Here is a 69,615-nt window from a genome sequence, read left to right on the forward strand (position 1 = left end):
CTGGATGTGTGTTTGAGTGCCCAAAAGCATCTCTGTTTTTTCAGCTCTAGCAGCTGGTTTATAAAAGATAACACTTCTCACCATGAATCTTTGCCTTCCTTAAATGCACTGTGAAATCCTGGAAAGGGATAATACCCCCCCTCTGCAAATCCTGCCTTGACTTAACACTGGGAAATCTTGATACAGGCAGGACTGTGGCTTCACAGAGTCAGGATTTGTGCTGTGTGTTTCAACATCACATCCTGTCCTTAACCCTGACCTAAAAATTATTCATCTTTTTAATACTGAATATTGAAAATATTGATCTATTTTGGCTCTTGCAGCCTTGACACCATTCTCAGAATATTTTCTTTGAAGGAATATGGAGACATGGAAGAAAAGAATTAATTTATAGATTTAATGACTTGCCTATTTTGCTATAATAATAGAAACTATTACCTCTGATAATAAGGTACGTGTGTCTTAATGGGAAACTTAATTGCTGTTGTAGCAGTGCCCCAGGACCCCTCTGCTAGAGCTGGGCCAGCTCAGAACAAAAGTCCCTGTCCCAAAAAACAGCACAGCTATGATGGGATGTGTCATCAATATGTTCCTGTAGCTTTCCTGCTTCTCATTTTGAGCACTGAATGATAAAATTCCTGAGTTTTGTTTTGATCAGGATGGGTGACTAAGACATTGATGCTGTAATTACTACTTGTTTCTCTGCATTTGATTACAGTGTGCGTGGGGTGAGAGGGAGAAGGTTAATGGCACGTGGAGCAATCTGTTGTTTTGGTTCTGATCAGTGAAGTTGTGCAGAGGAAGTGACAAACCCTCGTGCTGCTGTCACTTTGGGAGTCTGGAACAAGCTCTCAGCAGTGTCATTGTCTCCTGACATCTCCACAACTCCCTGACAGGAGGGGGGAGCCGGGGGGATGTCGGGCTCTGCTCCCAGGGAACAAGGGACAGGAGGAGAGGGAACGGCCTCAGGCTGTGCCAGGGGAGGCTCAGGTTGGACATCAGGAGGAATTTCTCCATGGAAAGGGTGGTCAGGCATTGGCAGGGGCTGCCCAGGGAGGTGGTGGAGTCCCCAGCCCTGGAGGTGTCCAAGGAAGGCCTGGATGTGGCGCTCAGTGCTCTGGGCTGGGGGACAAGGTGGGCATCGGGCACAGGGGGGATCCATGGGCTGGGAGGGCTTTTCCAACCTCAGGGATTCTGGGATTCTAAGTTGGGTTAAACCACTTCAGCACCTCAAAAAGACTTGGATCTTTCTTTCAGAGATGTTTTTAGCAGGATTCCCCAAGCTGTTTTCCCCTCAGCAGAGGATCCTGTTTGCTTTACACCTGAATCATCCCTGCCTTTCTCACAGCTCCCCTCCAAACAAACGAGTGCAGCACAGGACTGATGGTACCCACGGCACGAGGTGGAGGGAAAGAGAGTTTTCCTCAAAGCCCTGTGTAAAACCTGCAGCAGAGACCCTGGATTCTGGGATAATGCTGCAATCCCCTGGCCCGTGGGGTGCTTTGAGCTCTGATCCGAGCGGGAGGAGGTGGAGGAACAGAGCCCGTTGCTCAGGGAATGCTACAGTTACTTTAATTGTGACAACTGTGCTCCAGGATTTTGATGAGGCCCAGCGTGTTCATTAGACATTGATGGTTATTACAATTAATAACACACTGAAATTAATTACTGGGAAGAAAAGTCATGACCGTGTTGATCCATCCACATGAATGAGAGCGGAGATTCCTCCCGTGTCTCGTCTCTTCTCTTGCCATTTGTGCCGTTTTCCTGGAGGGACTGGAGGGGCTCCCAGTTAATTCCTGGAGCGACAGTTCAGTGTGTTTGTCTGATGTAATTCATTCCCCTCTGCAGCCCTGACTCCAAGCAACAAAGCAGGAGGAAAGAACTGCTCAGCCACCCCTTAATCCACTGGGAGCAAAGGCAGGGACGCTCCGAACCCGCCTGACAGGAATGATGAGGGACAGAGCAAACGGCTGTGGGGGCCCTGGGGGAAACCTGCCAGCTTTGGTCCCATAAACCACCTAATCCCTTTGGGCCTGAGTGCCTCTGGAGCTGCTGGCAGTGTTACAGGGCAGTTGAGGCTGTTGTGCCCATTTGCTGGGCTCTTGATTCCCGATGTCTGGGGTTTTAAGCTATTTATTGGGGGGGGGTGTAGCTGTGCCTGAGACCTTGTGAAAATGAGAGTTGATCTGGACATGATGATTCGCTCCGAACAGACAGGAAAACTGAGGCAGAAGGACTTACCCCAGAGGGAAATGTTGACAGCACTAGGCAGGAAGGAGGTTGGTTACTAGAGGGGTTTTTCCAGAATAATTTTTGGGCTCAAATTTATCCGTTTTCTTCAATGTGGAGTCATGAAATCTGCTGGCTCCCATCTGGACTTTATCATCAAGAGCAGGGGAGGGTCAGGGCGTTCTACAGAAAGAGCTGTGTCACTTTTAATACCACAGCAGTAGAAGAAAGATGACACTGAAAGTATAGAACACAAGACATTCAAAGTACAAAATGGAAATTGATGTATTCAGGGATTAAAAATGAACAGCTACAAACAGGGAATGTTTAATTTGGAGGTGACAAGAGAAGGGAAGGGCCTGAGTGTGCATCAGAGCAGATCTGTGAGCTGTGGGCACTGGGCAGGAGGAAAAGAAATTTTTGGAGGAAGGACAACACTGACATAATAATCAGTGAATTTAAGGTGAATTTAGACTGACAATGAGAGACACTTTTACCCACAGAGATAACAAGTTTGGAGACATCCAGCAAACTCCCTGTGTCAGTAGACAGGGAGTGTTTGGGAGGAAGAGCCCAGATAGAGCCACAGATCCATCTGCCCAGTCTGCAGCCACCAAAGGTGGGAGTTTGGAATTGGTTCCACAGACACACTCTTTGGCTGGCCAGCAGAACAGTACTGGGAATTCTGCTCCAGCTCAGAGTCCAGACACCATGTTTGGCCTGCATCTCCCTTTGTGCCTGAGGGGTTTGTCCCCAGTCCTTGGAGAGCATCCCTGCTGATCCCTCAGGACCCTACGGTTGGCTTTTCATCCAATGCCTCTTTTATTTCCTGGCAGTGCTGCTGCCTGCCTCCTCTGTTGGATGTCCTCACCAAATCCAGCCAGTGGCTCGTCCAGTGCAGTACCTTTGTCTTTTTTACCTGGTATTTCCATGGATGGTGAAACTCCTGCAGAATGCACCCAGCTACTTGAGCAATGCTGTGAATGGGAGGAAAAGTTCCTCCCTTGTCCCAGAGGCCTCCAGCTCATGCCCTGGAGCAGGAGGCTTCATTACCCTGTTTTTTTCCCTTGGGTTATGTGACTGCCAGTGTTATTTGCAGCTGTAAAATTTTCCAGCTCAAGTTTGAAGCCCCGTTGTTTGTCTCGGTTGCCTTCCCGCGGCTGCGAATTCCTGTGCCCTGGACACAGCTCTTTCCCTTTGGGAGCCCTTTCATTGCACTCAGAGCCTGCTTTTCCCCCCAGGCTCTGGCTGAGGGTGCTCAGCACCCTGCAGGATGGAGCTGCAGGATGGGCCTCGGGGTTACTTCAAAGAGAGATGCACAGGGACAGAGGGTTTGGGGAAAATAACCTGTGGGAGCTGAGCTTGGCTCACACCGCGGTCCTGACAGCAAACAAGGATTCTTGCTGTGCCCCCATAAGCACTGAGGCCTCTCTGAATCATCTTTTCAGAGCACAGGCCAAGGAAATTCGATAGTCTCCCCACGCAGCTAAGTGGCTCTTTAAATGAGCCTTCTGTGTTCCAAAGGCAGGAAATACTGTAGGGACTGTGGAGCTCAATTAGTTTTACTTGTCCTTGGGTTCTAGACTTCATGTTTTTTTCCAATAAATAAGGATGAGAACCTTTTCCCTTTTCCCTTTTCCCTTTTCCCTTTTCTCTTTTCCCTTTTCCCTTCCCTTCCCTTCTCTTCTCTGGGGCTGCATAAAAGCACATGAAATCTTCTTGTTTCAAAGCAAAAATACCATAGAAAGCAGGATCATCTACAGAGATGCCCAGGAGTGGCTACTCTAGTAAAAATGAGAAGCACAAGCTGCTTCCTCACCACATGGAATGTCCTGTAAACCTACTATTTTTCCAAACAAACCCTGCCAGGGGTGCAGATGTAGAAGACATGGAAGCATGGGAACAGTGATGAATTCAGCAGCCCTGGGTTACCACCATCCTGCAGCAAGAGAAGGTACTAAAGCTTTTCAGGGTAGGCAGAGCCCAACAGTTGCTGCACCTGAGGGCTGTGGGTGCTTTTCCCCTGCTTGGATGTCCCACCATCCCAGCCTTTTGCCAGGGCAGGGAGATCCCTCTCTGGGAAGCTGCTGCTGCTTTGTAGGGCAGTTGGGATCATGAGCCACGCTGGGCTGGCACCTGGGGAGGATCTAAAGCCAAGCTGAAGCAAATCAGACTGAATCTGGCCCTGGTTCTTCCCCTGGAAACATGAATTCATTGTCAGGGACGTGGCTTTAGGAGCAGAGCAGCCGAGTGCTGGTGCTAAAGGGGGTGTGAAACGGGCAGAGGATCCGACCTTTCCGTCCTCAGCGCCACGAGCACAAACAGAAATCCCTGGGCACAGTGTTTTTACTTTCATCAGGACTCTACAGAAGCGAAGGGGCCCCTGTCAGATCGTTCGCAGAGATAACCCAGAACATGTAAATAAATCCATCGCCGTCTCCCCGGAGATCCCAGCTCAGATGTTGCTGTAAACTCCCGCATTTGTAGCTCTCATTTACATGATCAGATGGGGAAGGGAGGCAGGTCGGTAACAAAGGGTGCAGCTGCCTGCCCCACATACTGTCTCCAAGATCAACAGATTCCTTCACCCCCCGAGGTGCTGGAGTCTTTAATCTAAAGCTCCGTGGAGATGCTCCATGCAATTAGCACCGATGCTTATTACTCCCTCTTGCTCCATTCTTACCCCAAAGCCCTCCAGATAAAGGGAAGGCTTTGAAAGCTCAGAGTTCTCTGTGGCAGTTTCCTACTCGACGCAGTTTTTACCCTGCCTCTCCTCTCCCTACTCCTTTCTCCGTGGCCCTGAGAATCTCTCGGGTTTGTTTGTGGTTTTAATTTTTCACAGGAAGTTCAAACTCTCCTCTCCCTTATTAGGAGTGTCTGTAATTCCGTGTCTGTAATTCCGTCTCCTCCACATCCATCTTGCCATCCTTAACGCTTTTTTTCTTTGTTTTACACACCTTTCCACATCCCAGACCCAGCTGGTTATGATCTTGTTCCCCCACTGGGTGGCTGCTTATCTGTTTATTTGCAAAACTGGACGGAGGCCTTTTTAAGAGGAGATATTTTCATTTCGTTTCCAGCCGTCCAAAGACAGGTAGAAACTTTTCAGAAGGGAGATCTGAGGATTTTTTTTTTCTTGGTCCCAGCCAGAATCTGGAAGCAGAGTGGCAGGAATCAGGAGTGGTGCTGTTATCTTGGCTCTGCTGCTCTCTCATGAGGACACTTCAGCTCTGAGTCTGTTATCAATAGACAGAATCCAATGGGTTGATAATTCTCCCAGGGATGCTGCAATCTCTAATTAGATGTCCCTGTAGAGTGCTTCCAACATGCAGCTCCCTGTGGCAGAACTGTTATTGTCCAGAGGAAAAAAATATTCTGGAATAAATCCTGGCTTTTCCCAGGAGGGAGAATGAGGGGTGGGATGTGCTGGAGAAGCAATAAAGGGATGGGGATCAACTCTTTTGAACCACAGACCCCCGGGGGATTTGCACGACTTCTGCAGATGGTAACTGAGAAAAAGAAGGTTGTTGTCAGTTGGTTTGAACTGGTTTTATAGAGAAGGATGGAAAATTTAGAGATCCTCATCCAAAAGATGTTGAAAACTACTGATGGCTCAAAATGGGTCAACACCGGGGTGGAAGAAGTCAACAAAGACTTGCTTGAAACTTTCATGTCAGTCCCTTTGTGACTGTACACCTGTGGGGTGTTCTAGGGATGGGTCAGCTCCCAAGAATAATCCTGGAACTAGTGAATTCTAAGGAGCTCTGATTTTAATTCATATAGTTTAGTTTCTGTGGTTTACATCAAAAGACAACAAAATGCTGGGAAAACCTCTGGAGCAGCCACACCTCAGTTTTGAGAAGGGCAGTTCATTCACACCTCCTTCAGTGCTCTTCCTTTTAACCAGTAGTAATTGTTTAAATAAACAAAACAGTTTTCTTTCTAGAGCAGTCTGCTCTTTTAGCTGCCAGTCACTTAAACTGTGTGTCTCCATATGCTGTGAATTGTTTTCTTTTTCCTTTGTCTGACTCCATTTATAGGTTTTTATGGAGTTTGAGATGGGCAAGAAAGAACAGATTTCTTGCAGTCCAGATAATTCAGTCATTTCTCAGAGACATTCACTGCTCTCAGCTCTCCAAATCCTATAGCTGGACACCCAAATCCTACAGCTGGACACCCAAATCCTACAGCTGGACACCCAAGTCGGGTGGGTAGCCATGAAAATAGGGAATTAGCTGGCTAGATACCTGATTTGCATGCACAAATTGACATTTTTATGTGCAAATGCCTGTTAGATATGTAAGTGGTTAGGTGTATTTATTTAATTTCTCTTTAAAATATTCCATCAGTTCTGCTGCTTTCACTTGCTGCAAATTAAAGAGTTAATGTAATTAAACTGCTGCAGAATCTTCAATGAAAGCTGGTGTGAGCAAGGAGAGAATTGGGTTTATTGTCTGTGTGGTGTTGTCACTAGAGAAAAAATCAGCGTGTTCTGTGCTGGGACAGTTGACTTTGCTGCATATTTGAGATGTTTCCCATTCTAAGTGTAGGAAACACTTGAACAAAGTCAACACCAGCCCAGTCAGCACGAAGATTCCACCACCAGAGCCGCGCGTTGTGCTGACGGAGTGGATTCCAGATGGAGCTTGGGAGAAGTGATGATTAATTTCCAGCAGTTCCAAAGAGGAAATTATACTCGTTAAATCAATCTAGGAGAATTTCAGCTCTTGCACAAAAGACACCCTAATTGCCTTGGTGAATTCAGAATGAACTGCAGGACAGTGACAGGAAGTTCACACACGCCTCGTCCCATTATTAACGATTGCACAAGAGCCTGAAATGTTTACTCACTCGGCCAATAACATGTTTGTGTTCCCTCTTTATTTTTCTTTTTTGACCTTCTTTAACTGCAACGGGAAGGGGCCAAATCCACGGCCCTGATGCAGTGGAGTGATGCTCTGAAAAAGCCCCTTCCTGGTGTTGCTGGGTCTCTCACTGGGCTGGTGTTGGATGTTCAGCTCCGCTCCCGACACCGAGTCCGTGTAGCCAAAGGTCTGTGTCTGGCTCTGTGCTTGGCAGCATCAGTCATGGTTTGTTGTTCTTTCCAGCCTGCCCTATTTGTGCTCTCATTAATCCTGGACAGGGAGATGGGATGGGGATGAGGCTGGATTCCTTTGGCAGCCTCCATGCTGCCTCCTCTCCACCGAACCTTTCCTTTCCCAGGAGCGGGGGCAACGAGACATTTAATTCATTGGCTGTGCAGGGTGATTTACTGACATCAAATTAATAAGAGTTAAACTCACAAGGAGTCTGTGGAGCAGAAAAGCAGCTGAGGAATGAGGCAGGCGAGTGTTTTGTGGGTCTGTGACTCAGCAGGTTGCAATTGGGCCACGTAGGGGAGCGGAAGGGATGGCCACTGTCACCTCCCTTTGCAGCCTCCTTGGGGACAACTGTGGAGCTGCCTCAGGTTGTCTGCTGGGTGTTAACGCAGCCTGTCGTGCTTGGAGCACAAGCTGGGTGAAGATTTTCCGACAGCCTCTCTTATTTTTCATCCCTCTCTCATGGAACGGGCCGGGGTGGAGATTTGCCTGAGTCCAGAGCGAGAGCAGGAGGTTGTGTGTGGTCCCTGTCACTTCACGGCACTTGGGTAAACACCCATTGCTTTGTTATGTGCTGAATAGGAAAGTTAGCCCCAAATTAGCACTAATGTGAGGTCATTTAACCCTTATGGGAGGTCTTTTGAAAAATCATAATAGAGCCATGCAGGAGTCAGCCAAACCAGTCACAGAGCCCTCCCAGAGTGACAAAGTGCACCATTATCACGCTGAGATGAGGTCAAAAATGTAAATACTCCGAGACCAGCCGAGTGAAACTTTCCTCCTGCTGGGCTGATTGTTCCTAAAGCAGGTGCTGCTCCCAAATCCCCCGTGCCATGGCTACAAACCCCCCAGATTACTCCTGCGGGGTTTCAGGCGGGAGAATTAAAAGTGAATTGGAGCCGAGAGGAGCGTCAGTGTCTCCCGGTGCAGGGATTTCATGGACACAATGGTGATGGGTCAGGGCAGCTCTTCCTGCAGTTCCATTGTCCAGCCCTGGAAACAGGAGCTGGGCTGTAATTGCCACTGAAAATAACTGTGTGTGGCTGAGCTGGGACGTGTAGCAGCCTGTGAGGGAATGGAGCTCTGACAGCGTGCCACAGACACTGGTGTCCTCCTTTCCCGGGCAGGGATGGGCAGAGAATTCCCACCAATTCCACTGGTGGGAACAATGATCTTTGTTGGTCCAGGTATCTGGTGTGGGGTCTGTTTGTGGCCCCTGGTATGACCTTGTGCTGGGCATTTGGGTGTACTGACCCTCTGGGAGAAGAGGCTGAGGTTGGAAGGAGGAGAGGTTCGTTCCTGTGGGTGGCTTTAGGCAGGCCCAGGTGTGGTTGGCACCGTGCAGATGTGAACAGTTTGTGCCTCTCTTTCCATGGGGACCTTTGCACTGTACTGTGTTCTCAGGCGAAGGCACCTCAGAGCTCAGGTTGAGGAGAGGTTTTCCCAGCCTCATGAGGGTGCTGGGATGATGAACCACAGAAGTTTGGGGCACTTGGTGGGATCAGAGGAGACAAGGATCATTCCAGACCCTTGGAGCTGCCAGATCCTCTTCATCAGTGCACTGGCCAAAGGGAAGAACTGAGGCCTTACCCAGTTGCCTTAAAATATGAAGCACATTCCATATGGTTCATATCCCCTTTAAACCAAAAGTCAGGAGAGAAACCCAAGGTTTCTCTCTCCTGGTGAAAACCTGGCTGCACTTCCCTGAGTGCCAGCGAGCGCTGGCTCCCTAATTCCAGCCTTCCCAGGATGATTCTCCAGGTTGTTGTTGAGAAATACTCTTCTGCCAAGCAGTCGGCAGGACCGGAAGCTCCGGATACCTTCCCATCTGGAAAGGCAATCAGACAAAATGCCAAGCCCAGGGGGCAAAATTTCAGTCTTGGTGCCAGTCTTGCTTATTACATATCTGGGTTCTGCAGCCTGGTAGACTTTCATCATATAATTTATTTGCTTCTCAACATCCCTGCAGTTATTAAAAGCACCGGGCTCGGAACTGCCACCCAAGGTTTCTCTAATTAGTACATCTGCCTTTCGGGGCAACCCTGGGTTGTTCATTTTACAGCCTGACCCCAGGCAGTGAATGGCCAGAATTGATCTGGGTTCCTGGTAGCCAGGGGGGCTGCCTGGGGTCTTTAGGACATGGGAGATCACAGGGAGAAAGGATCAGATACTGCGGGGATGGGCCCTGCAGCAATGTCAGCCAAATGTCACGCTCAGGTCAAGGGGGAGAGTCCCCCAGTGCCTCCCCTGCCCTCTGCCTCAGTGCCAGCTCACTCTGCCAGGGGCACTTTGTCACTGTGGGGAAGAAAAGAACAACCCCCCCACCCAAAATCTCCCTTGGGAAGGCTCACACTGCCCTGTTTGGCAGATTGGCACTTGCCTGCACTGAGGGTTCAGTGCTGCTCCAGGCAGCTGGTTGGGCTCCCCAAATATCGTCTCATGGAGTGGGATTAAGTAGCTGGGAGCAAGGAAAAGTCCTCAGGTTGTGTTGTGTTCCCCATCTATGGTCCTTCTGCTCCTTCCAGAGCCTGGTCAAGGTGAAGAACTACCCTAATGCACTTATTCCCATCAGCTGGAATGCAAAGGCAGGGCAGACCTAAAACAGGGAGTAACCTAATCCCTGCCTAATCCCTGCTGAGCACCTTCAAGTGCAGGAACCCAAATGGAGAGCCAGGTAGGCCAGGTGGGAGCCTTGGGTCTCATTTCTCTGACCTTTTATTCAAGAAGGAATAAAACACATTCAAATTCTTACAACAAGGCTTTCTGCACCCATCTGCCATCCTTCACCTGAACCCAGGCTGCAGCTTTGCCTCTCCACCGAGCTCTGGAGCTGGTTGTCCTAGGTCTGACTCAGATTAGATTTTTCTAATTTATCCTAAAATTATTTCGTTCTATCATGAAATTTAGAGCAGCAGGCAATGCTTTCACTGGCAGTGATTAATCCTAAAGCTACTCTGGGAGCTCTCTGGAAAAGGTCTCACTGTCAAGGCTATAAATCCTCCAGGTTCAGATGAAATTGGAGCTTCCTTTTTGTGCCTTTTTAGGACTCGCTTGTACTTGGGTTTTGGCCACAAGCACCAGTTCCGGCTCCAGTAGAGACACAGTTTATGCTGGTGCAGCCTAATTTGTTTGATCCTGTTTCAAACTGGGGTAAAAATGCATTGCTATAAGTCACATCTCCACCAGTGGTTTGCGTGGGTGAGCAGACACTCAGGGTAGGCAAATTTTTCCAAGACTCGCATAAAATTACTGGCAGCACGGTCCTGGCTGCAGATCCCATGAGAGCCCCGGGGGTGGCTCCTCTCCAAGGGCTCCATGTGGGACTGCCCAAACAGGCCTGGGACTGGAACAGGCTCAAAGGTGGGGAGAGGCAGAGCTCGGGCTCAGGGACGTGCAGCGGGCAGAGCTTTGGGCTCCTGCCTCCCATGGAAACGGGTCCAGAGCAACCCACAGCTTCCTCAGGAGGGGCAGGGACTGGTCCTTGCTCTCTGTGAGCAGTGACAGGATCCAGGGAACGGCTGGAGCTGTCCCAGGGCAGGGTCAGGTTGGATCTCAGGAAAAGGTTCTTCCCCCAGAGGCTGGTTGGGCACTGACCAGGCTCCCCAGGGCAGTGGGCACAGCACCAGAGCTCCAGGAGAGTGTGGACAACACTCTGAGGGCCAGGGTGGGATTGTTGGGATGCCTGTGCAGGGCCAGGAGTTGGACTGGATGATCCTTGTGAGTCCCTCCCAAATCAGGATATTCTGTGATTCCCTCCTCCCTGAATATCAGTGATGAGGCCGTTGCTGTTGGACCCAGCACCAGGTAAATGATAAATCAGGTTTGCCATTCTCACAGATCCTACCTGGCCATCAGAGCCTGGGGTTTGGGTGCCACACAGTATTTGTGGGGAGAACACGATGTCAGCTTAGGAGGGAGGCTGATCCTCAGATCTTGAAGTAAAAGGAGGTTGATTTCTGTGTTTAACAAAGCCAAAGCAACAGCTGGTTTTGTAAGAGCTGTGTGCTTTTTGCAGAAGGCATTTTCTCTGAGGAAGGAAAATCCCCAGACCCTGAGGGCCAGCAGCCCTCATGTGCCACCCAGGACATTCTTGGTGCATCTCTTTAAACGTTGCAAAACCACCTGATATTTTTCCACTCCACGGGATAGCTGGTTGTGAACTTTCTCTTAATCCCCCAACAACAACCTGCCCCAAGGAGCAAGTTCCTTGCAAGTTCCAGCCCTACAGAGGCTGACAAAAACTAAACTTATCAGCTGTTTTTGCTTGTGGATTTGTGTGTTTGACCTACATGCTGGGCAATCTAGAAACAGTCCAATAAGTTCTTACAAGCTTTGGTCAGATTTGTTGTCTGAGGGGGTGATGAACTGATATGATTTGAATTTCAGTTTCAATTCAGATGGTAAGATTTTTCACTCTAGATGTTGCATTATGGCCTGGCCAGGAAGACTGAGCAACACGAGCAGGTGGAGTGAGTCAGAACTAAGTGGGCCTTTATTTGGTATCAAATATGACAGACAAGTGCCAGCGAGGAAGCAGAGCTTGCCCACTACCAGAGGGTGGGGTAGATGGGTATCTTGCTCTTTCCCTCCTAGACTTCAGAGCCACGGGGAGGATGTTTGGGAGAGATGATCCTGGTGGAGTTTCAGGGCTCTCCAAGCTGTCCTGTTCCCGCAGGAGGGAACGATGGGAGCAGATCCCGGGTTCCATCCAGCTTTTGGGCTCTGTGGGAGGGGTGTCAGCAGGGGATGGGCTGTGGTGTGTGGGCTCTGATACCTGGCTGTGATTACCTGTCTCACAGCCTCATCCAGGGCTGGATGCAGCTGTGGATGGAGGAGGGCTGTGCAGCTGAGGGGGTGCTGGAATGACTCCAGAGGTCCCATCACCCTGATAAAGCTTCCCCTGTGCTGGCAGAGGGCTGGTCCCAGCAGGGCTGTGCAGGACCAGAGGGGAGCCACTGACTCCTCATGCTGTCAGACAAAGGTGACATTTTGCAGCAACTCCCTTGAACCAAAAGATAACCCCCGAAAGTTCAAGTTTCCCCTTTCTCCAGCCCAGAACTCCCAGTTTTTACAGGAGGCTCCAGCGCTGTCGCTTTGCTTGGGCTTTGCTGCAGCATCCAACCCACTGTGAACCCTGTGGATTTTTGGAGGGGGCTGTTGGCTGCCTGTTGACAGGACAAATCTGGAGCCCTTGGGGAGGGAGCAGGACCAGCACTGGGCCTGTTCACAGGAGATTTTCAAAGGGAAATCCCTCCCTGCCTGTGAAGAGCTGAGAACTGGAGCTCCAAGCACCCGTGGGCTTGCTCAGGAGCTGGGGCTGTGCTCCCTGAGCGGTATCAGCGACAGCTCTGACTCACACAGGGCCTTTGGGCTTCCCAGTTTTCTCACTGGGAATGAGATTCAGTTCCCACAGTCGCTGTCCTGAGCCCCTGCCCAGCTTTGCTGCCTCTCCCCTCCCTCTGCCTTCGCCTTTTCATTTGAATGCTTCGAGAGCAGGAGGTGGCTCCGAGCCGGGCCTGGGATCTGAGCACGGAATCCCAATTCCAGGGACAATTTTAGAGTCAAATCAAGATTGTGGAGCCGACTTCTTCCTCTTCTCTGTAAATAATCAGGTCTGACAGCTGTTTTCTCAAGCTGTGGTGGGAAAGTCATCTCCTGCAAAGTGCTGAGGCAGAGAAAGGCAGGATGACTGCTGCTGTGTGCCCGTCCTGGCCACCCCAAAACACCCCCTGTACCAGGATCCCAGGAGTGATTCAGATGAGTAATGACAGGTGTAGGGCAGAAGTGAGAAATAATTAAAATTGGCAGTGCTTTGATGAGTCCAACACTGACCAACCTCAGCACTAATAGGTCATGAGCCCCAGTCCTGCCAACACAGGGGAAACCACAGGCCAGGTCCTTGGTAGGTGTAGGATTGGCTTTAAAATTGCTTCACTTTGTGGGGTGTGTGAGGGAGTTATTTTCCTCTCTGTCTCTTCATTCCTGAGCTTGTAGGAATCGGGTTTTGAGGCGTTTTTGCCACGATCCCGAAGGACGGAGGTTTTTATGTGGAGGAAACTTTCACATGATGGGATGATTACAGGAAGTCAGGCTTTGAGAGGCAACTAAATAAACTAATAACAGCAAGTATCAGCAGATTTGTGATGAAACCGAGGAGGCCTGGCAAACCCGAGACATTATTAGTTCCAGATGCTGCTCACAGATAAGTATCTCTGGCCTGAGCTTTTCTAATTACCTACAGAAACTAAGTTGTCACGTCAAGGTTCCTTTCAGAGTTCCCTGAGATTCACTGCAGTCCACCAGGATGGGCTGATATTCATTTGTATTTCCTCTTTTTTATTTGCTTCTTCAGAATTTACTGAATGAAATCCCATTTCTGTGCTGTGCTTGGGTTCAAGTGGGAACTGGTGTCTCCACAGCAGCGTGAAGGGAGCAGAGAGTGGGATCCAAACCCACTGGGTGCTTCAGCTGGAGCCTGAATCTGAGCCCAGTTGGGATCTGAGGTGCTGCCTGATAAGGGTAATTTATTCTGAGCAGCTCGGGACACCTCTGCCAGTGCCATTTCCATATCTCTGCTCACGGAGGGCTGATTAATGAGGAGTGGAGTCAACTGAGGTACCCGAGACCAAACTCATCTCTGCTGGAGCGTCACTGCCTGACATCAGATAACTTCCTGCAGGGAGGCAGCTTTGATCAGGCTGCAGCAGTGGGGGAAATGGTTGGGAGCGATACCTGATGTTTTGCATCTGGTCCATTTGTAAAAACTGTTTTCATGTTTAAAAATAAGTTTCTCTCGGGGAGGAATCGCAGCTCTGTGGTAACTGTGGGCCCAGCCCTGAGCCCTTCCCTGCACTGCTGGCGTTGCTGACAGCACCTCCTGCTCCTGCTGTGCTGATCACCCAGGGGGAATTCAACCTCTTGGTTTTTTTGCAGGAGGAAATGTGCTTTTGTGTTTAGAGTTAGATGGGAGGGAAGCCCCCTGAGTTAGGTATGGCTGAAGAGCTGCAGCATGTGCCTGCTGTTGGGTACTGGGGTTAGGAGACAACATTTCCTTGGAGCCTGTATGAAATCCCTTTTAAAGAGGACGCAGTTTTCCTCTGAGAAACCTTCCCCTGCTTCCTTCCCTGTACATGTTTGTAGCTGAACATCACAGGAACCCTGAGCCTGGGCTGAAATGGAGAACATCCTTACGACATCTCCAGCCAACACCCTCCCTCTCTAGACTAAACTGGGATGTCCATCCCCACTGTGGGGTCCTTCCAGCTGGGTTTGGATTGACAGTCAGCTCCAGAGAGAGCACAGGATGAGCTCAGGCCAGAGAACACAGAGAAAAAGTGAAGCTTCTCCCACCAAGAGAAGGTGGCTGGGACAGGGGGTCGTGTTTGTTTGTTTGTTTGACTGGAGGTCCCTGCCCTGAAGACTCTTCAGTTGGGTCAGTTGTTTGCAACCCAAGCTTGTTACTGCCTAAAAACTGGTAGAACTAGATAAAGGCAACAGGAATTTTCCTATAGCCCCGTGGGCTACAACAGATAATAACAAACTGGCCTGACTCTATTAAAAAGACATTTAACCAAAGGGTCATGTTGTTTAGTGGTGCTGGGATCCAGCAGAGCCAGCTGGATTCCCAGAAACCTTGCTGCACCCACTGGAAAGCAGCTGCTGGGAAAGGGCCAGTGAGGGGTTTGTCCCTCGGGCTTCAGAAGGCCAAATTCTTCTTCTCCTTTTCCTCGTTGTGACTCTGACAATAGAGCTATAGAGGCACTTCTGGAGCCTCTGCTGTGCTGTACAAACAGAAGGGAGGGCAGTGCTGCCAGACTGAGCCTTGCAGCCCAGGGAAGTTCCAGCTCAGCTTTTTGTTCTGCCTTCCCAAGGAAAAAGCTGTGGGAGACACTGGGAAAGATTGTCTGCTTTGGATATCAAAGGTCTCTACAAACTTACATGGCACAAGCTGTACTTTTTGCTGGAAAAGCACCTGAAGCAGCCACATCTCCCTTTGGAGAGCAGCTCACTTCAACCTGCTCCAGGCTGCTTCCTCTTACTGACTATTAATTGTTGAAGTGTTTTAATAACCTTTGGTCAAAGACAGCTGAAATTCCTGGCACATCACAGGACAGCTGGAGAGGATGTTTGACAGCTGTCAGTGGGAAAAGCTGTGTATCCTAAAGGGATTAAAGCCCTGGCTTTGAAGTTTCTTGCAGGTTATACAGAAAAGAAGCCAGGCTGGGAACGGGGAGTGCAAAATGACTTATGTGAGGTCACACTGCACATTGACAGGGGAGGGAAAAATTGGAATATCGGGATGTCACGGGCACAGGGCCACTGTGCACCTTGGGCAGCTCCTCCAGGTGCAGCCCCAGCCCTCTCCTGAGGGCTGGAGACCCGCTGAGTGATGTTGTCCTCAGTCATGGAGCTGCTGATCTGTCCCCAATGAAATGCAGCTAATCACAGTCTGCCCCTGGATGTTTAAAGAGGGTTTAACAAGCCAAACACGAGTGCAACCCTGTTGCCTTAGAGAGGGTGTAGCTGTGAGCAAAATTTGGCCCTCTCTTCTAAACCTTGCAGTTTGTCTTGACTGCTGCATGCTTTATTTTTAGAGCATCATAAAAGGCTTTTGTTCCAAGGTATATTTAACAGGGGAGTGGAAGGGAAGTGGGAGGGTTTTGTGCAGGGAGAATGTATCTCTTGGTCTCTTTCTTCTAAACCCACCCCCTCACCAGATACTCTTGGAGGGTGGAGTATAAATGAAAAAAAAAAAAAGAAAGAAAGAAAAAGAGAGAGAGAGAAAATAATAATTAGAAATACTGAAATCACAGTCAAAGGGATTGTCTGGGCGTCCAGGCCTGGAGGCCTCTCAGGCGCCATAAAATACACATTATCCCAGAAAAGATGAGGGGATGGAAGGGGCAGGGCAGGGGTGGTCCTGTCTGGCAGGAGCTGGTGGAGGAGGCAGCTCAGTGCCCAGGTGGGGAGGGCTGTCCCTGCTTCCCACCAGGACACATCACACCCAGACTGGTGCATGCTGGGCTGGCCTAAAGCTGGCTCAGGGTGGGCTGTGAGGGTCCTGTCAGGGGGAAGATGGATGGGGAGAGGGAAACATTTTCATCTGGCCTTGAAAAGGTGTTTGAGAGAGCTCTGGTGGTACCCAGAAGCAGCCAGACATGCACAGCCCCACAGAAGGGGCAGGTTGGTGCTGGGAGTGATGTTCCCCAGGCACTGTCATTCCCGGGGACAGGGACACAGGGAATTGCATGAGGAATGAGGCTGGATGTGAGAACCAGCACGTGTCTTCCAGCCTGGCCAAGTCTCCTGTTCAGTAAGATCCTCTCAGGTAAAAAAGGTGAAGTCCTGGAGCAAAGCTAAGAAGAAACTTGATGCTAAAAAACAGAAGTAGTAAAATTAAGGGAGTCAATCACAGCTGTCCTCGGGGAATCCCAGAGAGTTTGTTCAAGGAGAATCTGTGTTTTGCCTTCCCACGAGGGACCTCGGGGCTCCTCAGGCAGATTCCAGACAGGGCACAAAGCCTTGCCAGAGACTGGCAGGCAGCACCAGGAGCCTGGTAAGGCCAGACTGGCCCTGGCTGTCCCAGTTCCACCCGAGTGCTGTTGAGCTGCAAGTGAAGCAGGGGTGGGCTTAGACCCCCAGAGGAGGAGCCAAGGCTGTGCCAGAAGCACATGAGTCACAGACCTTGGCTCTGGGCAGGCAGAAGGGTCTGGTGGGTTCGTTTTTCTCCTGCCCCCTCTCCTAAAGCAGCAGTGTCATCCCTGCTGGTCTGCAAAAAGGCCAAGGCTGAAAACCTGAACCAAATCCAGAGGTGGATTTGGCCTGGCAGTGAAGGCACAGGGCACCCTTCACCCAGGCAAAGCCTGTCACTGCTCAGCTTTGCCAGACATGTTTCTCCCTCTCTTTTCTCTGACGTGGGCTTTTCCCCACAGAGGTCAGAATCCCATGCCCTGCTGTTCCCCTGCATGGGCTGGCTCAGGTAGTGTTTTCTCCTCCTTCACTTTTGTTGCTGGAATTCAGTAAGTCTCGCTGAAAGGTCAGAAGAAACTTGGAAATCCCCTCAGGGGATGGTGCTGCTCTGCACTACCCAGAGTCAGTGAAATACTCTCTGTCTGGGTCCTGGTAAAGGACAAGTACCCAGGACTGTGACTCTGGTCATCATGAACTGGGCAAAGCTTCATTAATTTGGACATATAATCAGAATATTGATCAACTAATGCCATGACTGCATAAAATTTGTGCTTTCCTTGGTTTAACAGCACATGTCTCTGCACTTGGTAGGGCGGTGGGGACTGGGTTATCTTAAAGGTCCCTTCCAACCCAAACCCCTCTGTGATTCTATAATTCTATATGGGTTCTTTTCTCTTTTTTCTTTGTACTCTCAGCACTGCAAGGTCTGTGCTATGGCATTGGTTTGATCACCAGCCCTCATGCAGCTGACTTTTGGGTATTGCTGTCCTGTGCTGTGCAAGCCTTTGGCAGCTGGTGCTCTCCAGCAATCCCCAATGGAGTTTGCACTGCTCCAGACCTTTGGTTTCCATCCCCAGAAAACAGCCTTTGCCCAGCCCCTGGGTGCCTGGCAGGCAGGAGGTGACACAGCAGAGTGGAGGGGGATCATTGCTGGCTCAGGCAAAGCTCAGTCCAGCAGGTCCTTATCAGCAGATACACCAGGGTCACTCCTGGTGCTGCCCTCCGAGCTGGCCCTGCCGAGCCAGGAGCCACAGAGATGTGTTAGAGGGTGTTGTACCCAAATTAATGTGCTCTGCCCTCACCTGTGCCTGTGTGGACACGCCTCGTGCCCGCCCGAGTGGGCTGGGGAGGCTGTTTGTCACCGGGGAGAGCTGCTCTGACTGTTATGAGAGCGCCTCCAAAACCTCCAAACCTGCGTTCACCTGCTGAGCAGGAGCCCAGTGGGACAGTCAGTGAGTGAGACACGATGGGGGGTGAGGACGAGGGGTGGAAGCCTTTCTTTTTCCCTTTGTTTTAAGGCTTGTGTCGACTTGCCTCGTAAAATCCTCTCCTGCCTTCCAAATCCAGTCAACGTTGAGTCACGGCTGAGCCCATCCTCTGCCTCCTCATTGCAACACGGATGACAGAAACCATCCAACAAGAGGGCTTGAATCCACGATGAGTTTTGTTCTGTTGCATAAAACCTTTTCCCCATTTACAGGTGAGTTGCTGCAGAGGTGTTGCCCGGGTGGTGTTCCCGCAGCCAGTTCCCAAAAACGGTGCCCAGACTTCCCGCTGGAATAACGCTCGGCAGCAGGCAGGAGTGAACGGTATGGAAAAAAGGTTATCCCACAGAACTGCTCCTTACACATCCAGTGTAATGCAAGGATTCCCTGGGCCAGCATGACTTGGCATCTAAAGTTAGGGGGGGAGTGTTAAAGTTATTTTTTTAAGGGGAAAATTTTAAGATGGGGGGGGAAAAAAAGCCTCCACATCTACGGAGACATTGTGGAGCGAGCAGCTGAGGAAGGTGAGGAAAGGTAAGAAAGGGTTGTCCTGTACAATTACCACGTAGGAATGAGAGGAAAATAAGAGGCTTTTCTCCTTCCCTAATTTATTCCTTTACATATATATATATAGTGTGTATTTTTGTCTGTGTATTTATATATAAAGAAACAGCAAAGGACAAATCAACCCCCAGATTCATAAAAATGACAGTTCCTTGGCATCGCGGGAGATGGGAACGCGTCCACCAAACTGAAACTAATTATCACCCAGATGAATACCTGATTCCACTCCTTTATCCTGCCTCCTTCCCCCCGGAGGGCTTTTCCCTCCTTCCCCACCCACCGGCCCGTCCCCACCCTCGCGGGCCGGCAGGCAGAGGGTTACGCTGCACCTGTCTGGGTGTACCTGTCCCAGGGCACCTGTCCCGGCAGCCAATCCCGGCTCCGACCCACCTGTCAGCCAAATACCTGCACGGGAAACCTGCGCATAAATCAAACACTTCGCAGGCAATGTCTGTCTTCGGCAGGTACTAGAAGAGAGCGGTCACCGGGATTAGCTGTCTGCGAGCATTTGGGAGACCCAGGGGAAATATGTCCAATGAACTTGAGTAAGTGGAGTTGGTTGGGTTTTTTTTTCCTCTCTTTCTCTCCTCTCCTGCCGGGGCTGCTCCGGGGCTGGAGGCGACTCCTGAGTTCTCTGCCTGCCCAGCTGTTGGCAAGAGCAGCTTAAACGTTTTCCACACTTTCTGTCCCTCGGTGACCTGTTGGTGTTCCGAGGAGGAATCACTTCGTAGTGGTTTTATTTAGGAGTTAAGTCCTGGTTCCTTTTCATCCCCAGCCTAAAACTTGACACATGGGGTTTCTGTCTAGAGGCAAGTCTGCTCTGCCTCTATCCGACAAAATCTGACAGGAGCTACAGCATTTTATTTTATTTTATTAATTTTAGAAAATGCCTTCCACAGTATTTACCAGTTTCTAGTTTTGTGTCATGTTTCTAGGTTGTTGTGTCATATTCTTTTTTTTTTTTTTTTGTCGTGGTTGAAGGAATTTTTATTGGGGTTTGTTTGCTTGTTTGGGAGGATTTGTGTTTTGCTTTCGGTTGTTTTGTTTTTGTTTTGTTTTTTTTTTTTTTTTTAAGTAAATGGATTCACACTGTGACCCTATCAAAGAATTGTAATTGATTTTTTTTTTTTTTTTATTTTTTTTTTTTTTTTTTAACAAGAAAAAGCGTTTTAACATATTGATCCTGCATAATTCTCCCTTCTAATTTTGACGCTTCCGAAACATTTTGAACTTTGGAGGCTGATGGTGTCAGCGCAGCATTTTATGCCTCACACCTCTGAAATAAAAGCAAACGAATGTCACATTGGTATGACAGGGTGTAGGAAAGGCTGAAGGAATCTTAAATAATGCCGGGGAATGCTGCTGTCAATTCAGTGGTAAAGAGCTGTCTGGGCGTAGAACTCTGTGTGAAGTACTTGTGAGTGAAATAATTTAGCAAGAAATCTATGTCCATATATATATATATATATAAATAAATATATATACAGGTATGATTACAGATATGGTGCTTTGGAAGGTGTTTTTTGGATGAAAACCACATGCCTCTGTGTGTGTGTGTTTACAAGCCTGGCAGAGATGCTGTGTCAGCTAATCCCTTCCTAATTAAGAACCCTGAAAAGGCGCAGCAGTAATTATTATTTAATGTAAATGCTGGGATCAATCTGCTTGGATTGATTAAGAGTCAGCGACTTAAGTTTTCGCTTTCTGAAGTTTCTGGGTAATTGATAGGTGATGCTTTATAGATTCAGGAGTCGTGTTTCGCTCTCAGAAGTCGCGTTTCGCTCTCAAGAGTGCTCGGAGTGTGTGTGCAGGGCTGCGGAGGGACATTGATGTATTTATCACTAATTAGGGCCCGGGTCATTACGTTGCCTGCTGAATTACACGGTTGTTTGACTCCTGTGCTGCTAACGGGCCGTTAACCCCGCGCCTGTCGCATGAGAAAGGGGAGCCGAGGGAGCAGCATCGCCTTTGTCATTCAGATCTGGGCTCCAAAGGCTGCTCCCGGTCTTTAGGACAGACCCCAGGGATGGGGCTGTGTTTGGTTACCCCTGAAGGCAAAGGGCCCCGTGCGAGGTTTTTCCATAAATTGATCCCGAGGACGCGCCTGCGGATCTCCGTGGAAATTCAGTTTTGGTTCACTGGGGGGAAAAATTCCCTCGGGAGGTGGGTGCAGCAACCCCATCCCGCTGGTGCCTGGGCAGGGGGGCAGGAGCTCCCCGAGGGGACCTTTTGGGATCACAATGGGCCTGGAGCACCTCGTGGAAAACTCCCTAGGGGCTGACGGGGAGCGCTGATAGGAGATAAGGGAGCTGGGACCAAAGGAATGGCTGAAACCTACGGCTTTGGGTTTATCGTGAGGGGGGAAAGGTGTCAGGGGGAGGAGGAACCTTAAGAAGAGGCTGCTAAAGCCTCTCATCTGAGCAATGGGGCTCTGAAGGAGCTGTGAACTCCTGGGTGTAGCTTTCCAGACACCAGGAGCAGCGCTTGGAGGATCTGGAGTGGTTCTTTATCCACTCCCTACCTCGGAGGATGGATCTGAGCCCTGAACATGTGCCCAGATGTGGCTGAAGTTAAGGGAGCCGTGATATCCCCATGGACTGGTCCTGTCACCCAAAATGACAGGGAGAACAATCTCATCTCTCCCTCTTGGACTTTAATTTCACAGGAAGGACCGGGGAGAGACTGGCGTGCCATGGGAGAATGGGATGTTTTGCCTATTGTAAAATATTCTAACTGATAATTTCCATAGTCTTCTAAGCTGAACTTCTGTCTAACTCTGGCAGTGTGTGGGCTTGAAAGAGTTAACCAGGAGTTACTCCCAGTTGTGGTTTTGTGGTCGAAACCATGATCGCCAGAAGCAAATTTTTGTCATGCATAAGGTGTGTTATTAAAACTTGAGTTATGCTCCTGGTGAATGAAAAGTTAAAGCCCTTTTATAAAATACTGGCAGCAAAGCACACAAGGGATAACCAAGCTGGAGCAAGTGAGCTTTCAAGGGAGGCTGGGTTGGAGTTTTGTTTTTTTTTTTTTCAAGTTATGTAAAGAGAAGGAGAGATTTGTAAATTAAAGAAACAACAATCAAATAACTGCTATGCAATTCCCAACAAAGAAGTAAAAGCCCTCTGAATAAACTCCAGACTCAAAGCAGGAGTAAATCAACATTTACATAGTATCTCTGCTTTGATGCTCTGGGTCACATTTTCGACTGATTGGTACACAGGAATGATTCCAGGGAAATTTGTGGAATAGAGACAGTCACACTGATGAAGATCTTCTCCTGCTTTGTTCTGGCTGTTGTTTAAATTGTTGATCATTGTCAGGTATTCATCCAGAAATGCACTTGTACTTGGATTGCACCTGTGAGCACTGTGGTTCAGCTCACTGGCAGGGAGGGGGATCCTGGAGCAGTGTGTGCTCAGGGATGAAAAACACATTAATCACTGGAACTGATTATTTAACATATGGTTATATTCCGTCTGAGACTCCATTGCTGACAGCCAAGTCTGAAAGATAAGAAATGTGAAAGACAATACTGGAGAAGGATGGATATAGATTGGATATTGGGAAGCAATTCTTCCCTGGGAGGGTGGAGAGGCCCTGGCACAGGTTGCCCAGAGAAGCTGTGGCTGCCCCATCCCTGGAAGTGTCCAAGGCCAGGATGGAGCAACCTGGGCTAGTGGAAGGTGTTCCTGCCCATGGCAGAGGTTGTAATGAAATGATCTTTAAGGTCTCTTCCAACCCAAACTGTCATTTACCCAGGTTCCAGCCTCCTGCTCTGTCAACTTTTTGCTTCTTTTCATCCTTCTGCTTTTTGCAGTCCAAGTGGTGATGCTTGCACTTGCTCTCCAGAAATGCCTTGTTTTATAGGGTTATACCTGCAATGGGATGAATCACTTTAGTTTGGCAAAAACATTGTTTGAAGCTGGTTTGTTGTTTTGTTGGGTTTTTTTTCTTCTATTAACCAGCAAAGCAAAAGCCTTGTTGACCTTGGGACGTGTGTTCACGGGACACTCTGAATCACAACAGCTTAGAGGGATGTGCAGAGTCCATCAGCCAGGCACGTTCTCCGGGATGAAAAGTCCCTCCAGGATGGGAAGATAGAGATAAAAACCAAAGGGCAGAGCCCACCCTGGCTGTATCCCAGCTCTGCAGACAGTCCATGGTGCAGCTGAGGGAGGAACACGGATGGAACAGGATGGGGCAGGGGAGCAGCTGCTCCGTGTCGAGTGTCCTGCCCTGACACGGCTTCCTGGAGCCTCTTGGGCAACAGGGCTCACCTTCAGCCAGCCCAAAACCCAGGTGCCAAGTTTGATCCCTGACTGAACTTGCAGGCAACAGGGAGAGGTCAGCACATCCCAGCCTGAAACGGGAGGACCAACTGTCCTGTTGGCTCTCGGGGCGCGTTGGGAGCCCGAGGCTCAACGCAGGGCTCTGGAGTTAAAACCTCCCAAGGGGTCAATGTCCATCTCTGCTCTCACTGATTCCTTAATTCTTAATTCCTTAATTCTTCTTTTTCACACAGAAACATCATTTAGTGTGTCACTGCAGGGTCCTCTGATAGGATGTGACGAGGGAAGCAGGGAAACTTGGGTAAAACTGGGCTCTGCTCTCAGTACAGTAACACATAATAACTGGATTAAAACCAGATTACCTGAAGAGCAGCAAAAAAAGAAATAAATTTTCTTACAGAAGATTTCACGTCCCTTTATTGCTGCTATTTTTTTTTTAATCCAAGTCTTGTAAAACTGACTTTTTTTTATTTTATTTTATTTAAAAGCCAAACCTCTCGGAGTTAGGGACTAACAAAAATTAAAAGATAAAATGGCAAGTAGGAGGTAGGATTTTGCATGTGAAAGCCAGGAGAGAAATTCATAGGCACTGAAAACAAACAAAAAAAATAACTGAAAGCACCTAAACTCTTGGAGTTATGAAGCTCTTCTCATCTTGTGTAATCTTCCTTATGGTGTGTGAAGGACTGGGAGCTTCAATGCAGAGTGTGTTGTGTGTTGGTGAGATGAAGGTTTGTGTCCATGAATACATGTATATAAGGCATCTTTACCTGTCCATAACGAAAATAAAAAAGAGAATTAAGTTTACATTGATATTCCCCAAGTGCCAGGTGGCAGCAGATGCTCAGGGCCTGGTTTTGTGCCCTCCCTTTGGAAGCAGATGGTCCTGAAACTCGGGGCGCCCCAAAAAGGAACCGTCTGACATCACAAACTGCTTCTGGAAAAAAAAATCAGCCGTAATTCCTGAACTGCAAACTAATTCTGTGCTGTAATTTGTTTTGTTAGGCAGGGGAGGCACTAAAGCAGGAATCATTTGTGAAATGGGATTGTGTGGGTGGATCCCTCAAGGGTGATGTTATCAGGTAAAACACAAAACCAGCTGGTGTCCCCCAAACATCACTCAGCAGTGGATTTGTCTCCCGGAGCCCTGCAGGCTGAGGAGGCAGGAACCAGTGCAATGGGAAGGTTTAGAGCAGAGATTCAGGGCTGGTTCTGTTCTCTCATCTTTGTTGGGCAGGCTGGGATAAGGCATTTTAAAAATCCCTGTGCCTCGGGTTCTCCTCCTGGGAGAGTGAAGAGCTACAGAAGCAGGGAGTTGGGCTGCTGTGCAAAAAGGAAGAATATTGAGTTTAAGGGTCCTAAAGAGCTGTAAGCAACCCAAAAAGGCCAGGAGATAGCTGAGTTCCCTGGATATTCCCCAGGTAGCACCTGCCCCTGGATGGTTTGTCTGGTTCCGCCATGGATTCAACCCTGCAAACTGTTCCAGCTGGTTCCAGCTCCACAGGAGAGCTGGAGTTGGGGGATTCAGTCCAAGAGCTTGGCAGGGCTCTGCCTCCAGCACAACACATCCCAGTCCCCCCCTGCTCCATCCCATCCCATCCCATCCCACCGAGGACACACCACACCTTCCCCACGGCGTGGCCAGAGCCAACCCACCTTCCTGGGGTGCTGAGCTCCACTGGCCACCCCCTGAGCCCTTTTGGGGACCAGGAGCCACTTCCCAAAGATGCTCATGGTGGCCCCTTCTCTTCCCATCCCATCCATGGCCCTTTCCTGCTCTGCTGTCCCTGCAGTCCCTGCCCTGTGCTGTGCCCCTGGGCAGGGCCCAGCCTGGCTGGGATGGGTTTCCTGGCTCGTGCCTGTGCCACACGGGGCTTCCAGGGAAAAGAGAAGCTCCTGCTCTGTCTGGGGGTGAGCCTTTGCTGAGGGGTGGCTGGGAACACCAGGCTGTGCTGAGTTAACAACCTGCACTGCCCCAGGGGCACAACCTGAAATGCCCCTGTGTGACAGAGCCCACATTGTTCTCCAGCTGCCAGAGAAAATATTCCAATCCCTTTGGCAGAGCAGGTCAGGGGCCATGAGATTATGGTATCCTGGGCCTTTGCCTATGGATTGACACTCTGTTGTACTTGGCTTTTTGTCAGAGCTTTTTGTCATTAGTCTGTGTTTGTTGTGTTTCTTTCTGTGTTTTTTTTTTCCTGGTTCTGTCTCCGTTTGGATTTTTGCCTGGCTGGGAATGGGCCTGTGACAACACACTCAGTGCTGGCTGTGCTGTCACGTTGTCTCCAGGTGTGCTTGTTTATTGAACTTGGGCAGAAATGGTAAAATCAGAATTTAGCTGGGAAGTTTGGCTTTGGTCACGAGGTCACTTTGTGGGATGCTCTTCTTCCTTGACAAGGGTTTACAGGCCAAAATCTCCTCCAGAAAGCATTTCACTGGCCTTCCTCTCTCCAGTGGAGTGTTGACCCTCCCTGTATTTCTATAAGAGGCTGCTGGGGAACCATCAGGGTTATTCAAGAGGGAGGTGAGTGCAGTGCACAAAGCCAGAGCTAAAGAAAGACCCCTCCTGAGCTGCCTGGGGTACCCCTAAAGTCCTCCAGGCCAGGGTCTCTATTCTGTGGCTTTCAATTCCTGCTGCTGGTTGCCATGGATTCCCTGCTCCGTTTACAGTGTGGTGCTGCTCTGTAGCCATCAGCATCTGGCAGGGCTGATATTTAGGTTGGAGGCTTAATCAGGTTGTAGGGGAGAGAACAAAGACAAGCAACACAAAGCTTAAAGGCCAGCAAAACCTCCCACAGAAACCCAACAAAAGGCAAAAGGAATACAAGGGTTTCTTTCCTGCTTGGCTGATCTCCCCACTGAGACCCTTTGGGCACATTCTCCTGTTTCAGCATAGCCTTGAGTGTTTATTCATCACCAGGAGGCCACTGTTATGGCAGATAAACAGGGGAAACAGAGATGGGGTGGGACAGAGCGGGAACGGGGCCGGGATCACCTTGTGTCAAACTCGGAACTGTTTGGAAACAAACAGGCTGCTCCCTTCCCAAAACCCTGCTCTGCTTTGCACATGACCCCGAGGCTCCAGCAGGCAGGGAGGGAGGGAGGGAAGGAGGCTGCAGGTCCCACGTGTTTGTGTTTCCCTGGGTTTGAGCCACAGCACCGGGAAAGGAGCGTTTGCTTTGCCAAACACAGCAGGGAGTTTGCAATGGGCAAACACGGCCCAGCCACAGGGAAGGGGCACCACGGGGAGCGAGGAAAGTAAAGTTCAGGTGTGTTTGGATCTGGATTTGGGTGCCTCTTTCCTGCATCTGCCCTGCACAGAAGGTTCCTGATGTGATCTGTGCAATCTCAGGTGCTGTGGGAGCAAACTGACGGGACGGGGTCCTGTCATGTCAGGGACTGAAATGCATCTGGTGTCAAAAAGGTGCCTTAAACACGTCACCATATCTGCTTATCTCCTCACATCACCCTCTTTTCTCAGGTACTGGTTAGCCCTGTTGACCTTCTGGAGTAGGGTCAGAGCAGAGCTGGAAAAGTAAATGGGATGGGGTCTGCCCTGCCCCTCGTCTGCAGAGTGTGCTGAGGTGATTCCCGTGGCTCCAATCACGTATTCCAGGGACTTCAGGGATCATACGGACTCTGGAACAGAAACAAAGTGGAATAAATGTGCAGTCCCCATCATTCCACCTCTGTCCAAGACCTCAGTGGGTTCTAAGCACCACAAGGCCCTGCCTGAAGCTCCCAGTGGTCTTACTGGAGTATCCTAAAATGCTGCTGTCCTAATCCTCCCATCCCTGGAGTTTCTGCTTTGTGACAGAAGTGCCATGAGGCAACATGTGCCCACATTTCAGCTCTCCCAAGTTCACTTCAGGACAGTGCCTTTGCTGTGTGCCAGGCTGAGGGCGAGGCAGGTTTCCCACTCTGCTCCAAGGATGGTTTGTCCCAGCAGAGCTGTGGGACAGGCAGGGATGAGGGGGAGAGGTCTGTGAGCTGCCTGATGAAGCCGCATCTGAAAATGAGATGCTGGGTCCAAGGGCACTTTTCAGACTTGTGTTCTTCATTAACTGAGACCTCAAGCTCCCCCTCCAAACTTCCCTCTGCCCCCAGAGTGCAGAGCAGGTGAGAAATGCTGACAAGGTGACAAGGCAGGGAGGCAGGAGGGAGTCACACAAGGAATGCTTCGGATGAGGGAGAATAAAGCTCCAAAGCATTTTTTTTCCTTGTCATATCTGTGCTTTTTCAAGCTCCCGAATGCTCTGTTGCTACACCTTGCCCCAGTGTGTTTATCTGTGTTGATTAAGAGTGATAGGAGCCGAGTCTCACCCTGAGCAAGCCCCGGTGCTGCCTGTTCTTCCTTGAGAAGATGGGATTGAGAGCGGGTGAGGATTCCTGTCCAGGCAGGACCCAACAGCCCATCGCCGAGTCGGCAGCAGCGAAACCTGAGTCACGGCCACTGCTCTGCTCGGAGACAGCGGCGGCACTGGAGGGGAGGAGGGAGAGAAGGAGGGAGGGAGGGAGGGAGGAAAAGAGGGAGGGAGGAAGGGCTGCGTGAGAAACGCTAAAGACAACGAAACTCCCCAACCACCCGCTGAGGTTTTGTGCGCGGGGTGAAACCGGTGCTGGTGCATCACCCCGGCGTGAGGGAGAAGAGGAGCAAACTCAGCATCCCCGTTATCCTGCTGGGCGAGGGGAGCAGGTGGAAGAGCTGCTCCCTGTCCCAGCCTGAGCTCAGCCACGTGAGCACAGAAACCAGCGGGATTTGGGTGCCTCGGGCCACCAGCAGAGCCGTTTCCAGCTTCTCTCCCGTGCAGCTCAGGTGTGGAGGGAAGAGCAACTTATTCCTTAATACAAGGTGACAAGGAGAGCAGAGGCAGCCCTTGGTGGCCCCATCTGTGCTGCTCAGCCAAGGAGAGCTCAGGAGTGTCGCCAAAGCTATCCCTGTGTGGTTTATAAGTGTATTCCCTGCTGGAGATGTGGCAGTGGGACAGACTGAGGGGTGTGCAGGAGTGAAGCCAGGCTGGAGGGAGGATGGACCAGCATCCTTCACCCCATCCCAGGTCCACCTCTGTGCCCTTCCAAGGTTCCATCCCAGGAGCATCTGCTGAGCCCTCGGCTTTGCCCCTGCCAGCGTGGGCAGCTCCCACCATGCAGCCTGGCACTACCTGTCAGGGTTTCCAGTCATGGAGAGTTTCAGAGGTGCCAGGTTCCTTTCAAGAGGAATTATTGTTCTCCCAATGATTCACTTAAAAGTCTAGACCAGGACTTATTATAAACATAAGGGGAGTAGCTTAATGAAAACAACATATTCCTTATAAAAATGCCATTAAAATGCAGCATTCACTGCCTTAACTCCTGTAGATTTTCTTCACCTTCCCATAAAATACATCAGCAACTGATGTCATGATTTAACCCCAGTTGGCTCTTGGTGACTTAGGAGATTTAAAGAAATCTTCTTATGATTTTTTTTAAACCCCTTCTGCTAAAAAAACCCCTGTCTGACCCTCCTGAGCATTTCCACTTGGAGGAAGAAGTAATTTTTCTCCACGGACTTGTTATTTTATGCTGAACAGTGTGAGCTGTGGTGGTGACACCGTGTATACGTGGCTGAAGGGTGTGACAGGAGCACAGCCACTGGCTCATCCTCTGTGGTTTGGTGGATATTCGGTCAAAGGTTGGACTCCATGATCCTGGAGGTCTTTTCCAACCTTAATGATCCCGTGATTCCATGATTCTGTCCTCTGAGCAGGAGGAACCTGTAGCACGGAGCACCCAGGGAATGCACAGAGGTGCTTCTGTTCTGGCTGCTTGTAGGGTTTGCTGGAGGAAAAGGAAAGATGACCAATGTTTGGGTAATTAAGTGTCTGACAGTTTATTAACATAAGATGGAGAGGCCTGGAGAAAGTGCCAGAAGAGAGGACAGGCAGGGCATTATTTTGGTGTGTTGCTTCCCGGCTCACGTAGTCCCATGAGCCTCACCTCTGCCAGGAATTTTTTAGTGGAAGGGAGGGGGATTATGATCTGCCTGTCTGCTTCCCTCTGAGTAAAATCACATACAAATGATGGAAAAAACCCTAATTTAGATCAGGACTAAATTTAAAACCCGTGAACTGCAGCAAAGAAAATGGATGAGGTTTGGTTTCGTCTGGGCAGGGCAGGTTCTCTGAACACGGAGTGACAGTGTCTAATTGTGGGTTGCACTGGCCTGCAGCTCCAAATTCAAGGAAAAATGATGAGTTTCCTGATCCCTTTTTACTGACCAACATCCCCCTGTGATGTGTGTGATGTGAGTAGCTGGTGATGTGTGCTGAGGAAGGAGCAGGCGCAGACGATGCTGGTTTTGCATCCGTGGGGCAGGAGGAGGGAGCAGAGGCACAGCTGCCCCTGCATGGCCTGATTTTGGACGCAGTTACAGGCAGGAGAGTTGGTATTCCCAAAGACTCTGGGAGTCAAGGACCAGGAAAGCATCCCTCCTCCATTCCAGAGCGCCTTTGGGAAGCCCTTTGTGTATCCAGCTGGGTGAATTTTCCACAATGGCCGTGGAAAATTCTCGTCCTTCACTCCCGGTTTCCTCTGTGTGGCTCAGTTTTAGGTCTGTGCGCCTGATGAAGAATGACACCATGAACTTCCAGAAATTCCCCTACACCAATGAAGATGAAGCCTGGAAAACCTACCTGGAGAACCCCTTGACTGCAGCCACCAAGGCCATGATGAGGGTGAATGGGGATGATGACAGCGTGGCCGCCCTGAGCCTCCTCTACGACTACTACATGGTACATCCCCCTAGGAATGGGGCTGGGGGGGCTTTGGTCCCAGAGGAGAAGTGTGAAGGGAAAATATGTGTAAAATACGTGTAAAATGTGTGTAAAATCTGTAGCACCTCAGGAGGGCACCCATCTCCTGAGCTCCTCCTGTTGTTCATGTAACGATCCTCAGAAGAACCCCAGTGCCACAATTACCCCCAGGGCACACAGGGGGTAAACTGAGGCACAAACCACCATTCTGAGGGAATCCAGAACATGTTGAAAAACTGAACCCAGGTGTCTTGAGTCTCAAGCTGGTGGGTTTTTCACCCAGCAGCTTTTGAGAGGGGGGGGCTGGAATAGCTGTCACAGACCCCAGCAGCTTTATTTTTCCAGTGCTGCCGTAGGATGGAGCTTCAAGAAATGTGGATAGGATTTATCCCTAATTGAAACCAATAGGACTGATGTTCCCACTCACTTGGGTGCTTTTGAAGGTCCTTCCCAGAACAAGATGATGTGGCTTGCCTAAGGTTACTTGGGAAGCCATGGCAGCAGCCCAGCAGGAGAGCCCAGCTCTGCTGTGTTTGTTATTCACACAGCGTTTTATCTCTGAGACTTCACTTGCTCACAGACAAGGCTAATTTTTGCCTCTGTTTTCCATTAATAAAATCTAACAATAAACAAACCCTTTGTTCTACCTCGCTCCAGGTCCCGAAGGAGAAGAGGATTCTTCCAGCTGGAATGATGGGACGCAACGAACTGGGAAAGAGGTTGGCTGCAGTTTGTGCTCTCTGTAGCTGTCTCCCTCTCCTGCAGCTGCTGGCAGGATGGGGCTCTTAGCTTGCATAAAATAGACATCAAAGCACAGTGTTATTACCAACAACAGTGCAGGTTATTAACCCTGAGACATACATTAAAATTCTTTAGGCCAGATCCCAAGCGGGTATAAATGGAGCTACACCCAGTTACACACCTGAGGATCTGTCTGGCTGTGCTCAGAGGGGTTGTGCTGATTTGCAGCAGCTGAAGAATTTGTCTTTATTTCCTGCTTTGTGACAGCTGGAAAGGGCAAAAGGATTAAGCACTGGCAGCAAGAAGGGAATGGCCAAGTCCTCTCCCATTCCCTGGGCTGATAAGGGTTTCTGTTTCACTTCCTTACAGTCTCCCAGGGTTCTCTTCCAATGACTCCATTTGTCCTTTGAGGTTTTCAGATAATTAACTATTAAATTAATGCCTCATTTGCCACTATGAGTTCAGTTCCCCTGGATGTTGTGTACTTTGGCAACCTTTTCTGGTCGTCAGTTTTTAGCTACTTGACAGAATAAGCCTCTCGAGTGATACTTCATTCCTTCTTCATAAGTAAACTGAGTTGAGCTGATTTCTCCTCTCTGAAAGGCCTCTGCATTCTGGGCAGTGCTATGATTTTTATTAAGTGTGGATATTTCAGCAAATACCTGAAGGTGAAGCTTGAAGTGGCTGGCTCACCCTTGGGGTAGCTCCTGCTGCCAAGGGGTTGCTAATGTGGAGGTTGGTGTGTTTTCTGAGCCTGGTAACAGGGGCAGTAAATCCCCTTTTCCCAGCTCAGCCAGAGCTGCAGAGTCAGCAGGTCATGGAGTCACTGCTGCAGGAGGGACCAGTTTGGGATGCTGCACAAAGGGATGGTTTCCCTGTGCAAGGAGGGTGGGTTTGTAGGTTTTTATCACTTGGTGGCTCCTGCACTTAAATATTTTCTGCTCTGAAGAGGCCACTTCCAACACTGCAGCCTTGTCAGATTTTCACTGATCTTGTTCTCTGGGAATTTTGCTTCCTAAGCTCCTGGAGTTTGTGAATTTGTACGAGAATTGTTTTTCCTTTAAAAAAACCAAAAACAAACAAACAAACAAAACCCCAAAAAACCAGAATATATTAAAAAAATCAACTTTAAGCATCAATGAGCCCTAAAAAGACTGAGATGCAAAGACCACATAGCAGTTATCTTTATTACTGTCCCTGCTGCTCTGAGCATTTAATAGCCTAAATAAAGGAATAATGGACATAGGCCCTGGATGTGCAGCCTCAAACCACGTCTAAATCATATTCTCTGATCCCATGTGATCATCCCTTATCTGCTGAGCACCTCTGGCTCTTGCTGATTGCACTGGGAGGTGTGGGTGGAGATCACCCAGGGGCCTGTCAGGTCTCCCATGCCAAGCAGGAGCTGACTCAAGGTCACCTGTGCAGTTTGCTCCCCAGCAGCACATCAAGGCGCTTGGTTCCTGCTGTGACAGCTCGCTGGGGTTGTCCACGCTCTGCCCCAGGTTGAGACAGGCCCCTTTCTCCACCAGGCACTGCCACGGGATGGACTACGACCCGGAGATCGCCTCCTTCGACGGCTCAGCCCATCTCATGAAGCTCCTGTCTGAGAACGTTTCCATGGCCCAGGAATACTGTGAGCCACAGAAGAAGAACGGCTTGAATCTCGAAGGCGTCCCTCCTCCTCCTCCCCCTCACAAGCCAGCCCTGCTCCCTCCAGGCACCAGCAAGCTGGAGGCCACCCCAGACAACTACCTGGTCCCTGCTGGGGACGTGTACGACAACAGCTCGTTGAACTCCCTCTTCGAGAGCCTCCCCATGGCCCCGGCGCAGCAGCGGTGGCAGCCAGACAGCACCTTCAAAGAGGACCCCCAGGAGGTCAGAGCCCTTTCACTGCAGGAGTTTTGGGGTCTACTTTGGGCTTTGCTCGTGCTGGAGTCAGTGGGAGCTTTGCTTTTGCTTTAGGAGCTCGATGCCGCTCCCGTGGGATCATTGGGTTTGGAAACGGGATTTGAAGTGGGGGTCTGTGCTTTATCTGTGGCCTCTGTTGTGGCGTCTGGGAGAAGGTGGATGGAAAAAGCAGTGGAAGGTTCTGCTTCTGACTGGTTTGTTTGCACTTGTCTGCAGTCTCTGCTCTTCAGTGACATCCTCAAGCCGCAGCCGGAGCCGCCCTGCCCCGAGAGCTACAGCACGGACGGCGTGAAGAGGTAACTGCCAGTCCCTGGGCTCGGGCTGTCCAGTGAACACTGGGCTCTGTGTCCCTTCCCTGGGGAATGACTTCATCCCTTCTCTCTCCCCACTCCAGTCTGGGCAATGACCAGTGCAAATTATAGAGCTCGTGCCTTTCCAGAGACAATTTGTGTCTCCCCGGTGCCTTTGGAGCAAGTTGCTGTCCCACGAGCTTCTAGACCCAAAGCAGTTGATGTTCTCTGTACAAACTGGTGTAAATCCACTGCTCTGGTCACATCTCATGAGCACCTTGGCCTGCCCAAGAGGTCTCCATGTGAGGGTTTTTTGTGTTCCAGCCCCTTCCCAGGGAGCACTGCCTGGCTCCTGTGATACAGACAGATCCAGGTGGCTGCACCATCTTCCCACAGGCTACTTGGAATGGGGCAAATGACAGAGAAAACAAGGATTGCAGTCGATGAGGGTGATAATTACCCTCCTCCTAATCTAAGGTTTAGGTTCTCACTTAGCACTGTTAGTCAACCTTGATTTTAGAGGGTGCCAGTGCCTCTCATTCCTAAAACATGAGAGGGATGTCTTCCTCCTTTCCACCCCTCTCTCAGGCAGAGCCTCTCTGCTCTAGATACTGCATCAAACCTCCCAGCAGGTAACATTATTTCACCTCCCACTTTTTATTTGCCTCCTGAGTCAGCTGACTGGGTGACTCAGCTGTCAGACGTGGGGACGTTCACACAGACACCAGCTCGTCTCTGTTCCCTGTCTATCTGTGCACTGGAGTTCTCTGGCTCTCCTGGCTCTAGATAAGAGGAGCTGCCAAGCCCATCTTCAGAAGTGGCATCACAGGAGGTGGAGCAGGAAAAAGATGGGTTGGTGACTGAACAGGGCACTTGGAGGGTCTGTGTGAGGGTTCCTGCTCAGATTCCTCACAGCAGAAATCAGCTTGAGCTGTGGCCTCCTGGTTTGAATGCTCAGAGGTGCTGGTGGATGCCCAAGAGCTTTTGAAAATGAGGATCTTCTCTCAGATTTCCTTGTCCACAGTGACACCTTCCTCTGTGTGACACACAAATCTTTTCTAGTTTGACTAAAGTTGCTGCCCAGCAGGCTGAGGGTTCCACAGGCTGGGCTTCTTAGTCCAGCTCTACCTGGATAATCAAGCAATGTCCTGCTTCGACAGGACCATCAAGGGACAGTATTCCTGGCTCAGCCATTTATGGGTGTGAATTTGGAGACAGGAATCTGAGTTTAACATGTTGTAAAAGTCTCATTGCGGGTACCTATTCTCTGTGTTTTGGTTTATGGTGTTGGTTGAGCAATGGTTCTGTTGCCATCCACAGAAAAATACTGGTTACAATCATGTCCAGGGCTTTTTAAGCCAAAACCAAAGGGTAAAATGAGCCTGTTGGAGAACTGCTGCTCCCTGGGGTGTTGGGGAGGATCAGAATGTGCTGTGCTGGGAGGTGCTCGGTGCTGTCGGGGTGTGTGAGGTGGGGAACAGAGCAGAAACTCCTGTGTGTGCAGTGTCTGCAACCTGTAACCTGCAGGGGTGGAGGCTTCCACGGCTCTTGTTTTGCTTTTTGGAGTGAAACAGCAGCGTGTGCTTATTCATCATTCTCCCTTTGTTCCGTACAAGTGACTTTGAATACACGCTGGGGTCACCCAAAGCCATTCACATCAAGTCTGGGGACTCTCCCATGGCCTACCTCAACAAAGGACAGTTCTACCCCATCACTCTGCGGACAGCAGGAGACAGCAAATGTTTACACTTGTCCTCAAATAAAGTGAAGGTAAGAGCCAAGCTGACAATTTTGCTGACACACCGGGTCGGACATGTAGCAATTCCACGGGCCTGGGAACAGAGCTGAGCGTGAGGAGGAATGGCTTTGTGGCTCTTGTTGGCTTGAAGGGATGAATAGCATGGATTCACTCACAGCAAGGGAATCCTCTGATGCGCAGGTCGTGTCCCTGGGCAGCTGGAAACTCTCACAGTGAGGCCAGGGGGGCACAAAGGGCTCCCGAGCCCAGGGCTGGCTGGGGGCCCTGCTGGGGAGATCTCTGAGCTGGGGAGAGGTTCCCAATCTCATTCCTGGGATGTGTGGCCAGGCCTCAGAGACTGTGCTCAAATCCCTTCCCTTGCCTGCCTCAGTTTCCCCAGGTATAAAACCTCCTGTTTTCTGTGGCACTGTGACACTGTGAAAATGTGACACTGTGACAATGTGACACTGTGTCACTCAGCCAGGGCACAGATGGGAAGGGCAATGCAGGCACCAAGCCCCAGCCTGCTGTGTGTGCTGACCTGGGCTGTCCTGGCTGTGTTGCAGAGCGTGGTGATGATCGTTTTTGACAATGAGAAGATCCCCACGGAGCAGCTCAAGTTCTGGAAGCACTGGCACTCCCGCCAGCCCACGGCCAAGCAGAGGGTCATCGACGTGGGTACGAGCTGGGCGGGGTTGGGAACCCCTGGCACCACTTTATTATATCACAAGGCTTCTTCTGGCCTTGGAGGGGCAGGATTTTGGGGAGCTGGGGAGTATAAACTGCCTCTCCACTGCCTTCCAGCTGACTGCAAGGAGAACTTCAACACGGTGCAGAACATCGAGGAGTTGGCCTACAATGCCCTGTCCTTCGTGTGGAACATCCACGAGGAGGCAAAGGTAGGAACCGTGTGTGGGAGAGGGATGTGGGAAGCCTTGGCCTGCAGCAGCAGCTCCTCCCTGACGGCCCAGACGCTCCCCCCACTCCTCAGCTGAAAGACAGGGAGAGTTCCAAATCCAAACAGGGCCATTCCAGCCGCCCCAGGGAGTGTTTGCCCGCCAGGACAGCGGGGAGGACACGGGGCTGCTCTGTGTGTTTAAGCATTGCCATTAGCTAATAAACACACTGGGTACACCCCAGACAGGCTCAGAGATGTTTTCTTAGTGCTGATGGATAACTCTGAAGAAAAGGTTTTTGCAGCAGCTCAGGGCTCTGCTCACATGTACCTGAAGCCTGTTTAAATAACCCCCAGCTCAGGGAACAAAGACCCTCCTTTCAAGGCAGCAGTTGGATGCAGACATGACTGACCACCCTCCTGTGCCTTGTGTGATGTGGAAAGGAGCCAGGCAGGTCACAAGATCCCTTTTTACCTTAAAATCTCTATAAAGCTTAGAGCAACAACTTTCCAGCTCTGCTGTCTCTCCTGCGTCTCCTCAGAGCCTCTCATTAGCACTTTGTGTCGGTGTGGATTGAGAGGAGCATGTAAAAACAGATGAAGGAAAGAAAGAAAGGAAAGCATAAATACCCCATGTCTCTGAAGCTTGGGAAAACTCTGCTTTGGGATCTCAATAAGCCCTTCTTTAGCCCAAAGGCAACGTGGGTCTTTTACAACCCGAGAGGTTAACAAATGTCTTCAAGGCAAAGTTGTCAGAAATGGAAATATGTCAGGTATGTGGCAAGCCCTGGGGGCACCTCAGCAAAACTGGGTTTAACTCTTAGCAGAAACTCTGTCCCTGCACTGGCCTGGGGCAGGTAAAGGTGAGACTTCAGAGAGCTGGGAGGGCTGGGAGTGAGACAGGAGGGGTCAGGAATTTGGGTCGTCTGTGGCACCTGTTACTTCTCTCCTTCCAACTAAACTTCACACCACGGTTAAGTGGTTTTCTTTCCCATACTCAGGTACTGACTAGAGCTGACACTGGGTTTCAGGGCTGTAATCCTCAGCTGGAGCCTTGCTGAGGGAGCTGTGGGAGCTTTTCCAGCTGCAAATCTGTCCCCAGAGTCCAGAGGAATTTCAAGATCATACCAATGAGTTGGCAATTTGGAGATAAAATGTGGATTATAGCTGTGCTCAGCTTTTCTTCAAAAGCTTCCACTGGAGCTGACTCCATCCTCCTGATAAAAGAGACCAGTGTGTGATGAATATTCACTTAAGCAGCAGCACTGCTGTGCATTTCCAAGGCTGCAGTTTATCCCTCCTCCCTTCCTCCGGGGCTCTGCTCTCTGGGGGTCCCTCGTTCAAATGAAAGTTCAGAAATATCAGCAAGAACATCCCCAGGCAGAATTTTGGGAGTGCTGAAGAGCTGGAATAGGTGTGGGGGAACAAGACTGTGCTCAGGGTGGGAAACCAACAGCCCAGTGCTGGGCTGGCACCGGGAGGGCTGGGAGGAGGCTCAACAGCTGCTTTGGTCCCGTCCTGTCCTCCCTTTGCTGGGTGAGAGCGTTGGTGCTGAAAACATCATCCTCTTGTCCCTGCTTGCAGGTGTTCATTGGGGTGAACTGCCTGAGCACAGACTTCTCCTCCCAGAAGGGGGTGAAGGGTGTCCCCCTGAACCTGCAGATCGACACGTACGACTGCGGCGGCGGCGGCAGCCAGCTCGTGCACCGCGCCGTCTGCCAGATCAAGATCTTCTGTGACAAGGTACAGCCCTGCTGCTCCAGCTGCTGCTCCAAGGGGGGTTCGGTCTGGTGGCCAGAGGCTCCAGGAGAAAAGGCAGAAAGGTTGTGAGAGCCCAGAGCAGCCCAGAGGTCAGGGCTGAGGGCCCCTCACCTGAGCGGGACAGGACGGCGGGGTTGGGTCTGCACTGAGGCCTTGGCAGAGCAATCGCTGAAGAGTTCTCCCCAGATCAGACCTACCTGGGGTTGTGCCTCTCAGTAAACTCTATTTTCCCAAAGTTTTTAAATATCAGAAGAGATGAGAATTTCCTTCGAGGTTCTTCCCCCATCTCGGATATTTTTTCCCCATGGAAAAATTTCTCACTGCTATTTTTGTCCATATTTTTTCATTTTTAAAAGCAAATTCTATTTGTTTTTTTTTTTTCTAATTGATAAGTTATCAGAGAGTCCTGGATGGCCTGTAGAGCCTCTGAGGTGACCATTTTTGAATAAAGGCTGCCTTTACCTTAGTGTGCTCCCCATCCCAGAGGTGGCCAGTGAACCCTCTCTTGGAACTCCCAGTGTCCTGATTTTTGCCTGATCTCACCCACAGGGAGCAGAGAGGAAAATGCGGGATGATGAAAGGAAACAGTTCAGAAGGAAAGGAAAATGCCTGGACTCCAACAACAATGGTCAGTGCTTGTGTGTTTGTTACCTGATCCCAAGTGTGTTGAAATCCATGTCCGTTAACTTCCACGGGATCTGGCCCTGGGTATCCCAAGCCTGATGCAATCAGCACCACTCGGAAGCAGCCTGTCAGTCAGGTCCTTGCTGGGCTCCTGCCAAGTCTCCCAAAGCCTTTTATTGACACCAACCAATCCTTCTGAATCCCTTTGGACTCATGGCAGGATCTCCCCCAGGGCAGCCCTGGAGACCTGGTTCCACAGAGCCCTGTCTTGATTCCAATATTTCTGTTGGGACACCCCAGGAAAGCGCCTTCCCCTCTCTCACAGCTGCCTCTCATGGGGTAATCTGAACTGAGATGAACTGGACTTTCCATCTGTAGGTCTGAAAGGCTGTTTGCTCTCTGGCTTCAGAGGGAACGAGATCACGTTCCTGCGGCCGGAGACCGACCTGGAAACGCAGCCGGTCCTGTTCATCCCCAACGTCCACTTCTCCAGCCTGCAGAGGTGTGGCACGGTGAGTCCCCACAGAAAACAACCAACCTGTCGCCCTCACTTGTCACCCCCATCATTTCCAGGCTGATCAGTCTCCCACACGTGACTTGTGTCATGCAAAAATCCCAAACCAAGCCACAATTCCTTGTGGAAATGTGGTGAACTCGGAGTCAGTCAGGAGTGGCCCGGTCATGCAACAGTGATGGGCAAGATAACCTTGCCAGGTTCCTTCCAGCCAGATATTCCTGTGGTTTCCAGGTATCACCTGCAGCTTCCACAGAGGACTGGAGTGGTAGCAAAAATATCAGCGGAAAGGAAACTGTAGAAAAATATGATTATCAGTCCCTGCATGTGTGGGACATCTCTGCCCCTCTCTACCCCCTTGAGCTGAAGGAAACCTAACCCCAGTGTCCTTCAGAGCTCATCAGCATTCCCTGCCTCACAAAAAACTGTCCAGTTCGTCAAAAATAAGGAATCTAGAGCAGTTCTTTACATTAGATTTTGTTTGATCTAAGAAACACAAACAGGTGTTTGGGTTTAATTGCCAAACAGTAGGAAAACTGATGGGCTGGGAGGAGGGAAATCACATTTAAACTGTGCCCTTGTTGCCTCAGCCCAGCTTGTCTGGCACACAGTGATGTTCTGCAAACTCACAGATCCACGTTCCCTTTCCATTTCAGGCTCTCCCTCCTGCTGCTCCCAACGCTGCAAACAGGTAAGGATTGTGTGCACCTCCCACCCATCAGCTGCTCTCTGCCTTTGGGAATGTCCTGGCTGGCTGATATCCATAGGCAGTGTGTCCATGGGTGCAAAATAACACAGCACAGTGTCTCCTTGATGCCCTTGAGAGTCAGAATGTGTTAAAGTTGGGCCCAGAATGGACTCAAGGGCTGCAGAAACGCAGATCCATTTCTGTCCCTGTCACTGAGCCCCTCCAGCATGAGCTGACCTGCTGTTCTCATTGAGACAGTGTTAAAAAGGGAAGATAAAAGATCACAACTATCACTGGAGGGTTCAAGCAACCAGAGGCTGTAAAATAACCCGTAATGAAGCAGAAATCACACTTGTGCTGTGTCTGAAGTGGGGGGAACCAGTATCTCCCCTGTGATCCACCATCTGGTGATATCAATAGAGAGACAATGGCACGAGGGTGCAAAAGACTTTTGTTTTTGGTGTGACACCAAGCCCCCTGCAGGTCCTCCCTGAGCTCCCCGTGGGCTTTGGGCAGGAAGTCACAGCTCTGATGGACACTTGCTGCTGCAATTACAGACCCATATCTAATTGATGGATGGTTGCTGGGGTAATTGGTTGTTCAATCAGAAGTTCAGTTGCTGGAGTTATTTTGCTGGCTGTTGTTTCTGTGCTCCTGAGAGTGTTGTTTCCTTCATCTCAGGCTGCCCCTAAAACGGAGCGGTGCCTCCTTCACGGACGAGTTCGACCCCATTCCTCTGAAGCAAACCAAGGAAGAGGATCCCCAGAGAGGTAATCCCTGGGAGGGGAACCCACTCCATTCAGGCAAACCTTGGATCTTGAATTCCACGAGGCCACGTGGCTGTGGGACCCTGCTGGGGGGATCCTGAGTCAGTGCTGCCCTTTCTCTCTTCCAGTCCTGCTGTACGTGCGCAGGGAGTCGGAGGAAGTGTTTGATGCTCTCATGCTGAAGACACCAGATCTCCAGGGCCTCAGGACAGCTGTAAGTGCTCTCAAAACCCCTCTTGGGGAATGAGCAAACTGCAGAGAAAAGGGAATGGTGCTGGGGTACAGTAGGGTGGAGGTAAAGCTGCTCCTGTCTCCTGTCTGCTCTCCCTTGGGAATGGAAATGGAAAGTGTGAGCAGCAGGTGAGTTCTACCAACAGCTCCTGGCATGGGCTGTGTTGGAACACACCTCATGGCAAGATGTTCTGCTCAGAGCACAACAGAACCTCCTCCTGTGGCAACACATTCATATTTTCCACCCTAAAACACCTTTTCCGTTCTCAAAGCTGGAGATGTGGGATCCGGAGTCAGCTCTGGCCTCCTGCTGGAATTCCCTGGCTGTGCTTGAGGAGCACAGACATATTTCTGTGACGATTATCGGCAGCATCTCTGATAACCCAGCTCTCTTTGGAGACTGCTGGGAGGGAAGCAAACAATAAACCTCCCAGATTTGGGGTGGCCTTATGGCTGCCCTTTTAAGCTCTGTTGGTTTCACAAACTTTTAAAAATAGAGTTTGAAAAATGTCAGCACAGAGGATCCTTTGCCATCTTGTCCCTTGCCATCCCTCGCCACAAAGAGTAAAAAAAAACCCTGTGGAAAATGCTTGGGAAAAACCTACAAACCTCCTGTCATCCTGAGACCAAAACTGAACTTCCCCAGGGGAAAGTTCAGATTGTAGCTTTGGCCCTTTTTTCTTGAGTAAGAGGGAGGGGATCTTTTGCTGCTGAACACCCCTGGCTTGGTGTTATCTTTGATTTTTATCATGGGAATTTCATTTTACAAGTACAAAGATTTGCCATGTTTTCTCTCACAGATTTCAGAAAAATATGGGCTTCCTGAAGAAAGCATTTATAAAGTCTACAAAAAATGCAAAAGAGGGTAAGCTAATCTCTCATCTGCTTTCATGCCATGCCTCCAAACCCCCCATCCTCTCTGGGACGCTGCCATAGGCTCAAACAGCATTTTAACAAGATAATAAAAGGCAAAGCCATGTCAGGCTGTGCCATTTGGAGCATATAAAACTCAGATCTCTCTGGGCTTTAAAGATTTGGGATAATGCCTGTTTGTATTGTATTTGTTTGGAGGGTGAAGTCTCCCAAGGAAAGGAAGTTGGGTGAAGGAGGAATTATTTGGGTAGTTTAATGGGTGATCCTTTGTGTCTCAGTCTAAAAGCCTGAGGTTATGGAGAACTTATCAAAGAGGGATCAATGTTTGCTTCTCCAAACCAACTCTGAAATGTCCCTGGCTCAGGGGGGGGCTGTGCTGGCTCAGGTGATGCTTTCAGGGGGTGGCAGGTGAGGTTTGTGGTAAATGTGAAATGGCTTCTCAAGTTATTCCGACGTGGTGCTTGTTAGGGACGGATCCCTGTGGATCTGCCCCATCCAGGCAGGGAATGGTGTAGGTTTGCAGGAGCTGAGGAGCTGCTGGGTGTTCCCTGGAGGGCAGAGCTCTCCATGAGGAGCCAGGTGCTACTTTCAGGGATGCTTTCTGGACTGAGAACCCCCTGTGCCGCCCCCAGCTCTGGCACCGAGTTCTCCCTTCAGCTGTTGGAGTGGGAACGACTCATAAAGTGCCAGGCTTCTTTTCACAGAGCCCAGTTTAGAGCCCTTCCTGCAGAGTGAGTGAGATACCATCAGGCTTGGGCAGCAGCAGCGACTGCCTGGGAGATGAACTCATTGTTGTTGCTGGCCCTGGCCCAGCTCTGAGCACGGGGAGAGGCAGAGACACGAGGCTGATGACAGGTCCCACATTGGGCAGCTCTGCTGCTCCCACCAGCACGGCCCAGAGAGGTTCTCTGTGTGACAGCAGGGCCCTTGGGATCTTGGGCTTAGCCCAAAGCCCTGCTTCTGCATCTCCTTCCTGGTGGCAGTGGCATGAGAAAGTCCTAAAGCTTCTGGGTGGGATCTTCCACCTCGTTTGGTGTCCCCATAACTTGATCCCAGGGGACTGGGCTGGTTTGCTTTGTGGGGGCAGAGCTGAAGGGAGGCCTGGAGGCAGCTGCAAGGTGGGAGGGGAGAGGCAGTGGTTGCTCCTCCACACTGGGATGTGTCACTGAACTGGGAAGCTGAACCACCTCAGCTCCAAATCCAGAACCAAGCAACCTTTCCCTTTTAAAAGCAGTTTTTCAACATGGCCCTAATTTTAGGATGAGGGATGGGCCATAGTGATAACTTTGTCAGGATCTTCTTCCACCTGTTCCTGAACTCAGGGATGTTCTGTCAGATGCTGCTCATCCATTAGCCCCAGAAACTGGAATTTTCTCCCCAAAGAAGAAGAGCAGCACTGGTGGAGGAGGGGGGCTGTCCCTGCTCCTGCAGCCAGAGAGGGCCTGGAGTCTGACCTGGGAGAAGAACAACTGCCAGGGACAGGGGAGGTCAGTTTATTGTTCCAGCTCCAGGGCTGAGCCCAACCTCGGGCGTGTCAGTGATGCTGGTGGCTTGTGATGTGGCCACCACAGGTCACCAGAGTGTCAGCAGGCAGCAGCTCCTCTGAGGTGACTCCAGCTTGGGCTGGAGTGTCCTGGCCCAGCTGAGTGTCAGCATGTGCAGGGCAGGAGAGGTCCCAGCCCTGATGAGTTTGCAGGTGGACCAGGAAACGGCAGCACTTCAGGGGAGAGGCCTCCAACTTTGTTTGGCTTCGGTTCTGTTCATTACTTGGTCTGATACTTAGTGAATGTTGTTTAATAATGACTGGGAGGGAAAACAGGCAGGTGTCCTTCCAGCTCTTCCCCAGGACGGAGGAGCAAAGAGGTGCCTGATGAAGAGAAAAGGCCACGCCTGGAAATTAGTTCAAATAAATAATTTTGACACCTGGTTTGATGAAAGCTGGACGTGACCAATGCCAGAATTTACTGCTGAAGCGTGAGGGAGATAAAAGACACCTCCAGTGTGGTACAATGGCAGGGTCGGGCCCCGTTTCCTGCTCCCCCAGATTTAATTTTCAATAATTTCATCCTGTTGCTCCACCCTAAACAATGGTCTCGTGGTAATTACAGCTTGAGGGGCAGATCTTCATCTGGTGGGAAGCAGTGAAGCCCAGTGGTCCTGCCTGGCCTGATGGCAGGTGAGGTCCTACCCCAGCCACGGGTCTGCCCAGGGCGATGAGCTCACGCAGATGAACCCGGGCCCAGGGTGACTCAGGAGCAATAATAAGCAATTTGGTATCTTGGTGAGGTTTGGTCTAGAAAAACAATGCAGGGCTCTCAGATTCCTAATCAACACTGCCTGGAATCGTTTGTGGTTGGGAAATCAGATGGCAGCACGGGAGCAGCAGGCACAGGTGACTCCTCTGGCTTCCTGCACTGAGATAGGCAGAGATAAAGGGAGCAGCTCTGCTGCTGCAAAGCTCTTTGTGACATCCCACCCTTGGGAACCCTCAGAGACTCTCTGGGGCACCTGTGAGAGGCCAGACCTGGGATCCAGGGCTTGAGGACCTGGGTGCTGAGGCTGGGGCTGGGATACAGCCATGGAAGTTGTGATTCCCCGGGAACACCCTGGATGGATCAGCCCCGGTGTCCCAGCCCTCCCCCTGTGCTGGGTGTGCCCTGACAGAATTCCCAGCCTTGGGAAGTGTTCTGGGCACCCCTGAAAGGCAGCACCGAGCTCTGGGCACGGCTCAGACCAGAACAGCCCAGACAGGAGGGCAGAGCTGCCACTCCAGTGCTGCAGGGTGGGCTGTGAGGAGCCTGCCCTGCCCCCCGAGGTGTTCCTGGGGGACACCAGGGCCCCCTGTTTGTGCTTGTTGAGCTGCTGGATCTGTCAGAGGCTCAGCCTTCCTCGTTTTTAATCTTGGCTTGAGGAGCATTGCACAATTAACACTCTTGCCCCCCTAATGACCCCAGTGGGAACCTGGAGGGGTTGTTGCTTCCTGCAAAGAAAGAGCATTTGTTCTTTGTTTCCTCCAAATTTCACACTGGTTTATGGGAACACTGTGGGGTGATGCCAGGCTGCCCCTTCCTGTTACAGGAACAAGGGGCTCTTGCCTGGCACTGAAGCACAGCCTGGGGTTTAAATCTGCCCTGGAAATGTTTCATTTTCCTCGTGTCTCCATGGCATTGATTCCTGCTCAGGGAAGCTGAGGCACCTGCAGCAGGGCTGGGATCCCTGGAGCACAGGGAGGGATTTGCCACGGGCTGGGGGAGTTCCTGCAGAAGGGGCTCCCAGGCAGCACTCGGAGGCAGCTCTGGAAAGGAGAAAAGCCTGTCCCAAACCACTTCCATGTGGTCCCAAAGCAGCCTCAGCTCTGTCAGAACAGCTTTGGAAGCACCTGGGTGGGAAGGGAGGAGTGAGCAGTTCTGGTCTGAATTCACACCCTGACAATCCAGCGGGATTTGCCCGTGGAGCCAATGCTGGGGCAAGGCGTGTCAGGGAGAACTGTGAAAAGCTCAGGAGGACCTTCCCTTGTGTTGTGCTGTGGCTTTAATCCATCAGTTACTTAATTGATTAATGGTGGCTAAGCCCCTCGGGCTGGGCAAAGTGGCCCTGCTTTCAACGTGCTGCTGCTGACCCAGCCCCTCTCCCTCCCCTGTAGGATCCTGGTGAACATGGACAACAACATCATCCAGCACTACAGCAACCACATGGCCTTTCTCCTGGACGTGGTGGAAGCAGAGAACAAGTTCCAGGTCATCCTCAAGGAGCTCTAAAGAGCCACAGGCAGCACTTAACTGGGACTTCTCTCCAAGCCCACGGAGCTCAGCCTCGTGCCCCCTCTTGTTGCCTTGACTTGAACCCCCCGTGGTCGGGGCGGCCTCGGGGCCGAGCCACGGAACTGCCTCGAGATCAGTGATGGATGTGAACGTGGAACTTTGCTCTGCTGGGTTTATTATTATTATTATTTTTTATTTTATTTTATTTTATTTTATTCTCTTCTGGCGCTGGGCCTGACCTGCTGTTTCAGAGCTGGGGACACCAAGTGACATTAACAGGCAGAGAGACCAGAGTTGGTGGCCTTGGCTGTGACTGATCCTACCCCAGGTCTTGGGTTTCTCCCAGACCACAGAACCTTCAGACTGTTTCCAGCTCTGAGCTTCTCTCTGTCACAGAGACTCTCACAGATGCATTTTCAGCTCCCTGTTGAACGGACACTGCCTGCTCCCACCCCCCACCCCGCCACATCTCTGACTGTAAATACCACCAAGGCCTCCACAGCCCTTGTTTATACATTTCTGATGTATTGTTCCTTTTATATTTTATATATGTATAAATATGCATTGTTTTATATTGGACTCAGTACGGTGACACAGAGCATTTCAAACACAGGCTGCTTCACATTTCTCCGTGAACTCCTTTTGTAACTGTGTTGTTGGTTTTGTTGTTTTGGATATTCCGTAGCAATAAAGGTTCAAAGACGGAAAATGAGCTGTTTCACCCAGCTCTGGAGTCGGAGTTGGGATGGGCTGGGCAGGAGCCAGGGCAGGGATGTGACCTCAGAGGCACCCAAAGGATTCAAGGGTGGTTTTGCACCACACGTTCCATGGGCAGCCGTGATCCTCCTCCCTGTCCTGCACGGACTGTTTGAACTCCTCACTCTGCCAGCTCTCAGTCCTTCACCCCTGTGCTAGAACTGTTTACAGCTGGTTTTATAGGATATAGGATATAGAACTGTTTATAGCTGTTTATAGGATTCCCATTCAGGATAATCCAATGCCAAGGGGAGCCCTGTATATTCTAATAATTCCTTTGACCAATGGAAACTGGGGCCTTTCCTCCTCCCTCATCTTCATCCTCTGCTTTTCCTTGCCATGTTAAAGATGCACCTGACTCCCATGACTGGGGAAGAGAGAACAGCTCTACTTTCACTGGGAAAGAAATGCATCAGGTGGGTGAATTTTGTGTTACTTAAGTGTTGGTAGAGGCCTCCAAGATGAAGCTCAGATAAGTTAAAGGCTTATCAACCTTTGAGATCTCTCCAGCACTCTGCACTCCCTCATTTCATATCACAAACTCCTTCTTCAGCAGGATTTCTCTGATTCACTGTTGGTTCTGTGAGGCTGTGCCTGCAGTCCTCCTGCAGCAGAACTTCAGCTCCAGTTCAAACCAGTCACACCAGGAATCCCCCCACACTCAGCATTGCCCATCTGACCCCCTTCTCTCTGACTCGAGCAGTACCATTCCTAATTTACAACAGCAAAAACCACCTCACGTTGGAACATCAAGTTCCCAGCAGAACAAAGCTGGATTTTGCTGGATTTCACGGCGTTCCATCCCACAGGGAAACCACCCTGAGCTCTGCAGGGCTCCCTGAGCACCTCCCAGATAACTCCCCGGCTTTCTGCCGGTGGGATGGGGGCAGAGCACCAGGGGCTTTTCCCGGGTGATCCTGGCTCTGGGAGGGTTTCAGTGCCGGTGCAGGGAAGCGCTGGTTGATCCAGGGCAGCGCAGGAGCGGAGCCTCCGCCCGCTGCCACCCGGAGGTGGGTGTTTTGCTGACTGGCTCAGTATCGCTCATCCCTCCCAGCCAAGGGCGAGGAGTTGCCGCGGAGGTTGCGCAAAGCAGAGCTCCCAAATATGTGAGAGCATTCCTGGCTCCTCGCCCGGAGCCCACCAATTCCTTTTGAAGATCAAGATAGGAGAGAAGGACGGAGGCGATTCACACACACACACACACACCCCCAGCGAGCAGAGGTCGTGTGAAAGTGGGAGAAGTTGTGTTGTGCAAAGGGCTCCTGCTGACACAGGAGGGGCTGCCCCGGACAGCTGGGAGCTGGTTTGTGCTGATTCCAGTCAGGAACACAAAGTAAACTGGTTTGGGAGATGGGCACTGCAGGGGCTGGACGTGTGCTCTGCACAGGGCGGTGTGTGACAGACCCCAGAGCCCATCCCTGAGCTCCAGGATCTGCCTCCCTGCCCTTCTCCCTTATTCCTAACATTCCCTATGGAATGGCACAGCCAGCCTGCAGCACTGGTGTTCTCAGCTGAAAACAGAGAGGAGGGGTTTTTTTGCAGTAATTATTATTTTGTATTAATTATTCAACATCTACAAAACTGGAAGCTTTCAAACCAGCTTTAGCTAATGGCCGTTCTCCATTCACAGAGAACTTCACAGAGCCAAGTTCCAGCAATTAGCTACCAGTGAGCCCTTTTAGGCTGAGGACAGGACTGCTCACTGTGTGCTGTGCAGGGTTTGGGGGAAATCCTGGTGGAGGAATCCCACTCTGGCATCCCAGTCCTGAATCCCACTCTGGCATCCCAGCCCTGCTGCTCACAGGCTGGGAGCCACTTCCCCCCCCTGCAGCTGTGGAGGAAGGAACACTTCCAGAGTGCTCCTGGTAAATAAGTGCCCACAAAGACAGGGATGCATCCAAAAGAGAAGCAGCAGCAGCATGTGAGCTGAGTTGTGCAAGAGCTCTGGTATCCCCGGCGCTGGGCGGAGGGCTCTGCTCTTCACTTCTGCAAACAACACCCAGTTTCTGTGTCTTTATTCGTGCTTATTCATTCCTTGCATCATCAGCCAGGCAGCCCAGGAGCTCGGTGTGTGGTGTGGTTCTCCAGAGCTATAAAGGGAAAAGCAGCATCCCGTGTTTTGTTGGGACACCCACACGCCGTGCTCGGAGAAGCCCTGGCACCGTGCTGGGTGTCGGAGGAGAGGACTAAAGACAGGAAAATGAAACCCTCTCTCCATCTGCTTTGCAGCGTGGAAACCTTTCATAAAGCTGCTGGGGGTTCCCCCAGCTCTGCTGTTTCACCTGTTTCCCCTTGGGTTTGGATAATTAAATTTCTGATGGGTGAGACGGGCATTGGAACCCCCAGCCCGGGTGAGTGTCCTGGCACTGTCAGCTGGTTACAGTCCAGTGCTCACACTCAGTGTGCACAGACTTGGCTGTTGCTCAGCAAGGTGAGGGTTGTCCTGGTTGTATGTTTGACTGTGACTCCTGTGTGAGGTCCTGGGAGTCCTGGGAACACGGAGACTCTGGCTCCAAAGCAGCCCAAGCATCAGCTGCTGGATAACCAGCTTTTAGAAGAGCTGCTGCTTTGTATCAGCCACTGATTGATTTAATTGTGAAGTCTCTTGCCTCAGGTAGCCCTGCTCTTTGGGTACAGCACAGAATAGTTCTCTGTGTGTTGTTGGTTCTATAGTTGTGCAGATGTTGTTAGAACTGTCCATTCTGTAGCTCTGTGGGTTCTCATGGGCAAAGAGCTCAGGTCACCTCTGAGCTCAGCACTGGGAGTTTTGATCTGGTGGAATTTTCTTTCCCTCTTTAAAGGTTAGAGGGGAAAAGGGATGTGTTTTTTTTTCTAGAAACAGAGGGAAGGCCACATGCATGGCTGTGACTGTGGTGATGGTGTCCCCTTGTCCCTTCATGCACTGATGTGCTATCACAGGGTTTCTGATCAAATTGGCATAAAAGACTGATGAAAATTAAAGGGGGAATTTCTGCACCAGTTGCTGAAGGTATTTCTACCCTATCCCCTCCCTGTTTAATCAATTTGTAACCATCCTTGACCATCGTGGGGCTGATCTGCAGCATGAACACCCTGCCTTGCTCTGTTCCTTGGATTCCTTGTCTGGGGATCCCGTCCCAGCTGAGTCAGCAGAGCTGCTCTGGGGAGCTGGGAGCTGGCATGTCCATGCACTGCACTGCAAGTCTGGGATATGATCTGGATGAAGCTCCAGAAACCCCCATTTCCCTGTTTGTGCTGCCACGAGGGCTCAGGAGAGACAAATGCCACCAGTGTGTCCCCTCACTGCCTGTGGCTGGGACAAAATCCCCACCTGGGTGGGTTCAAACGCTGGAAATCACAGCAGTGCTGCTGCTGTCTGCTTTGCCACCCTTCAGTGACCTCCCAGGACTTTGGAATCTCAGAAGAAATAAGCAGAATCATAGAATAGAATCATAGAATCAACCGGGTTGGAAAAGACCTCTGAGATCATCAAGTCCAACCCTTGATCCAACCCCACCGTGGTTCCCAGCCCATGGCACTGATGCCACATCCAGTCTCACCTTGAACACCTCCAGGGATGGAGAATCCACCCCCTCCCTGGGCAGCCCATTCCAGTGTCTGATCACTCTCTCTGTAAAAAATTTCTTCCTAATATTCAACCTAAACCTCCCTGGGCAGAGCTTGAGACCGAGCCCTCCTGTCCTACTGCTGGTTCCTGGGAGAAGAGACCGAGGCCCACCTGGCTACACCCTCCTGTCAGGGGGTTGTAGAGAGGGATGAGGTCTCCCCTGAGAGAGGGCAAGAAATGGGTCTGACTGACTGAAAAAAATCATGGCAACCATCAGCCAAGGGGCACCCAGGGCCAGGATCCTCCTGCTGGGCTGGGCTCTGCCTCCACCCTGTGACGAGCTCGGCATCCAGGCAGGGAAGAGCTGCTCAGCTCCAGGAGACGGGGCTGTGGCAGCATCTGCAGTGCCAATGTCAGCATTCAGCTCTGTCCCCCATGTGCCCTGTCCCCTGGACTGGGTTGGACTGTCCCTGTTCCTGTCCCTGTCCCTGTCCCTGTCAGGGTGGTGTGTGTTTAACCCATTCCTCACTGACAGCAGGTCCCTCCTCCTGCTTCCCCAGGCACTTCCTGATCCCAAGCCATGGGATGTGTTTCTTCTCCCGTTTTACTCAGCTTTATGTCAGGAAGAAGCCCAGGGAGGGCAGGACAGGACAGACAGGGGGGTGTAAACCTGAGGGACTTCGTGATGCTGCTCTGAGCTGGGGCACGAGGCTCTGTGCTGGGAGAAGTCACACTGTTCCCCTGCAGGTGCTCCCCTTGTCCCCCCAAACAGAGAAATGTTGCAGGTGAAACGTCTGTTGTACCAACAGAGAGAGTGATGTGAGGGTTTGACACACACAGAGAACTCACAGAACCTGTTTGACAGATGCCCTGACAGCCAGGGGTGCTGTAACGGCCCTTACACTGCAAACATGCTCTTTTTCAGTCTTTCAAATCTTCAAAAATAATATTGTAAAACATGAACCAGCCCAGCTGGGCAAGGAGCTGGTAGTGAGAATTCCAGTGCTGCTCTTGCTGCTGTGTGGCCCTTGGGGTGACATTGGACATCTAAGGGTGTCAGGAGATGCCCTGCTCTGACCTTGGAAGGGTTTAGACACTTGGTGTCGTCACAAACCTTCTGTCTCCTGTTCACAAAAGCTCCCACATCCCACGTGCTACTGAATTAAACACCTTGGCAACAGTGCTTGTCCTCAGGTGTCCACATGGCCTTTGCTCATCTCTGCTCCATCTTTTCCTGCTGGGGGGGCAGAGGGGCTGTTCAGCCCCATCTGTGGTTTGCTGTCTCCAGTAGTGAGAAATAGAACAATTCTTGGTTTTACCAGGGAGCCCTTCCTGTGCTCCACGTTCTGTCTCTCTGCTTTGGAGACCCTTTGTGTCCACAAGGTCACACAGCCCGGGCAAAGGAGGATCTTTGAGAGGTGGGATGGCTGGAGCAGAGAGAGCCCAGGTGGCAGAAAAAGAGATTTAAGGAACTTGTCCCACATGGGTGAGGGTTTATGCCTGGAAATAAAAGCTGTGGTTTCTGTTGAGTGCTCTGGGGAAGTGGATTCTTAATCCTCCTAAGCCCAAATTTTTGGGAAACAATCTGCAGAAAAAAGGGGCCCGGTTGAAGTGCTATGTTTATTTTACAATTTATTTTACAATGTTTATTGTAAAATGGGTGGATTTGCTGTGGTCCAGCCCTGCAGACACATGCCAAGTGACTCCAGCTGGGGGGTCCCTCCTGTTCTCTCCCACTGCCTGGATCAGGAGAGGGCTCAGGCTCCAACCCCAGCAGTTGGGTGTGGAGTCTTTGTGTGTTTTCTGATAACACAGACTGGTGATCTTCTCCTCTCATATTTAATTTGCCCTTTCCTCCAGCCCCCTGTCCTTATCAAATGCCTCTTGGCATTGCTTCCCTCCCAGCCTGCAGCTTCCCCCTCTTTTACCAACCCCCTGTTACAAGATACAAGTGCTGAGAGATGTAGTAAAGATGTAGTAAAGATACCCCTGTTGGGTAAGGAGAGCCCTGGGCTTTCTCATGGGCTCATTTTTATTTTTTTCCATGGTCAGGAATTTATTGTTGATCTTAATCTTAGGCCGGGCAACGTCACTGAACGGGGACAATAAACGCTCTTGAACAATCTGCTGATGGATTTATTTGTCTCCTCATGAGGATTCCAAGGGGCAGGAGGGCTTGGGAGAAGGGAGTTTCCATTCCTGCCTTTCCATCTCTTTGAAACAGTGGTGGGATGGCAGTCCTGGCTCAAAGGAAGCACTTGAGGCTTTTACAAGCCTCTCTCCAGCTCTAATTCCCAGCCCCAGGTTTTACCCTGGTTCCTTGGCATGCTGGGCAGCCACGAGTATCCCTTGCCATTCCTGCCCAGTGGTTCCCAGCTTCGAGTCTTTATGCCCAGTGTGCTCCTCTGGGGGTGAGTTCAGGCACAAAACAAACCCAGCCTAAATGTCTAAAGCCCCTGCTTGGGATATGAGGGATCTTTTTCCAGGTCGTGTGTGCTGTGGCTCCGTGCAGTGGGGATAAGAAATTGCTCCCACATCCCAGGGTGGTGCAGGATTTAATTACTGTTTGTACATGTCTGGGGCCCCTGATCCACTGCTCCAGGGTGTTGTCAACCCACACTCCCCTTCCAGGCACCTCCGAGCCAGTGCCTGTGGAGCTGTGGCAGTGACCCCTTGGAGCAGGATGGACAGTGGGACACTCTGGGGTGGCTCTGCTGTCTGATGTGTTTTCATGCATCCCATGGAAGTGGTGTGACTCGCCTGGAAGGAGCTTTCTTTGCTTCCCTGGGAGGTTTGTGTGGCTGAGAGGTTGCAGGCTCTGGAATAACTCTTAGTTCCTGGTCGGGTGGGAGGTCTCTGACTTGCAGCAGGGTGTTATTGCCTTGGAAGAAAATCAGTGTTGGACAAACAGGCAAGGGATGCAAACACCAAACCAGGCACTGAGAGAGGAGAGTGCATCCATCAGGGAAGGTGAGAGAGGAAAGGGAACCGGTGTGACAGGGCTGTGTGGGGAAGCTGCTGCTGGATTTAAAAGTGCTGTCCCAGGCAGAGCTGATTTCCAGGGACACTGATAAGGCAACACTAAACTCAGTCCTGAGCACAGGAACAAATGGATCATTAGCAATGTCAAAGAATCAAGCAGGAGGAGAACTCCCATGTGGTGGAAGTTGTGAGATAAACTCTGTGCCCTCACACTGCAGGTCCCAAACCTCAGCAGGCAGTGGGCCAGCAGCACATGTCTGGGTGCATTATGCACTAATGTGGCTTCTCCTGAAGCCTCTGGCTTTCACAGCGAGCTGTGGGGTGTTCTAGTGATTCCTTAAGGCTACTCCGAACTTCCAGGGTGGTTTCCAGGTGGTTTTCCCAGCAGAGCTTCAAGGGACCTTCCCAGAGCTCACGGAAGGGAGACCCACCAGTGTCTGTAGTACTGACATCAGAGGTGCCTTGAGAAGCTCTGAGGGAGCTGGATTTGTGTGTTCAGGTGCTCTGCACCACAGAGGATCAGAACCAAAATCACCAGCAACACCTCCCCTCCCAGCTCAAGGCTCACGGGTCTGGAGAAGGCCATTTTCCAAATTTTTCCAAATTAAATCCTCTTGTGGTTTGGGACATAAACACTGCCTGGCCAGCACTGGTGTTGCTTTGCTTGCAGAAAAGCACAAAGGTTTGTTTCAGAAAGCAAAAAGGGCTTTGTGGACGCCTTTGAATTGCCTTTTCCTGTGGGTAATGACCAACAAAGGAAAACCCACATTTAAAATCCAGTTGTCTCCACTGTGAGTGATTCTAATTGTCAGGGCTGTTGGCAGCACCAGGCCCAAAACCTGGGAGAGCTTCCCAAGTGTGGGTAGGTCTCTCTGTGCCTGCCCAAGATGCAAAGGTTGCATTCACACAGGCACTGAGGGTTTGAGTCTCTGGCAGAAAATGTGTCTCTGTGTGTAGCTGTCACACCCAAAATTCTCCCTCAGCTCCAAGTGTCCAGTTTTGTTCAGGGCACCAACTGAGCACAGGTTTTGAGGTCCTGAATGAATTAACTTAGAGATTCAAACAAAAAAACATGATGCTTTTTCCCTGTTTTTTTTTCCCCTTATGTTTCCTATGCTAAGCTGGTGAAATGTCTCCAATCTGTTTTAACAAAGGGTTTGGCCCCAGAGCTGAAGATGACTTTGAGGACAGCTTGGGACACTATTTTCTTGTTTCTCACTCCTTTTTTTCCCCTCCCAAATTTGTCACTTTTCAGCTGTCACTGCCTCAAAAGCAGAACCTCCTGCTACCAGACAAAAGTTCCTTTTTGCTGAGGGAGAGCAGTGACCACGAAAATTGCAGGATCTGTCCACTCCTTCTTCTCAGATGTCTCTTTGTCTATAGCCATAAATTATCAGCCACTGCCATCTTTTAAATAGATAGTTTCCTGTTCTGCCTCTTGTAGGTTAGATATTATCTCCCCCAGTAAATCATGAGTCAGTGATTAATTCAAGAAGGCCATTCCCAGGAGCAAATTCTTACAATGTTAAAATTAATACGATGCGAAGCCATTATACTGTGATATAGAAAATAATTATGGCCTGCAAACCAGTTTAATCAACTCAGAACATGCTGGGGCAGGTGCTCAGCCAGGGTGAGTCATTATAAGAAAGTTCACAGTCTCAGTGTAAGGGCTGTGTGAGCAAACAGGATTATCCCCTGTCAGCTGAGCCTGGTACCTCGACGTGTGTTCTTTGCACACCCAAAGTGTGAGGTAAGACACCTCTGCTGATGTTTCAGCTGTATCAAATGACTGTAAAAGCATGAATTGCTTCAAGAACATGCATGCAGCCAGTTAAGATGTCTCAGCTGATGAGTGGCAGCTTATTAAGGTTATTAAGTTGTGTCTTCACTCTGCCTTAAACAGCTCTGCAAAGTCATCAGATATTAGAGAGTGAAGAGGCTCTGCCTCAGCACAGGGATGTGTCTGCACCGAGGGCAGTTTGAAAGGGGACAAACCACTGGGAAGTGGCTGCTGTGCACAAAGGGAGAAAAACTTGCTCTAAAATAACAAAACAGCCCAAAAGCAGTGACAGATCCAGCAAGACACCGTTGGAGGGACGGGGAAGTCCATGAGCAGCATGTGTGTCACTGTAAACTATCTGATGGTGGCCAATAACACTCTGTGCCTCACTGACATGTCTGAGAACACTGAATTGCTGTGGGTTAGAGCTGACAGCACCCCCGTGGAGCCTGCTGCCCCTGGCAGGGGTGGGGAGCAGCAGGCACAGGGCACTTCAGTGCCTTGCACAAGGGTGAATCAGCAGGACTTGAGGAACTGAACCCCAAGCAGGTCCTCGCTGGCAGGAGCTGGCACAGCTCCACGGGCAGTGCCAGCACGTGGGCACAGAGCTGATCCCCAGCTCTGGGGGTGAACCTCAAAGGCAGGACCTGTTCAAGATGTGACTCTGACCTGCCTTGAGCTCCCCCTCTAACCCACCCAGGCAGGGGGGATGTTGTTAGGGCAGGGGAAAGATCCCACCTGGACCATCAATGGAAATGGGATGGCTCCAGTATGTCCCTGCTTTTCATCCTTCACAGGCCAAGACAAACCAATTTTTATAGGAATTACTCTGAGAACAGCAATGCTGGAGCACAACAATGGTCCATCTAGTCCATACGTGCCCATATGTATATAAACAATTTTTAAACTTTGCTTACTGTGAGTTCCACAAGTGAACTACTATTAATTACTATTTTATTTCTCTACCAGTTGCTCCCAACAGCTTTCATGGTAAATTATCATCACAGTTTACACATGGAGAATGAACATTGTTTGTACAATTACTTCCTTCTTTCAAGTTTAAATTTACTGGGGTTTAAGTTCATGCTGATATCCCTCTGGTTTATAAGGTGTGGGAGAAGCTCATTATTTCACTTTTCTCAATTATCTCACATACACCTTACTTGCCTTCTCTCTAAATTAAACATCTTCAATGTTTTCAGCCTTTACAGGGACTCTAATATCTCTTATTTATAAATTAAGTCTATTTGTGCCATTGCCTTTTAGGGTTAGTGTGGCCAGAACTAAACACACCATTCCAGCTGAAGATGCACCAGCACCATCACTGATGGTATTATTGTATTTCTTCTCTTGTTCTCCAAGTCACATGAATTTTAGGCTTTGGTTTTAACTGTGTCTTCATAATTTCAAAATTATAATCCTTTAATGCAAGTCTCCATGTTGCATGGAAATCTGGATATTTCTGGGCATGAGGAGGATCAAATTTCTCACTGTTTACATGGCAGTTTGTACAGACTGGGAGCCAGGGCAGATCTAAAATCTCACTGTAACATCTGAGTTGGGCCTAATTAATTCAGCATGTGGGCAGAAGGCATTATTTGCAGTACCACACCTCTCCTGCCTCTCTTCTCTTCCTGGGCTTTTCAAAAAGAGGACTGGGCAGGATTCTATTTATAGAGCCAAATAAATCCCAACCTGTCTCTGTCGTGTGGGATACATCCAGCTTTTCAGACCTGGTCCCATGAAGTGCTGAATGCCCTTGGTAGCCTGTCCTACTTCTGCCAGAAAAAATAAGTGGGGTTGGAAGGTCTGGGATCATGCAAGGTGAAAGCAGCAGCTTTGCACTAATGTAAATGTGAAATTATTCCAGTGTGGAGAATGGGGAGAACTGGAGTTCCTGATATTTAAGACCATCCTGTGGACTTCATTAATTGTCTTGTCTGCCAGTTGCCAAGGGAAAATATTCTGGAAGGGACTTAGCTCCTGTTCTGAAGGCTTGAGAGTTGGATTCTGGCAGGGATCTGATGCCCCCTCCCCAAAACAGCAGGTGTGTAACAGTGAGGGAGGGAGAACAGGATGCCTGGGACTGGAGAACAAGGAAAAGTGCAGCTGAGAGGAGAAAATAAAGTAGTTTGGGCATTATTGCACTCATGGATGAGGGGATTTAACTGTGTGGAAGGTTTTGCAGGATCAACCAGGATGGTGCAGGGTTCAAAGGGGGAAAATGGAAGCCTGCATAGAATGAGCAAGGAGTTGATTAAAAACATCATCCAGGCAGGACCTGTGCTGGTATCCACAGCAGCAGCAACTCTGGAATGACTTGATCCCCCTTAGGAAACAACCAGGAATGGCAGGGAGAGGAATGGAGGCTCCTTCTCTGCTTGGTCTTGCAAAATTCTGAAGGGAAGAGGAGCTGGGAGTGGGCAGGCAGTGCTCCTGCTGGGGAAGGTGCTGATTTATGGTGACATCACAGGCAAATCACTTCCCAGGCTGTTTTCCTGAGCTGTTCCTGCTGCGTGCACGGACAAGTGTAACAGTGCTAAAAATAATAAACCCCAAATATGTGCCACCTCCATGAAAGCTGGAAGAGCTTTGCAAGGAGTCAGATCCCGAGGAACCAACCTCCAGTTCTCATGTACACACACAATTCCTGTGGATTCAGCCCTTCTGGTAAAAATGCCACTTACCAAGAAGATGGACACAAATAATCTTTTCCACTTTAATTTTTCTCTGTAGGAAAAATGCTTCAGGACTGACCAAAGTTTGAGGTGTGTGATACAGCTGGGAGATTTCTGCCGGGCTGTGCTTCACTTTAAGCACATGTGACACTCCTGGGGTGCCAAAGTGACAGGCAGGAGGTTTCTGACTGTGGTGTGAGGAGCAGGGATCCTGAGCCAGCTATTCCTTATCAACCCCCAGGAGCAGAACAGCCCCTGCCCCTGGTCGTGGGCTTCCATCCCTGCCACGTGCCTGAGGTTCTCCACCCTGGACAGGAGGCTTGTGCTGAGGGAAGCAAGAGCAGCCCAATGTGCTGGAACTGGCTATTAAAATTGCAGCAGGTTTCCACAGCAGCTGATAAAAAACTGCATCTGCAAGCTCCGTCCCCTGGTGTTGCCAGGCTTGGCTGCTCCTGCTGACCAGCCTGCTGAGGCTGGGATGCAGCTCCATGCCCAGCCCTGCCCTGCAAGGGGAGTTACTGCTGCAGCAGCACGTTCTTGATTAGCACCTTCCAGGACAGCACGTGTCAGGGAAGCAGCCACAGAGCCCTTCTCCCATCTAGTGCATCCAGCTCTGGGTTTGGCGTGTCCATCATCACCTCAGTGCTGCTGGAAGTAATTGGAGATTAGGCATCTACACACCCTTGGAGGTTTTACCTCTTGCTAAAGTGGCTGCGCCTCAAAGTGCCCTCAGAACGCCTGGAACTGTGTTTTGGTAACACAAGGGCAGCTGTGCTGAGAGGTAAATCCCCCAGAAACAGCTCCCCCCCGTGTCCCCTGGGACCTGTAGGGATGGGAGAAAACAGGGCTAAACTGGCAGAGCTACAAAAGTGGGTCAACTCACCTGTTGGGTGTTCTAGGTCAGGGAGGGAGAAGCAAATAAGCTCCTAAATTACCAGTGGGTAAACTCCATGTCCTGGCATCTATCCCTGACTAAAGGAATGTGCTCTGGAATGGCTCCTGATGGAGAGGACACAGCTTTTGGTGGAGGGAACCAAGTCAGCAGCCCCCAAAAGGTCTGGTGTTAATGGATCCAACGCTTCCCCTCCCCAGGCTGCTGCAGGAACCTTTCTCCAGGGATAAAGCCCACGAAGGAACCAGCCAAGCCCTTGTGTAGCTTGTGGTTTGGCTCCCTGCCCGCTCTGCCCTTCGAGCAGGAAATTCTCAAAGGGAAGGGAGTGCTTTGAGAAGCTGCCTCCAGACTCTGCCTCTTCTCTTTTAGTCACAGCTCAGCACCAGGTCACCTGGAACTGCTGGAAGCTGACCAGGCAGACTGACGGCGCCTGCAGAAGGGATTGAAGCAACTTCTCCACCTTGATCATTTTCCCCTCATCTTTTGTCCTTTCCATCCTTGATTGCTGTTGTTCCATCCGGAGATAAAACACTCCTGATATCACTGAGATGGGAGAGACAAGCAAGGGGGAAGAGATCAAAGGAAGGAGAAGAAAGAGAAGATGCCAAAGGCAGAAGAAGAAAGAGGGAAGATGTCAAACACACTTCCTTGATTCACCTGCTTTACATACCCGGTGCAAAGTTTCAGAAATTCTTAATGTACGTGATTTTTGGAGTTCTGGGGTTACCACGTAGTCACCAGACAGCAGGAGGCCGTGGAAGGGCATCCTCCTTCCACCAGCTGAGGAAGTAGCTTGAAAGGTGGATCCAGAAAGCCCAGGAGGCCCTTGGCACCTGTGAGTCTTGGCTGGACTTGAAAAGGAACCCGGGCGAGGGCAGGCTGGGGAATCGCTGAGGTTTGAAAGTGTCTTTCTGCTTCCCTCTGCTGGTCAGCCAGAGCTGTGCCCTGGGAATTCCTGAAAATCGGGGATCAGCGGGAAGGAGAGCAAAAGATAAGGAGGGGTTACCTTGTGCTGTCAGTGCACAAGCATTAACTCCACCGATTTCTTTGAATGTGCTCCTGAAAAAATGCAACGTGTGCGTGTGTGTGATTGTGTGATTGTGTGATTGTGTGGGTGGGAGATTGGGAGATGGCACAAATGAACAAAAATTATTGAATTACCGTTTTTCTCCTCCTGTTATCAGCCGTGATTACAAAGTTAACTTAACGACCTTAACTTAGTTGCTATTCTTGTTACAAACCAGGATCATTATCAGTGGCAAAAAAACCTCCAAACTTAAACTTCAAACATTTTTGTTACTCGCTTGGTTGTACTGAAATCTCTTTGTCTGAGACTTAAATCCCTTTTTTTCCCCTAGTTTGAGATCACTGTCCTGTGGTGTTTATAAAGATTGGAGGAAATCTTGAAACCCCAAAGGAACAGCCAATGATGAGGAGATTCTGAATATGGAGATACAGGAAAATGCAAATCCAAGCCCAGCTTTCATTTTAAATGCGACGTGTGAGAGAAAGGCAAATGTAACATTAGCACAGTATTCCAGCCAGGAAATCAGCAGTCACTTCTGTATTTCATTTCCCTGTTTTATTTAAGAAGCAAATTGGGGGGGGAGTGGGAGGATAAAGAGCCCTTGGAACTCTGCTGCTGCTGAACGGGCTGTGACTCAGTGCTCTAAATCACTTTTGCAGATTGTCCTCATTTAGTGAGTCAGGGACTTGAACAACCACGGGGATGACCCTCCCCAAGCTGGAAAGATGCTGAACATCCCAGATCCTGCCCAGAGAAGCCGTGGCTGCCCCATCCCTGGAAGTGTCCAAAGGCCAGGTTGGAACAACCTGGGATAGTGGAAGGTGGATGATCTTTAAGGTCCCTTCCAATCCATGGAAATGTAAGTGGGATTGTGCCCAAGGACAGCACAGGCCTTCAGCTGAGCCCTGCAACTGCAGGGCAGAGGTTTGAGTCACTGCTGAGACAGGGGAGGTGGTGGGATGAGGAGCTGGGCAGTGCCACAGGGTACGTCGTGGTTTGATGGCATTTCTTAGTGCCTTGTCCTGATTTGACCCCAAGGAGAGAAATTTAGGACCTCAAACAGCTCTAACCTGCTGTGGATATAAATAGTATCAGGTATCACTTGATTAGTTCTACTAATGGACCCTCTGCTGTGCCTTGAGTGAAAAACCTTCACGTGGTTGGGGCTTTTACTCCTCAGCTCTGCTGTAAGTGCTGTTTATTTTGGGGACACGTCACCAAGAGCTGCTTTTGTGCTTCAAGTGCCTCGTCCTCTGGGACATCCCTGAGCACCCGTGGGAAGGCAGGAATCCAGTTCAGATCCCATTCCAGTGTCCCTGCTCAGTGCGGCACCGGGATTTTTAGTTCTAAAACCAGTCCCAGGTGTTCAAGGGCTGCAGGGCAGGGGCCGAAGGGCTGGTTTGACAGAGATGGGACAGGGCAGCCTGAGAGCTGCCAGCACACGGGGCGATGGATCAGGGGCCAGAGGGGTCAGGTGAAGCCTCAGGAGAAGCCCCAAGCGGAACCCCAAGTGGAGCCTCAGGTGAGGACCTGGATGACGATACCGGAAGTCCGCTCGGGGCCGCGCCCCGCCCCGGTGAAGCGCCGCGGTGAATGCCGGGAAGGGCTCCGCTGGGAGCGGCGGTACCTGAGCGACTGAGGCAGCGCGGGGAACACCGCCCGCACCCTATTGCCCCGCCCCGGTGAGGTGTAGGGTCGCTACCTGCCGGTACCTCCCGGTACCTGCCGGTGCATCCCCGGCCCATCCCCGTTCCCCGGCGGGGCCGGCGCGGAGGGAACGCGGACACCCCGTTGCCGTGACAACCGCCGGCCCCGCTCTCCTCCAATCACCACGCCCGTTACTTTAGGAACGGAAGCAAGAGCCCAATCACAGGCGAGCTCTCAGAGCCGCCGCGGCTGGTTTAAGGTGGCTCGGCGGAGGAGCTTCGCGCATGCACCTTAAGGCGGCTGTAGCTGCGCCACCCGGACCCACCGCTGTCGCTGTGCCCAAGGCGCGCGGGAGGGACAGACCCCACCGGAGCAGGGCGGGGACCCCGCCTGTCCCTGCGGCTCTGGACCGGGGAGCTCCCCCGGAGCCCCGGGAGGGGCCCGCGGGGCCTCCCCGCCCCAACCGAGCGGCGGAACGCGGCTCCTTCCGCCCGGCCCGTCAGAGCTCTGCGCCCATTGGCTGGGCCGGGTCCCGCCCCCACGCGGCAGCCAATCCCCGCGCACAGCTGGGGCCCGGCCGTGGATTGACAGCGCTGGCGGCCAATCGGAGGAGCCGGGCGGGGACCGCCCGCGGCGCTGACCGGGACCCGGAGTTGTGGCCGGGGCCGGGGGCGGCGGGGGAAGGACGGGCCGCACCTGAGGGACAGGTGAGTGGCGGGGCCGTCCTGGAGTGCCCAGGACTCCGGAGGGTTCGGTGGGGAACAACCCGGGGCTGGGCTGGGTAGGGCGGCCCGGCCCGGGGGTGTGTGGGGACACCCCCTGCTCGGCCCGGGCTCTGCGCTGGGGGTTCGCTCACACCGTGAGGGGGGTTTGCCCCCCACCTCCCCTCACAGCGGGGTTTTTTTCCCTTTCCTGGCCGGGCTGAGGTGCTGCCCCTGTTCCCCCCGCGCTGGAGGCTCGGGGCGGGTTAAAGGCACCAGGGTGGGCTCAGGGGGGTTGCGGTGCCCAGCCCAGCACGGGGCGGTCCTGCTGCCTCACTTTCCAGGGTCCCGGGCTGGGATGCTCAGTCTGCACCATTCCCGGGGGTCTGATGGCCTGAGGACGTGTCACGGGTGGGGATCACCCCCTCTCTGTCTGTAAACCTGCATCTCCTTCCATAGCAGGCAGGGGTGATGCCGGTGCTCCCTGAGGGAGAAGGAGCCATCACGGTGTGCAGGGAGCTCAGACAGACTCTGTGTTTGCCAGACACTTACGATGAGTTTGACTCCGGGGAATTCCGGCTGCGAGGAATTCCGGCTCCCCACTGCTCACAGGGATTGCACTGGGATGACCTCTGGGAGCAGCTCTGTCATCCCCAGCACGTGGGGATGGGCTGACTCATGTGGTGCTGGTCCTCAACAAACCCCAGGGGTACAGGCAGGAGGAGAATGAAAAGCAGCTCTTGCAGGACTTCAGAGACTTTGTGGTGCTGTTAAATGCCAGCTGAGTGTGTCACCCCTGGGGCCCAGCCAGCTCAGAGCTCTTGTAAAGCCAAGTCTGTAGGAGTTTCTATCCAGGTTTGTAAGAAGACATTTAAAATCTGCTTTTTCTGGTATGAGTTTGTTTCCAGGGATTTTTTATGTGGCCTAACCTTCATTAGGATTTCACTGCAGGATTTTGGACCACTGATTTCATTTGATCTAATTCTTTTTTTTTTTTATTATTCTTTTTTTTTCCTTAGTGTCACCTTGGAGGAATATAACCCTGCTGCCCCACTGACTGGTGGAAATAGTGGCTCCTCTGCCCTTCTGCCTGTTCTATCCCAGTGTGGGCTGGTGGGGAAGGAAAGCACTGACAGGCTGCAGAGAATTTGTGCTTCACTGAACTAATTGTTGCTTGGCCAAGGAAACAGGATGGATGGGAAGGAGAGGTACCAAAAGCTGGTTCCAGTAAGGTCCACGTCTCGTCTTTAAAGAGAAGTTCCAGTATCAGAGAGGCTGAAAAGCAAACACTCCAAAGAACCAAAATGGAAGGAGGCAACAGCCCAAATCTGCAACTCCAGCAGCTGCCCTTGGCCACAGCAGCAGTTTCTGTGCAGCCACACACAGACTCCTTCTCCTACAAGGTCAGATTCCCACCCCAGTCCATCCCTAGAAGGCCCTGACTGTTGGATTGAGCTGATGATGCTGCTCTGTTTGGGTTACTTTTTGCAGAAAGTGCTCTGTCTTTGTATCTAAGCCACTTCTGGGTGTTCCATGCTGTGTATAGCGAGAGAAAGAAAGAGAAAGTCTGTGTCTGCAGAGCAGCCAAAGTGAAGGAAGGGCTGGCAGTTAAAAGATGTGGATGTCTGAAGGTGTTTAAGTGCAGTTGTTCTGCCAGGTTGTTCTGGTTTGCTGTGTATTGAAGGGGTTGAATTTCAGGTGGGTCAGCCCACAGCCCTGCAGAGCCTGCCCTTGGGATGGGATGTGTTCTCCAGCTGGGAACAGGGCTGTTCCCAGCTCAGTTTCCTCTGAATCTCTGGTTCTGAAGGTGCTCAGAAAACCTCAGCAAGAAAGGCTTTTTTTTTTTTTGCTGGACAAAGTACTCAGAGCCCACAGTCCTGGGTCCTTGTTGACCCAACTGCTGTTGACTTGTGGCTCTCACAGCCCAGAAAACTCTGATCCCACAATGACATCCTTGTGCCACCTTCACTGTGTGTGTGGGGAGATCTCCCAGGTGGTTTTGGGTGAGTCTTATTTTTGTACATCCCGATGAGGAGATTTTTGTTCCACTTGAGATCTGAAAGTTCTTGTTTTACTGTGCATGAGAAAATCAAGATTCGTACATTCACTGTGCAGGGAGGGATGTGAATGTGAGCTGGGTTATCCCAAATCAATCCAAGGGGGGACTGGACTGTATTTTGGAGACCAGCACTGAATGAACAGTGCTAAACACATCTGGTGAGATTTAGACAGTTGTTGGGAGCACACAAATGCTAAAAGGCCTGGCTTAGCCTCAGGCTCCTCACTCCTACTCCATGTTTCCTTTGTGACTCAACCTGCTTTACATCCTGTTTTATTTCAAATTCCACCTTTATAGATCGTGGGAATTATTGCTGAGCTGGGAATGCCAGTGCAGAAGGAGCTGGGAGTTTGCTGGGAGCTGTTACCAGTGACTTTTGGAATAACTGGTTCATATAAACAGCATAAAATCTGTGACAGTTGAGCTGTCTCATCAGATGGGCTGAATTACTGAGTGAACCAGCAGCTGTTACAAGTGGTGAAGAGCAAAATAGGTTCCTGATCCATACTGTGGAATTCCAGGGCAATAAACATCTTCATGAAAGGAGTTTTCTCAAAGGGAATGAGTGACAGGGTCATTGTGTTTGGCTTTATCTTCCTCCCCTCTGAGAAACTGCAAACTAATTGAAGTCTCTTGGAGAAAGTGGCTGTTAGGGGTTTTCACCTGAGTTCACAGCTTTGGAACTCAGGGACTTCTCTGGATTGTCCCAGATCAGCAGAACAGGAGGAAGATAAACAGATTTTATTGACAGGTGGATGTTGGACTGGATGAAAGGACCTTCAGAGGTCCTTTCCAACCCAAACTATGCTATGATTCAGGAACAGTTTTAAAAGTCTTTCTTCCAGAGTGTGCAAAAAAACCCTCCCAATCCCTTGGCTGAACTGAATGCCTGTTGTGTTCCCTTTGTTTTTACAGGAGAACTTGATTGGGGCATTACTGGCTATTTTTGGGCACCTTGTCAGCAGCATTGCACTCAACCTGCAGGTGAGTGTTCTGAAGCAAATATTCATCCTGCACTGAAAACATCCACCACGACCAACCTGCCTGGCTTTTGTTTGGTTCTCTTTTGCAGAAGTACAGCCACATCAGGCTGGCAGGCTCCAAAGACCCCAGGGCCTACTTCAAAACCAAGACCTGGTGGTGTGGGTTCCTCCTGCTGCTGCTGGGAGAACTGGGAGTGTTTTCCTCCTATGCCTTTGCTCCTCTCTCCCTGATTGTGCCACTCAGTGCAGTGTCTGTCATAGGTAAGGAGGAATCTGAGTGTGTTCCAGTGTCACATTCCTGGTTGATCCACAACTCACTGTTTCTCTTTCCTTTTTTTTTTTTTTATAGCTAGTGCAATCATAGGGATTATATTTATTAAAGAAAAATGGAAGCCCAAGGAATTTTTGAGTAAGTTCTACAATTCCTTTTCGGTTTTCCTCTCTGTTTACAAGCCATTCAACACACATAGCATGGCCTCTCCAGAATTATACTTTCATTATTTTATATTATTATTAGAGGGATGGCAAAGTCTCAATGGAAATAAAGGTGTCATCTCATCCACTGTTGGTTAAAGATGGATAATTTTTTTCAGACTTGTGCCAAATCACCTGAATCTCACAGATCTTAGAAATTCAAGGAATTGCAGGATGTGAGAATCCTGGCTCTGCAGGATGAAGCTGCAGCCCTAAATCTGAGGCACAGGGAAATCAGTGTTTGCAGAACTGGGGCATTCATCCCTGCGTTTCCTAGGAAAAGGGCAGGATAAGCCCCACATACAGATTTTAGCTCTGTTTGTTTAGCAGATCCTCTCTGGGATCAGCTGTTTGTCCCAGCTCCCACACACCCACTGCCCAGGGGGGTTGATGGCTCTGATATTTTGGAAGTGGGGCACTGAGTCACCCCCAGGAATGTTCAGGATGGTCAGGTGTGGTGTGAATTCCGTGCATCCACCCCAACTCCTTAACTCTGCCCTCTCTCTCCTGTCTCTCTGTCCTCTCCCTGGCTGCAAGGACGTTACGTCCTGTCCTTTGTAGGCTGTGGTTTGGCAGTTGTGGGCACTTACCTGCTGGTGACTTTTGGACCCAACAGCCACGAGAAGATGACAGCAGAGAACATCACCAGGCATTTAGTGAGCTGGCCATTCCTGCTCTACGTGGTAAGGTGGCCCAGGAAATGGGGGATGGTTTTTTGGGAGTTTCCTTTCAAGCATTATTTTTCCTTATGGTTGCTGCCAATATTCCTTGTGCTCACTGATGAACCTCTGGCAGCTTTTCCAGGTGTCAGGCACAAGCACAACTTAGAACTCTCCCATTCCTTCTCTGAATTATTCTGTTAGGACTTAAAAGATATTTAATTTGGAAGTTACTGGGCTTTTTTTACACTGACTTTCTCACTGGAGCTGTTACTTTCTCACTGAAAATCTTATGAAATCTGTCATTTTATATTTGAGAGGGGCTTGGCCATTAACTGAGACTTGTGCTTCAGGGATCACTTACAGAACCTCATTACAGAAAGCAGGCTGAGATCTCTGATGGGAATATTCAGTCAGAATTATTTGATCTGCTGCTTTACCATAAATATAATGTCTAAAGTGTCCCATGTTACCTGTTCTGCAAGAAGCCACTGAATATCTCATTTAACTGATTCTAAGATCATGCTAAATTTAATCTGTAATTGTGGGGGATCCCTATTTTCCTTTGATTTGCCCTATTGTGTAATTCCAATGTTTGTCTGGCTCAGAATCCCATTTACTGCCAACCCCATCTAATCTGCATTTTTAATACTCTCATTTCTGTCTTTTGTAGCTTGTGGAGATCATTGTTTTCTGCCTGCTGCTGTATTTTTACAAGGAGAAAAATGCAAACTACATTGTAGTTATTCTTCTGTTGGTGGCTTTGCTGGGTAAGTTGATATGGAGTTGTAAGATCTTTAAACAGTAAACTACAGTAAATTGAGGCATCTCTGGCATCTAGGGGATTATATTGACCTAATTAATGCCATAAAATGCACCAATCTGCTCCAGAACTGTTACTACAAATGCTGGATATCTTTGCAAATGACCTTTGAACAATTAAGGCTTATTTCCCATAAGGAGGAATAATCTACCAAGCACAGAAAGTGCAAGTTATTTATTTAATTTTCATTTTAATCAGTGCACACAAAGCACAGTATTCAGTGGATAAGGGGGGCTGGTCCAGTGGAGGAAAGAGAGGATTTGACCTACAAGAGTCTTCTTGGCTCTGGGAAGATTTGCTGTGAGGGTAAAGAAATGAGAAATACTCTGCCCTGCCAGTGTGTCCCTGTTGAAACTGGGAGAGACTCTGGGCTTGGAGTCAAATCTATCCCTAAAGTGTGCAGTGGGATCCTGCAGTGACTTTGGAAGGGCAGCATTTCACTGGTACCTTTCTCCACAATAATCTGGGTTTGTTTTTAAAGAAACTGTACTCAATTAAACTTTAAAAAGGGTGAATAAAGGCAGGCAGTGACTCAGTCTGACACACTTAAATCTGTGTCTCAGTCCTCAATGTTTGCTATTTATGCAGCTTCAGTGTCTTTTCTTTTACTCTTTTTTCTTTGTTGGTTTTCTTTTTTTTTTTTTTTTTTGAACTGTTTGGGGCTGGATTTCAGTCCCTGATACCTCAAAGGCTCTGTGAATTACAGACAAAGCAACTACACTCATTCTGAATGGCTTTTAAAAGAGGGAGAGGAAGGTTCTTTCTGATTCTTGCTTTGAAAACTTCCTCGGCTTTTATGAACCAAGCCAGAAGAAGATTTGTATCCTTCCATCATGTGACAGCACTTGGAGAAAAAACAGTAAATGCTCTGTAGACATGGGAATGGTGATACAGAAAGGTTCAGGGACTTGTTGAAGTTGTTGGGAATAAAACAGGCAGAGCTGGTGCTAAAAGGGGCAGTTTGCACCCCTCGTTTGGCCTGGAAAAGGGGGGGTCAGGTTTTTGTAGGTTGTTTGGAGCTTCCTGCCCGTGCTCCAGCTGAGTGTGGTGAACTTCCATGACCTTCCCCAGGTTCCATGACGGTGGTGACTGTGAAGGCTGTGGCAGGGATGATTGTTGTCTCCATCCAAGGGACCCTGCAGCTGGACTCCCCCATATTCTACATCATGTTGGTGTGTATGATTGCCACAGCCATCTACCAGGCCACGTAAGCCCTTCCCTCTTTGTGTGTCTGTCATTGTTCTGGTTTGGGCTGCTTGTTAACCCTTCCAAAAGGCTCTGATTAAAACTATCCATTCTCCTCTTCTGTGACCTGTCCTCAAATCCACCTCCCAGGAGCCTGGGATAATGGTGGGCTTTACTTTTTCCCTGCAGTGACACTGCCAAGTAGTTTTAATCCCAAATGTGGATATACATCATCCAAGCATTTGCAAAACAAGTTTAGGAATGAAATGGTGGTAAATCAGATCCAGTTATCTGTGCACTGGCTAAAATCAAAGTGTAGAATCAGTGTTGTTGACAATGTGTCTATTTTTAGCTTTTTTTCCCTTCCCCTTTGTACTTGCAATAACATGAAAACCCAGTAGCAGCAGGGATAAAAAGCTTCTCAAAATGTGAGTGGCCTTGAGGTCACTCATTCCAAGGGATGCTGCTGCTGCTTCTGCTTTAGTAAGAAAAATGATTAATTTTCTAAATCTCTGCATCACTTCTGCAAGGTGTTTCCAAAAAGAGTATCCCTGCAAATGAAGCTGTTGTTGTCTGTGACTGTGTTGCAGGTTTTTAGCTCAAGCCTCACAGCTCTATGACTCAGCTCAGATTGCCAGTGTTGGCTACATCCTGTCCACAGCAGCAGCCATCTCAGCAGGTAAGGGCACAAACCTTCCCAAAAGAAGGGCCAAAGATTTTGGAAAATAATCCTCACTCCCAGCTGAGGAAGGTGAATACTCAGCAAGATGATGACTTGTATTTCCTTGTCATCTTTGTTTGTTTTTTCCTTCAAAAAACATGAATTATCCCATTAGACCGTGTTAAAATTTTCTGTTAAGTGCTGTCACTTTATTAAAAATGCAGGGGATCTTTAGATTTGAGACTATTACTACTCATTCCATGCAGGGTGATGTGTGATCTCAGATGTGCAGTTCAGCAGGCAGCTCAATTTTCTCCTGGTTGAATTTTATCTAGATTTTGTTCAAATGTGCCACACAGTGTACAAACCTGTTTGCTTCCTCTGCTCAAAGGTGTTGGGATCTCTCCCCAATAGTCTTGTTATTGTATCCAGAGTGCAGCTGCTCAAAAGAGCTTTACAGGCTTTTTTTTCTTTCTGCATTTCTCCAGTTTCAGCCCTTGCCCAGGGTAGCAAAGCTTTGTCTGCAGGAACAAAGATGAGCATTTCCAAGCCCTGGGGCTCAGACCTGAGGAACAGCCTTTGTAAGGTTTTGTTCTCCTCACTTAAAAACACATGAGCAAAGCTGGGGGAAATAAACCCACAAAAAACCAAACCCCAGCACTCAAAAGAGTACATTTGTCTGGCAGTGCTGGATACTCTGGGTACAGAGTCATTTATTCCTCTGCTTGGAATAGAGGGCAATAACTTCCCCCATAAATTGCACAGTGCTTTTTAATGCTCCTCTGCAGTGTCATGAGAGACTCTGTCCTTGGATTTAGTTCCTCTCATGTCCCAGGTTCTCAGATCCATCAGCTTATTTACTTCAGTTAAAAATGCAAAGAGTAGGACCCAGAACATGTGTCCTGCTGACACCCAGGACACCAAGGATGTTTATCTTGAGAGGTTTGAACTGTATCTTATTGTTTGGGGTCAGGAGTTTGTATCCTGTTGCAGTTAGATCCAGTTACAGCAGTAGAGCTGTTTTGGGAGCGAAACTCTTTAAAAAGATTCCTCAATAATTTTGTGTTAAAACAGAAATCAGGCCATCTTTTTCTATTTCGAGATCATTAACAAAACAAAGGTGCTGACTATAAAAAATAGGGAGCTTTCCTGATGTGGTTTCTGGAGGGATTAGTGCTGCAGGTGTAACTGTAATGACTTATTTCCTTTTGAAGGAGCAACTTTTTACTTGGACTTCACGGGGGAAGATGTTCTCCATATATGTATGTTTGCACTGGGGTAAGTGCTTCAAATTTCCTTGAGAGAAAAGTGGACAGTATTGCTTCATGTGACTCAAACTTTATAAAAATACATCTCTATTTTAAAAATATGTCTCCACTGGAGGTACAAACTGTCTTGGAGGAGGACAGACTGCAAATACTTTCTCTGGCAGAGCTCAGTGTCGTGTCTGGGTGATGCTGGAAGCTCTAGAAAGATTGTATAAAACTCAATAATGCACAATTACAACATTAATCACTAAATCTTTTACTGGCTGTCCTGGAGATCAGCTCAGATGTTGGATCACATGGGCTGCTTTTCGAGCTACCTGCTCATGAATCTGGAAGAATTGTAGAATAACTAAAAGAAACCATCTCTGGGGAATCTGTTTGAGGTTTTGCACCTTCACTGAACTGTGACTGACTTCTGGAGTCTGGTTCTTGGGGCACGTAGATCAGCAGGACATTTCCTGTGTCTTGATGTAATTAGCTCTCCATAATCAGGGGACATTCTGAAATGGCTTTTAGATAAGGAAAGAAAAAAAAAACCACAATTGGGAGGTTATTGTTTTGAACTGCACCTTCCTCTGTGGACCCACTGGAAAAATCCAGATCAGTGGTTGTTACTGTGTTTACCTACGGGAAACCTTTCAAAGGTCAGGCTGCTAAATCCTGGAATTTCATCAAAGGAAACCAAATGTTGATATGCTGCCTTTCCCCTTCAGTTAGTCAAGGTTAATTCATTAATTAACATGAAAAATTTCCCTGTGTTTTGATA

General features: G+C 50.0%; 2 protein-coding genes across 2 annotated transcripts in view; both read left to right on the top strand.

The window, feature by feature from the left end:
• The first annotated feature begins 18,559 nt into the window (after positions 1–18,559).
• GRHL3 (grainyhead like transcription factor 3) lies at positions 18,560–45,422 on the top strand. The gene is made up of 17 exons (XM_027705988.1): positions 18,560–18,610; positions 19,315–19,395; positions 29,723–29,909; positions 30,588–30,649; positions 32,204–32,549; positions 32,799–32,878; positions 34,489–34,642; positions 35,177–35,288; positions 35,415–35,509; positions 37,090–37,248; positions 37,816–37,894; positions 38,269–38,402; positions 39,061–39,095; positions 39,774–39,862; positions 39,988–40,073; positions 40,891–40,955; positions 44,607–45,422. Exons 2-17 carry the CDS (start codon positions 19,379–19,381, stop codon positions 44,719–44,721), a joined length of 1,815 nt encoding a protein of 604 aa, XP_027561789.1. The 5' UTR covers positions 18,560–18,610; positions 19,315–19,378; the 3' UTR covers positions 44,722–45,422.
• A 16,333-nt stretch (positions 45,423–61,755) lies between these two features.
• The window catches only part of NIPAL3 (NIPA like domain containing 3), a 13,154-nt gene continuing 5,294 nt past the window's right edge, over positions 61,756–69,615 (top strand). The window contains exons 1-9 of the mRNA XM_027705892.1: positions 61,756–62,140; positions 63,712–63,780; positions 63,869–64,040; positions 64,129–64,188; positions 64,791–64,936; positions 65,586–65,682; positions 66,807–66,942; positions 67,511–67,599; positions 68,796–68,859. Coding sequence (XP_027561693.1) covers positions 62,042–62,140; positions 63,712–63,780; positions 63,869–64,040; positions 64,129–64,188; positions 64,791–64,936; positions 65,586–65,682; positions 66,807–66,942; positions 67,511–67,599; positions 68,796–68,859 — 932 coding nt within the window. The 5' untranslated portion in view covers positions 61,756–62,041. The remainder of the gene's footprint in view (positions 62,141–63,711; positions 63,781–63,868; positions 64,041–64,128; positions 64,189–64,790; positions 64,937–65,585; positions 65,683–66,806; positions 66,943–67,510; positions 67,600–68,795; positions 68,860–69,615) is intronic.

The sequence above is a fragment of the Neopelma chrysocephalum genome, unplaced genomic scaffold (assembly GCF_003984885.1).
Source record: "Neopelma chrysocephalum unplaced genomic scaffold, ASM398488v2 Primary Assembly neopelma1_361, whole genome shotgun sequence".
Lineage (NCBI taxonomy): Eukaryota > Metazoa > Chordata > Aves > Passeriformes > Pipridae > Neopelma > Neopelma chrysocephalum.

Coding starts and splice junctions, on each gene's coding strand:
- GRHL3 (XM_027705988.1), top strand. Junction 29,910..30,587: donor TCCTCTACGACTACTACATG/GTACATCCCCCT, acceptor ACCTCGCTCCAG/GTCCCGAAGGAGAAGAGGAT. Junction 32,879..34,488: donor AGCACGGACGGCGTGAAGAG/GTAACTGCCAGT, acceptor GTTCCGTACAAG/TGACTTTGAATACACGCTGG.